Below are 72,089 nucleotides of genomic sequence, written 5' to 3'. Positions count from 1 at the left end.
TAGACAAGAGGGCACAAGTGAGAGCCCGGCATCAGGTAGTAACATAAATGTAAGACATGTCAACAATTGTGTTGGTGAGGAATGTCAGACCTCACGTGATGACGTGCGTAGTGAGTTGATAAGTGTAAACGACAAGGCATATTTAGGCCGTCCCCAGTACCCCACTCACATTTTGAATGAGATTGGTTACCCTATTTTTGATGAGGTTGAATTTTCAAACCTACATAACTACATAAGTGAGCTAGAAACGTACTTTAGAGTAAGAGGGGTGCCGGATGACTTAAAAATGACTGTCGTACGAAAGAGCCTAAAGAGCCGACCACTCAACTGGGCGCTAGTGGCCCTAGGGGATAATGTCACTTATGAGGAATTCAGAGAAAAATTTTCGGAGAGATACTGGGGACAAAGACAACAACAAAGAATTAGGAAGGAAATTAATCAGAGCAGGTTTGACGCGGGAAGAGGCGTCTCTATGATAGATTATTTTCTTGAACTGGTTAAGAAAGGGAAAAGCCTCAATCCGCCAATACCGGATTCAGAGCTGATCCAAACTGTGATTTCGCAGTATCCCGAGAACATAAGATATAATCTGATCGTAGCAGGGCCCCGAGACTTCGGGGAAACAATAGATTTATTGACTGCGCTGGATGGTTCGGATGCCACGCACTATGAATGTAGTGGACAGGCAGATTATGAACATGGCAAAGGAAAGGGTGCAAGCCCCACCGACCAGAAAGCGGGGAAGGGGGCAAGTACGGCCTTTTCATCCCCAAGGACAAGAGCCCAAAATCAGAGTAACTGGGGTGGTGACAGGAGCCCCAACAATGCACATAGTCGGTACCATAATGGCCATAACGGAGGGAAAAGTCCCAACAGGGAGAGAAGGATTGACCCGCCCTTTGGGGGTCCTTACAATAATAGTAGGAATAACCAGAGTAGTCATAACAGGATGAGGAACGATCGAGGAGGTGTTGGTCCCGTGCGTAGGGTTAACTACATACGATGGTACACGGGAAGACAAGAAAATGGAAATAATAGGCTTAGAACCCAACCACACTGGCTTCGGAACAGGAATTACAGACAGGGATTCTGGCAGCCTAATTTTAGCAGGGGACCGCAAAATCGAGGTGATTGGAGGAGACAGGAGCAGGAGAGAGATAGGCGAGACGTCCTACAAGAAATGGCCTCACAAGGGTGCAATAGGCCACCTACACAGTGTAACGTGGGACAAAGCAGGAATAGAGACATGAACGGACGTCAGCAAAGTCCGGTCAGAATGAATATGGGCCGGGAGCCTATAAATTGTAGAAATAGAGACGAGGTAGCAGTGGAACCGACTGCATCGCACTCGGGAAACTGCTAGACAGAAGTCTCAAGGGTTCGGAGATTTCTGTAGTTAAGTGCAGTAAGCCACTGTCAAAAGAATCCACCAACGCGGTAAGCGTGAAGAGACAGAGCGAGATTACTAACCCAGAGTTAGAAAATAATGGGACTTATGTATTGCCTTATATAGATGCTAAAATATTTGGGATAAAGTGTTGTGTGTTGTTGGACTCGGGCTCCACAAATAATGTATGCAGCTTGGAATTTTTTCAAAAGGTCAGGGATTCAGGAATAAAACTGCAAACGTTACCCATATGTTCACTGTACTGTGCAGGCGCCCTAAGCAAGAAGAAGGAAAAGGTAAAATATCAGGTATGGTTCGAGTTAGAGTGCGGAGACGTGAAATTAAATGCTATTTTTCTTGTGATACAAAGGTTGACTACCGACATCATTATTGGAGTAGAAAGCTTCTATGAATGGCACGCGCTATTAGATTTCAGGGAAAACAGACTAGGGGTTACGGCAGGTAACGGCAGTGTAGGCCATGTCCCATTCAGTAGCAATAACGCTCGAGCTGAGGTAGACGAGAGAACCGCGGAAGAGATAGGATTACAGGAAGAGTTATTTTTCGTAGAGCATCTAAAAATTTGTAAGAATGTAATTATAGAGGTTAATCCGTGGGAAGGTAACGAGGTAACTAGGGGAGTGTGTCAAGTAGGCTGCGGAGAATGCGAGTTATGTATCGGCGAATTAGTCCAGGCGAGACAAATAGGACGTAATCTCATTAGCGGTAGGGCCAGATATTGTAATGAGATTTCGCTTGGCGATCTTAGGCAGGTAGTCGCGTCTAACAATAGGAAGACAGATACTTTCGAAATAGTGAGAGATAAAGTTAACCAGGCACACGGCCTGAGTGAGAGTGAAAGAAAACGCTTAATGGATGTTGTAGGTAGCCATTTAAATGTCTTTTCAGACGCGCCGGGTCTGTGTAGAGTGTATACACACAAAATTAAGGTGGTAGGAATGGAGGAATTTCGGCATAAATGTAGACCCATCCCCCTATCTTTAAGGGATCAGGCAGACGAAGTCATAAATGATATGTTAAAAGACGGAGTTATAGAAGTATCGGACTCGCCTTACGTAAATGCATTGTGCTGGGTTAGGAAGCCCAATGGAAGCTTAAGAGTAACGATCGATGCCCGACACGTTAACTCGTTTTCAGTTAAAGATAATTTCAGGACGGAGTCAGTGGACACTTTGTTAGGCCGTATCAGTGACTGTTCTATATTCACTAGTTTGGACTTGACCAGTTCGTATTGGCAGATTCCGCTGGACGAGGACTCGAGAAAATTCACAGCGTTCCTACATAACGGGAAAGTTTATCAGTATACCCGGTGCCCATTCGGCATCGCGAGTTCTGGATCTGCGCTACTAAGAGCACTTGACATAATTTTTGGTGATTCGACGAAAGGTTTTCTGGCACAGTACATTGACGATTTTCTTATATATGGCAATAATGTGGATAGGCATATTAGGGATATTGATTTTGTACTTACTAAATTGAGAGAGGCTGGTATGACAGTCAAGCTGGGGAAAACAGCATTTTTTAAAGTTGAGACAGTTTTCCTGGGTTACGTAATTTCGTCTGACGGAATTAGACCGGACAAAGAGAGAATTCAGAGCATTGCGAGGATCCCGCCGCCGCGGAACCGGAAACAGGTTCGTAGGTACCTAGGTATCCTACAATACCAGAATCGGTTTCTCGTCAATTATGCTAAGCATGTAGCCCCACTCAGAGCATTGTTGAAGAAGGATACACCCTTCAGGTGGGGGTCGGCAGAGCAGGAAGCATTCGATCGAACGAAACTGCTTTTCGCCGACTCAATTCTGCTGGAAAGGCCTAACGACAGCCTACCTTTTCAGATTTATACGGATGCGTCTTCATATGGATATGGAGCAATTCTATGTCAGACCGATGTAGATAACAAGCGACATGTGATTGCCACAGCTTCTAGGGGACTGTCGCGTACCGAAAGCAACGCATCAATCACGGAACTAGAGATTTCTGCTGTGTACTTCGCACTACAGAAGTTCCGTCAGTATATCTTTAATAGGCAGATTATCATATTTACTGACCATATAAGCCTAGCGTTTCTGAGTAGATGCAAATTGACGAACTCTAGAATATCTAGATATGTGCACGAGATTTTGGCTCATGATGTGACGATTAGACATATTCCGGGGGCAGACAATATTTTTGGTGATTGTCTCTCTCGTTTGAATTCCAAATCGGGGCTACCGGAAACTATCACCGCCCCCGCGTACGAAATTGCCGTGATGAAAATTGATTCCACGAGGAATGGAGCTCTGACGGGAAAATTTCGGAGAATTGCAGATTTGCAGCAGGAAGATTCCACGATAAGGGCCTTAATGGACAAAGCTAGAGAAATCTCACAGGTGAAAGACGAAGTGTATGGATTGCGCTCTGGTATCTTGTATAAATTGCACGGTAGGGATATCCAGAAGTGGAAGATATACATACCTGCGAGTATAGAGAATGAACTCATAAATAACTTTCACCTATCTATGTGTCACTCTGGGAGTGATAGGATTATTTTAACTATGTCAGAATCATTTTATATTAAGCAACTGTCAAAGAAGGTTAGAAGGGTAATATCTCGTTGCGAGGTCTGCCAGAGGGCGAAACCTCTAAATGTAAGGTATGACAATGTACCACAGATCATTATTAGGGGTAAAAAGAATGAACTTGTAGCAGTGGACGAACACGGTCCAATGCCCACATCGTCCTTCGGACACAGGTACATATTTGTTACGTACGATGTATTCACAAAATTTGTAAAGATTTACCCTTTAAGAAATATCTCTAGCAAGTTGTGTGCTGATAAGCTGGTTAGAGACTACATACCGACTTACGGCCCGGTAACAGCGGTGCTCAGTGACAATGTGTCGGTACATAAATCGAAAGTGTTTTGCAAAAGGCTGGAAGATGCGGGTGTGAAGCTGTACAATTGCTCCGCATACTTTCCCAGCGGTAATCCCTGCGAAAGAGCGCTTAGGGATATATCATTGTACCTCCGTATTCTGTGTCACCGAAACCATAAGGACTGGTTTAGGCAATGTGAGGTGATTGAGAGAGTCATGAACCACTCTATCAATCCAACGACCGGAATAGCTCCGATCAAACTTATGTTAGGGATCGATCCCGATCCCATGATAAAGAGTTTGCCGCAGGCAATACAGGAGGGTGAGCCTCCTAGTGCGGAACTACTGTGTAAACTAGCTTTCGACCGAATCAGGAAAAAGGCTGAGTATAGACTCGGTAAAGTTAAAAGATATCGCCACAAATGGGAGCCCTCACCCGGCGATTTGGTATTGCTAAGGGACGTGAAGTTATCTTCCGCCCTTAGAGGACGTTACTCACGCATGGAGCTACTGTACAAAGGGCCCTACGAAATTAGAAGTAAATACGGAGACCATACTTTCAAATTGGTAGAAAGGGGAAAAAGTAAACCTGTTGGAAGGTACCACAAGCAACTCTTGAGGCCTTTCAAACAGGAGAGGCAAGGAGGCAGGAATGAGAAAGAGTGAGGATAGTTAGTATCACGCGTACAGCTAGGTGAACATGTACAGGGCGGCTGGTACAACCAAGCACGCAGAGTGTGTAACTGATCAATGAATAAACAATTGTAAATATGTGAATGAATGGGACTGTACATATGTAAATGTGGATATAAATTGTACATTGTTGTGCTTATTGTGTGAGAGTTGTGTACATAGAAAGTCTTGTGAAGATATATGTAATATTTATTGTAATTGCTTGTAGTGATATTGTAATCAGATTGTATTGTAAATAATGTGTTACCGGCTGATAGCGTAGGGGAACTATGAGGCTAGTTATAGGCAGAAAGCGGGGACATCTCATAACATTGGAAACTCTTTCGGGAATTTCCAATGGTTATGTAGATGGGCATTTGAAGCAGTAATTAGGAGAGGGAGAGACCGATTTATTAGCGAAGTGATATCTCCATATTTCTATTACATGTATTCGCGGGGATGTTCTGGCGACTTCGTTAGAATTAGCTTCCCCACACAGGTGTTTCGTCACTTGTCAGCATCGGACAGATTTAGGGCCACCTTGAGCGGGGTTTCGTATAGAGACTCGATGAAGCATAAAAGCCGAAGTCGGACTAGACCCGTGGGAAAGATACTGCCAAGCTTGGGTTTTCCAAAGAACGGGTATTCTTGTGAGATATACAAACTAATTTGAGGTTATGGGAAATCCAAAGTCTAAATTTAGAGATGACATATTTCGCGCCCAATAAGAAGAGATCTTGGTCCAGCTTATGAGGTCACTTTGGACCAATAGGGAATAGATTTTAGGCCGGTTAAGTGACGTAGTTGTTAGCCAATAGGATAGTTAGTTTTAGCGTAGGATAGGTTTTTATAAATAAGGGTGACGGGGAGCGGAGATCATCAAAACAACTTCACATCGTGTCGGCGGCCCTACATACAGGACACAATAACTACTTCGTTTGGTGTCGAGAGGACTACTATTTCGCTTCGTGTCGACACAATAAAAAAACAACTTCACATCGTGTCGGCGGCCCTACATACAGGGCACAATAACTACTTCGTTTGGTGTCGACAGGACTACTATTTCGCTTCGTGTCGACACAATCACAACATCTCATCGTGTCGGCGGCCCAACTTAATAGTCTTTCTTCAGGCGAAGACTCGATAGATTGAACTTTGTCATCGGCGAGACTACTCGCCAACGTTTAGGAGCTTCGATCGTAGTGTACGGGACAGAGTATTGAATTTATAGTATCGGATAGAGCTTGTTCAGAGCTGCAACTGAGTCGATACAGAATTGCGACCAACGATTGAATTATAAGTCAGCCGGAAATACATACTCTAGGGTTTACCAAGTGAATACGACAATAAACTTACAGTTTTGGAATTTACACTGCCTTTTATATAAGTAGCCGGCTTGGGATTATTCCCGACATCAACCTACACCACAACCGTACCTCGGCTACCCTGAGTGAATCTCACGCAACACCGAGACGCACCCACCCTCAAATGGCGCCCAACGTGTAGTCCCAATAACCACTCACCCTCAAATGGCGTCCAACGTGGGACATCAATAACGACACCCACCCACAAGGTTGTTGCGTTTGTGAAAGGTATAAATCTAAAGACAGAAGAAAAATGGTTCATAGGCAGTACTGCTTTGAAATGTGCAAGTGAAATCATTTATCTGGTTGTAATATTAGATTCATGAATAGTAAACTCCATAAAACAACTTGAACGGTGAGCATGCATTGTTAGCAATGAATATGTGCCTAGCTAACACCAAACGTAAACATAAAAGCTCTTTATAACATCTACAATTCACTGATAGAATCCAGAATGTTCTGTAACATTGAGATATGGGAGCATAAAATAATAGTTGGAAGAAATTTGATATAATACAAGATAAATATTGTAAACGAGTTTTACAACTTGCCAATTCGGCTCTAGGGGAGCAGCAATGTTAGTATGTGGTAGGTGTAGCAGTAGGGAAGAAATTGGCTATCGTAAAATAGCGAAATTTTGGTTTAAAATTAAAAAAGGAAGACAACGAGATTGTTAAAATTTGTAGATATTTTGTAAAGAATGGCAGTAAAATAAATTAGGCTAAAAAAAATGAACTGGATAAATTTGTACTGGAACAAGAGTAGAGAGAAAATCACAAAAGTGAAAATAATCTTTTCAGTATTATAAGACAAAATGAGGGGTTGGAAAGCAATGGTGGATTGTTAATGTTTAGGTGAGGAGTTTGGACTTTTTCCATTGCTGGTTGTCACAATCAAAAAATTAAGACACAACGTTTCGAAGGGTGGTTCTCCCTTCGTCTTCAGGTGGAAGGAAGGAAGAAGAGAAGAGAAAAACCTACTGTTGGGATCGTTACTCTAGTCCGCGGCAGAGAGGAGGGAGTAAAGCAGCTGGTGACTGAGGAGAGAAATCCAGAGAATTCGAGAGTGCGATCTTCTGGAAATAGCTGTACGTAACGATCCCAACAGTAGGTTTTTTCTCTTCTCTCCTTCCTTCCTTCCACCTGAAGACGAAGGGAGAACCACCCCTCGAAATGTTGTGTCTTAATTTTTTGATTGTGACAACCAGCAATGGAAAAAGTCCAAACTCCTCACCTAAACATTATAAGACAATGGTGTAACGATACAGAAAAACAACAAATGTTTGGTTACATGAATAACAAAAATTCACTGCAAAATACATGGAAGTTAAAACATAATGGAGTCGACAACCATATACAACGATTTGCAATATAAATGTTACAATTGGTTTTACGTGGATTAGGTTAGGAGTGTGGAAATTGAGAGGTTTTTAGGGGTAATACAGAAAATAGTATGTGTATATTATGTGGCAAAACAGAAGATATAAAACATTAACATGTGTTAAGAAAGATAGAAGTGATCGCAATTTCATGAAAAAGTATAGGCTACATTTAGTAATGAAATTGTACTAGCCAAAATATCAAGAATTACAAATGAACAAACATAAAATCCTTAGGAACATATTTTTGGAAAGTACGAGAAAAGCGAATAAGGGAAATAAAATAATTTAAAAGAAATGTCAAATAAATTTTAAAAAGTGTGTATGTGTGCCTACTTATGTATGTACAAAAATTTTGTGTTTATAAGTGATAGTGAGTGATAGCTGTACGAACGGAGGTCAGTGCTGTCAACCAATATTGTAACGTCATGGAAATAAATAAATAAATAAATAAATAAATAAATAAATAAATAAATAAATAAATAAATAAGTAAATAAATAAGTAAATAAGTAAATAAATAAATAAATAAATAAAACAAGTAAATAAATAAGTAAATAAGTCAATGAATAAATGAAAGAATGAATGAATAAATAATAATAATAATAATAATAATAATAATAATAATAATAATAATAATAATAATAGTTTTATTTTCACTGGCAGAGTTAAGGCCATTAGGCCTTCTCTTCCACTCAACCAGGATCAAATCACATAAAGAAAAATAAATAAATAAATAAATAAATAAATAAATAAATAAATAAATAAATAAATAAATAAATAGATAGATAGATAGATAGATAGATAGATAGATAGATAGATAGATAGATAGATAGATAGATAGATAGATAGATAGATAGATGCAGAAGTAAGTAAATAAATAATTTCGATGGTTAAAATTAATATCAATATTAAATAATGTTTAAGAAAAAGATGCAATTGTGTACGAGTAACAGACCAAACTTGCTAAGATATTTTTTTTATGGCTAAGAGTTACAGAACTCGTCAACTGTCCTCTGAAACTTTCATCAAATGATACAATTTTCTTAGTTTCTGTTATAGGAGTAGTTGTGATGGTAGTGGAAATAATAGTTACAGTATCCAATTTGTAATGTAGCAAAACGGCTACCGTACTTTGCCATATTTCCTTCGCCCTGGTTGTGTTCGCTGAAAAAGTTTTCCCAATACAGTGGACTCTCCTAAGTTCCACTGAAGAGAATTGAAAGTTCAGTCCAATAAGTGTAGTGGGTGTGGTAGATGAAATGAATACAAATTCTTATTCATTATCCATCAACGAATACAGTACTGTACTTGCATTTCCTGCTCGCCCCGAGACTTGTGCATGTGCTTCTAGTACACAGTGAGTTTCGACAGTTCCGTCTCACAAACGGCACAATTCTCAAATAGAAAAAGGAGAGTTCATTAATTTAAAATCAGTGATTAAATATGGATATCCTAAACAATAAAATATTCTGTTTTCCTTTAACAAAAGTATCACTACAAGACACAGAACTAATTCCCATTCAAAAGCAAATCCATTTCTTAGTGCCCGTATAGGGGCGTGTCTAATTCTCCTATGTAAGCAGTCGAACTATAGGATGTCGAACTTGTTTTCTGTCGAACTTAAGAGCTTCCACTGTAATCTGGAATAATAATAATTATCTAACATCTTTACACTTTCAAATCGAGCTGCTTAAACTGTGAACACAGTGCGATCTGTAGAAGCTGAACTTCAATCATTCTGCAAACAACTTGGTCTGACTTGTCCTTCAGAAATTCGGAGGTCGGTAACATTGAAGCTTAGAGAACTACGTCATAGAGAATACGAATTACGGAGCAAGTTACCTGGTAAGGGTAAATATGTTGCTTTATATAGTCAGGTTCCAGAAGCCAATAAATGGGTTGTCAATAAATCTGAGTTATCTACTTCATAATGGGTATAATCGCCACGGCCTCATGCTTAACATGTCGGCATCATAATGTGACAGCCAAGTCGAGGCTCGATCACGCGTCTCGCAGAGGGCGGGGCGCACGAGAAAACGCGGCGAAGAAGCTTGCAGCCGCTAGGGTCTGGAGGGGCGCGACCTAAGAGGAGCGACGCTACTCTAGTCCGCGGCAGAGAGGGGGGAGTAAAGCAGCTGGTGACTGAGAAGAGAAATCCAGAGAATTCGAGAGTGCGATCTTTTGGAAATTTCGAACAATCGTACTTTCTCGTAACTATGGTGTGGTCATAAATTACGACACGTGAGTGAACTTGAGCAGTGTTGTTGTAGTCAGTGGACAGCAAGCCAGCCAGTCTTGTGTAGCAGTGAAGCCAGCTTCGAGACAGGAGTTCGACTTGAGTTGTGTCCGTAACTGTGGAGCCGGAAATCCTGAGTTTGAGTGCAGTGGACCGCAGTTGGGGGACCTGAGTTCGAAGTTCAGTGGACTGCCTCTGAAGGTCTGGGGTTCGAGATACTGTGAACTCGAGTGACTGAGCTAGAAGAATTAGCCAAGGCAAACGAACTGTGAACTGAGAACTAACAGTTCTGTTTTGCAAATAGTGCTTTGTGAACATTAGTTAAAATTAACAGTTCATTGTTGTTCTCAATAATCCAAGTAAATTGTCATTGTCGTGTGTGGAGTGCAAATCCCATTGTTGACGGGAGTAAAATTAAATTGTAGAAAGTGATTATTATTGGTGTGAGAATAAAAGTACATTATTGTTTTGTTTTAAAAAGATACAATACAATAACGTGCGGTGTGCTTTTAAAACATAATTTTGCCGACTGATTGTTGCTCTGTAGGTTTCACTCTAAGCGTCACGTTGTCACGTCTACTTCCTCAATAAGAATAAGCACTAGTTTGTTATATTGTTAAATGGCTTCGAGTATGTTGACATTCTTAACTCTTAATAAAAACTCTTTAATAATTATTTTTAATCACATACCTTAATGTTCGTTTTCAGCACAAGACATTGCAATCTCGGTTTTAGTCCACGTGGATTAGACAAGTAGGTGTCATTTAATAATGGAAGCAGCTTATTGGTTGCAATATTGAAATTGAGGCGAGTGATTGGAGCGGCGACACAAGAAATTGAAAACAATAATACAATTAAATTTCGAAGACCTGCCGAATGTTAACCATGAGAGCGCGGCGATAATATCTTCTTTGACGATGAATGCAAATGTTGCAGCTGTAAGGGCGATTCCTAGTAGGTCTTGGATGGATTCCGGTTCCGATATGGATGCCTGGAGAATGAAACTTTTGTACACTTCTAAGGCCAATATGATCATGGGTTGTTAATGCGTAATTCTCTACACCATAAAGTGAGATATTTAATTGCTACAGCATTAAAGAAGAAATCCTGGGAGGTGGAAGAGAAAGTAAGTTGTACAGCAACAAATGGCGTCGGCCTCGGTAGCGTAGTTGGTACTTATAGTGCTGGCCTTCTATGCTCGAGGTTGCGGGTTCGATCCTCGTCCAGGTCGATGGCATTTACGTGTGTTTAAATGCGACAGGCTCTTGTCAGTAGATTTACTGGCATGTAGAAGAAGTCCTGCGGGACAAAATTTCGGCACATCGGCGACGCTGATATAACCTCTGCAGTTGCAAGCGTCGTTAAATAAACACTAATTTAATTTTTTTAACAAATGCTCCTCTAGAAGCATAGCCATATTGGCGTATTCAAAGACCATCAAACATGACTTCATAATAGATCCTACAATTAGATGTGAACGGAGCGTTGACCAGCCTGAGGAAGTTCACCAGGAAGAGAAAGACATTTATGAACCAACTGTAGAGTACTGTAAAGAAAAATATCATCTTAAACACATAAACGTGGTTGGTCTTTTAACCAGGACCCATGGTGTTATTAAAAAATCTTTAATATGTTTAGGAAACAATTTGGTTTCCCTAAATCTTTAATAGATGATATTGTCACAATAGTATTGCAAAAATCATGTCAAATTTTAAATAATCATTTATACCCTTAAGATATATTTTAATTAGATTTTAATATACTTATTAATTTCTTTTCTTCTTCTTCTTATTGCACTTTGTATTTATATTTGTAAATCATATGTCAGTATACTGAGGCTTAAGAGTCTACCTCCGTTGGTTGGCAGTTTATAATAAATTATACATAAAGTAGAGTCTCGTTAATCCGAAATACGCTAATCCGAAAATCTGGTTAATTTGAACAAAATTATTTTAAGAAAAAACCAAATTTATTGTAATAATACAAAGTAGCGAAAAGAAAAAATGTATAAATTCACTCAATTTCTTTTACTTAAAAATTTATGAAAATAGCACATTTAAGGGTACGTAGAACAATTAGTGTTTTCTGTACATAATTTACACATGCTCATAAAATCAGTAATTTTCTGTTGTAATGAAGTATTCTGTAGGTTGTGGTTCTAAAAATAGCAGCATGATACTCCCACCACCATCTCTCAGCGCTCATGAATAGCATGCATTGCATTACAGGAAATATTTTGGTTAATTCGAAAATCTTGGAATCCGAATAGGTCTTGATCCGAATTATTTCGGATTAAGGAGTCTCTACTGTATATTATATACATATATTAAATATTGACCTTAGTTTATTTATTTATATATTTAAATTAAAATATGTAATGAAAATAACGTATAATTATAAAACTTATGACAAGAAAGTATGAAAGTGATTTATTTTGTGTAAATGTCACATAGAAATATATTATGAAAAAAATTTGACTTCATGTTCATATGCAATTCCTACATCATTATTAAGGATACTATAAAATCGAATCTTACAAAACAATGCAAGGAAAAATTTTATTATATTGAAAAATAATTTCTACATATAACAGCAAATGACACAGCTGAAGTTCGATCAGTTATTGGTATTTCTCCACAGATAATTATGGTGGGCGAAATTATTTTGAGGGAGATTTCCTCAGGTTAATTCTGATTCAAGTATTGCTGTGTTATCGTCAAACTACTATTTCGTATAGCAAAATACATACTCTGTGATTTTAAATTTTAATCGAACTTCTTATTTTTTTAATGCTGTTGCATCTTTTGAACATGCATAATCTAACTACATACAGTAGCAGCAACGTAAATTGTACCACCTCCCAGAATTTTGGTATTCTTAATAAATGTAAAAAATATTACTACTGTTCTTATTGGTATTATGCTTATCCATTAATGATTTCATTTTTTATTTCGAGCATATAGATTGGGATTAAATAAATGCAATTTTTAGAAGTTTACTGATATTTATACAAAAGTGCAGGGGTAACATTTCGTCTTTAATAGAGGATTTGCATATCTACCGTTTAACAATAAAAAACTGGAACAGAGGTTATGTATCATCAAAGAATAATATAAACAGACACTTCACAGTTTACCACAGATTACTTATTTCATTTTTAAGTATCTCGTATGCCCTCTACGTGCCTTAATTTTAGTGTATTAGTTTTCTTATGTAGTAATTTCGTAGGTGTTAGTGCTGCATTTGATTTATTATTCAATGAAGATATTATTTTCTTCGTTTTCGGTTCATTTCCAGCAATATTGGTTTCCATAACATTCCAACAATTCTCTGTGAGGTTGAAATCGTGTTATTTCTGGACCAGTGCAGCAAATTGATTTGATAGTTCTGACAAAAATTCTTCACCAGAAGAAATATGACACATTATTATAATTGTATAATCTTTGATCCAAAATCTTCAAGATATATTGATTAATTAATTTATCTTTTAGCTGTATGACGTGGTGCACAATCTTGTTGAAACAGTTTTCTGTCTCAGGAAACTGTCATTGACTAATTGAGGGGTCCACTGCAAGAGGAAGCTATGCCACAAAATTATGAAAAAAAAAAAGAAAAAAAAAAAAAAGAAAAAAGAAAAAGAGATTTCATGTGTTTCAGGCAGCTCCTATCATCTGTCGTCCTTTTCTTAAACTAGGGTAAAGGTTAGTAATACTGTGATATGAGCAATATTGTGATAATTCTTTTTGAGAATTTATTACAATTTTACTGAGTGAGAGAAAGATCGGTTTTGCGTCAACGTATTAAGGGAATATTCGTGGACAAGCTGCTGCACAAAACGGTCCTTTTCTCGCTCAGTAAAATTGTAATAAATTCTCAAAAATAACTATCACAATATTACTCGTATCACAATACTACCAGCCTTTACTCTATACAGGGTGATTCAGAACTTATATTACAGAAGAATAAGGTAGATAGAGGATGTTAAAAGAAACTTTTTTCATTAAGCTATGTGTGTCCTATCTCGCACCGCTGCGGCGCTGCACTTGTTACAGTGCTTTGGCTGGTAGGCAATTATTCATTTAAGAGCCAATGACTTGACTGTCTACTGACTGAGCTTTCAATGAAAAACAATAGACAATGACACTTGACAACTTGTGCATTACAGGAGAGCCTGGAACCGACGCCCCTTTTCTTTTAAACAATACTGGCATTGCCCAAACATTAACTGCCGCATCCGTTCAAATATGTCAGGTGTAGTATGTATGGTGTTATAGGCGTCGACAAACCGTAGAAGAAAATCATCGACCTGGTCTACAGGTGTGGCGTACACTAAGGTCTTTAAATGTCCACAATAATAAGTCAAGCGGATTAAGATCTGGCTATCTTACTGGCCATGGGACGAGACCTTGATAACCAATCCATCTGTCACCAAATGTTGCCGGCTGCTGTTACCTTGCCACAAGACTGAAGTGTGCAGGATCTCCGTCATGCTGGAACCATATCCCAATGTGTACTGCAAGCTGTACCTTTTCGAATAAAACGGGCAGGTTGTTTTCCAGATAGTCCTGTAATTTTCTCCCTTTATGCGATTTTCCATGGCATGTGAACTGAGACAATGACACATCAATGCGCATAGCAACAACAAACAATCACAACATGGCAAACAGACACAACACTAAAACAAGCGTAACGCCGTACCAGTGCGAGATATGACACACATTGCTTAGTGAAAAATGTTCGCTTTAGTATCCTCTATCTACGATATTCTTCTGTAACATAAGTTTTGAATCATCCTGTATAGATGTGGCATTGCACCAGCCAATGCTGGAGCACTCTAAATAAATCTAGAAATTCCTTTCTCTCAAGCTTTCCAGTGCACAGTCCAGTTCAGCTGCCACAGCAGTTCACTTATTCTAACTTTTGAAGCTAATCTACATTTTATGCCTTTAATGTTAAATAAAGTGGTTACATACAGAATAAAATAGTTATATATGTCATATTTATTGTATGTATGCATGTATGTAAGTGTGTGTGTCTCTGTGTGTGTGTGTGTGTGTGTGTGGTGTCTAATGCCTACCCACTTAACTTGCGTGATTCGGGTTCCTCATACTGCGGATAGATGGCAGCATTGTGGCCCATTTTAAAGTTGCACACCACTTCGGCGGGCCATGTTATGCATTATGTGTACATATCTATCAAGAGCTATGCCGTGTACTAGGGTGAGTGTATGTTCAAGTGTAGTGTAGGGTATGTGTGAGGATGATGATGAAGGTGAAGAAGGGAGAAGGGGAACCAGGTGCCGGGACATAGCCTGCTCCTGTCGAATAGCACCAAGGGAACCGCCAGGCTTAACGTCTCCATCCGACGAACGAATTAATATCGACAGTGACATATGCCTTCTCTTCATATTCACTGTGGAGAGATTTGGAATTTAACTCAGGCATATTGGTGCACAATTTAGTTATTAGAAGTTGTGCACCGTCATCTCTCCTAGTCCCGAGATAGAAATTTTACATGAACATTACTGACCCTACCGGTAATCGAACCCGGGCCGGCTAGTCTGGAGGCAGACGCACTACCACAGAGCTAACTTGACGGACATATTTATTGTATTAAACTATGCAAATGGACTCTGTATTAAATATAGATGTTAATAAAATTTCTTTATTTCTTATTTAACTGTTAGTGGTTCTTATGTATCAAAGGTTTTCTAAGTACAGGAACCATTATTTTAGAGGAGCTAATGTAAATAAAACATATCCTACATGATCAGTGTGAAGTCCATTGCTGAGGTGTATTGTCTATATGAAAGACTATCAGAACTCAGGAATAATGACCGTTAAATACGATATGTATGCCAAAGTTTTCAAAAACTGAAATATAAGTTTTAATTTACCTCATTCGGATACACTGAATAACAAAAAAACATTTTCAATGGATATCTTGGTATCCAACAAGCGTTCTAAGACAACTGAAACATGCTGATTCCGAATATGCAAACTATTTGTCTCTGTTACTCACCGTTCTTGAGATATACGACATCAATCATTATGTTTAACAACTCACAGACAGGAATTTCAGTAGAGCATTTATTGTTACATGGAGTACTAATGAACATGACTTTAGCTAAGAAAATGGTGCAAATGCACCACATGGCACATAATTATAATAGTAACATAGCTGAAGGTATAATACACATGTAAAATACATATGTACATATATAGAATACACTTTCTTAATTTAAGGTGTATTTGGTTTGGATTTCTTGGCTGTAGAATTTAATTTGTGCTGAGCATTTGTCATGTCGCGCTCAAGCTTCCAGCAGTAGTCAGCCAACATCGCTGCACTCCCATCGACCCTGATAGCGTGACTCCATCACCGAGATGTCTGAATGAAAACGTTCATCATGTTCGTCGCTGACTGAACCTAGGTTCTTCGGGAAGAAATCAAGATGTGAGTCGAGGAGATGCATTTTGAGGGACGTGTTGCAACCTAGCTGTCTGTACGCACTGTTGCACTTCTGCACAACATTCACATAGTCAGTCGATTTATTATTTGCAAGGAAATTGTCTACGACTGACTTCAATGCCACCCGTGCATCTCTTTGAGTGTCACCCAGTAAGTCTTGGAAGTGGCTGTCAGCAATGATCTTCCTTATTTGTGGACCTATGAACACACCTTCTTTCATTTTTTCGTAACTCAACTTCGGAAACTTGTTACACATGTACCCAAAAGCATCTGAGTCATTGTCTAGTGCCTTCAAGAAATTCTTCGTAAGCTCCAGTTTTATATGAAACCGTGGCATAATAACTTTGTCATGCTCAACCAACGGCACTCGAAGGACATTTTTACTTCCTGTCTGCATTCTATCTCTGACTGGCCAGTTTTTCTTTATATAGTGATTCTTTCTATCTCTGCTGTCCCACTCGCAGATGAAGTAGCAGTACTTGGTGTACCCTGTCTGCATTCCCATGAGAATTTTGATAACTTTTAAATGACCACAGATACGCCAATTGTACTCGCGATAGCGTATTTTTTTAAGAAGTAGATACAGGGTTTCGTACGTCCCTTTCAGGTGCGTAGAATATACAACCGGTACTGAAGCATTTCTGTTTCCGTTGTGTAATAATAGGTTTGTTCCAACAACAGTCAGGAACAGTCCGTAACCATCGTGGGCATGCGCAGTACAGAAAAAGCGTTCCAACACAATCCGAACCAGTCCTGAACCGGAAACATATACTGCAGTCGGGCGTTCCAACAAGCTTTTGACACGGGTTCGGAAAGGTCAGAAATAGTCCGCGGATTGAGGCATGTACGGAAGAGTACGCAAGACGCGCATGCGCATAAGCTCACCAATGTCTCCTGGATACTGAAGAAAGACATGATCGACTGTTCACATCAGTGAGGTTAAAGATGAAAAGTGACAGTACAGACGAATAATAAAACTAGAGATTTAATTTAAATTTTCGCCAAAAAGAAAGGGAATGGAAATTATTTGGGTATTGAAATAGTTAATTACAATTTCAACATGCAGCTTTAATTAAAAGTATAATAAATAACGTATATACATTGATAATTAAAAAATAACTATTTTTAGACGAGAGTCCCCCAGTACACATTGAATTAGCGGAATTCTTGCCTTCCATATTTTTTGTTATCTTTTTATAGAAAATGATCGGAATTCTATTTTCTGCAATTAGAATTAGCTGCGAAACGATAATAATAATAATAATAATAATAATAATAATAATAATAATAATAATAATAATAATAAGCATCCCGTTCTTAGCAAAGATGATCACAGTTATAGCATATCTGGATTTAGTACATAACGATCCGCGAAAGCGTTCCAACAGCGTCCAGTCCAGTTTCAATCCCATAGCAGTTGCTCAACTAGCGCATGCACATAAGATGGTACAGGAACCGTACATGAACTGATCCATGAACCGCTTGTTAGAACGAACCTAATACTGCCTTCAAACTTGTCTTATATGAGTCTGTGAATAGTCGCCATGCTTCAATGCTGTGTTCCACCCCGAGGCTTGACATAAGACCTTGAACGTCCGTGGATTAGCAACTTCAAAAGTTCTTTGTGTCTGTGCCGAAACTGTGAATTCGTTGTGCAAGGAAATTAAATTCTTTAAGACGTACCGAGCAGTTCAGCTTGACCTTTCGTTAGTGCCAGGTCCCGTATGAGATCGCATGATCCCGTATGAGTTTAACATTATTTATCAAATGAATATCTTCTCCAGGTTGGTAGTAATCAGAGTCTGAGTCGTTGGCAGGAGATGAAAGAGGACTTTCTTCTTGCGTTTCTTTAGTAACTGTGTATTCTCCAGATGCTGTTGGTATTGGACAAGTGACGGGATCATAGAAACTGAAGAAACGTCAGATTACTTTACAGATGCACGAGTTTTGGAGGAGAAGTGACGTTTGCCAAACAGAAATAACAGTCTGTGATGTAGTTGCTTCATTCACGCCGTATCATAGGAACTCCAAATACCAGATGGTTGTTCTTCTTTTCCTTAATTAACCAACCGCGCAAGTTACATGCACAGGTCGAACAGATGAACTGTGGTGCCTACGACTTACTACTATCCACCTTCGAATCAAAGTATAGTTCACATGCTTTCTTCAGAAATGGTGTAAAAGTCTTCCAATGGGATTTGTCTATTACATAGCCGCACACGTAGCAAAACATTTCTGGTGAACTTGTAAACAACCTCTGGATGCCGTAATATCCACCGTCCACTGTCATTGTCAGTGAAGATAATTAAAAAAGAAACAAATGAAAGTATATTAATGCAACAGAACACAAACGACGAAATTTTTCAGCATTGCATTAAAAATAACGAAAAATGACACAAACATTTGACGGTGTTGCATGTAAAAATAAAATTTCGTCGATAATTTTAAAACCTGACGTGATAGAGCAAAACGGTTTTCAGATTTGAAATCAGCATGAAAAACTACATTACAAACAGTAAACATCACGTCAGTTATCTACCATTTGTTTATCAGTGATCTGCGAAACTTTGACAAATGGCAGGCTACTGAAAGTGATGATATACCTCTTGAAGTTGCATATCATCAAAGAAAAACTGATAAAGTATATGTCAAGATGAAAGAATTGACCTCAGCTTGTTCAAGCACAGACTGTGACTAATGTCTTTTTTACATATGACCTGCTAAAAGCCTTATCAACACCGCGGATTCCAAAGAAACAATAATCTACTAGTGGTAGTTTTGGGTATACGGCTTTGGTTTACACATATGCAATACAAATCAGGGGATAATGTGCATGTGGCCTGAAAATATTGCATCTCGGAGATTCTGTGAAATTGCTTCATGTTTGTTCAAAGTTCTCAGTAATCCAGCAAGTGTACCAGTAATGAACGAAAGGAGGCTGATTTTTTCCCATTCATTCAGTGGTTAGAACAAAAACAATTGTATTTAATCAGAAATTCCAGGTTAAAGTAACCATTCAACGTCATTACAATGAACACCGAAGGTTTCAAAGATTTTCAATTATCGAACAAACAGACTGTCAAAAATCAATATGCTGAAGATAGATATAAATTTGAAATCAGGAACATTGCTGCTGTTAAAGTAAATAAAACACCTGGTACCCTTTTAATCAAATAAATTCTGACTTCGAAAACTGGCACATGATTAGGATTTTTAAGAATATGCCAGGACGTGAATCCAAGAACAAGACGAAACCTGCAGTGAATCATTCATTTCTTGCATGCTGTCTCCAAGATCTTCCCATAATCCCGAGGGACGTACTGTAACCCCTCGGAAATCGAAGAGTCTCGTTGCCATGTTACGATATATTCCACCAGTTCACCACAATGTTTATAAGAACTTAAAATCAATCTCTTCAAGATATAGCGCATCCACTGTAGATGATGTTGAAGATATTTAAAGCCCTGCAATACTTGTCAGGTTGAACTATTTTAAATTACATATAAAACTAAAATATTGTAATTTTGCATAATAATATTAATCATTTAATGTTTCTGAACACTTCCTAATGTTGATATTTGATTAACTGGAGGATATATTATAATTCAAAGGTAAATTAAAGTAATAGGTTCTTGTACTTCCATCTTAATATATTTATACATAAGGTAAGTGAGCCAAATCGACTATGCAGACTAATAAGGCCAATTACTGTTTTAAGAAGAACTGTCAAATATTGGCAATAAAGGGCAGCATCTTCCCCATCCGCATGCTCTGCTAAATGTTAAGACATATCAACCACTCGCTTGTGATCAATTGTAGTGGATGCATGAAGGATGAAAACTGTGCGTCCGAACCTGATTGTGTTCATATTACCACGCGGGAAGTGAGTTTTTATTTAAAACTGCTTATATATTTAATGAAAATGTAGTATGTTATGTATATCATTACAGTATATTATTCTGTTTCCAAGATCTCAAAATAGTTTAATAACATAATTTAAATTAGGATTGTTTTACGTAACAAAATAAAACAAAAGTATGTAGTAGCCTTTTAAGGCTAAGCGATGGCCTTATTAGAACCACACAAGTCATTGAATTCTTAGCATTAATTATTTGTATTTAATTGTTTTTGTTTATTTATTTGGTTAATTATTTATTTCATTATTAAATAAGTAACTTCATTTATTTAAGCTGATACTGTTCTACTTGTAAGGAGGACGTAATCAGAGATATAATTTTGTGTGAAACTTGTCAGATATGTGCATGTTGAGATCACAAAACAACAGAAAATTGTACATTTTGAGTGCCCAGAATGTCAAAATGATTGAGTTTTAATATAATTTGAAACGTTTTATGTTATTCATAGTGTAAAGACCATTTTCTGAGTGACTTACAGTTTTCTTTATTATATTAAATAAAATATATTTCTATTCAATCGTTTGCTCCATTAATTGAAAAGTTTATCAACTCTGTTTACCTCTAAAATTTGGAAATTCAGAGCTGGTCTTATTTGGAACTCCTGTTCCTAATAAGGTCAATTATCCCTTTGTTGAATTATCGATATTTTAAATAAAAAATAACACAATTTAACAGTAAAGTTATATGTTTTCCATTTCCTCACGAAAAAAGTTCTAATTGTGTTAGATTTTAAAAAGATTCACTGAGAAAGAACCAAATGGAAACAAACCATAGCATGGCCTTATTTGGCGCACTTATTTTAGTTGACATTTATTAGTGTTCTGAGCTCAGTGAAGTCCTTTAATTTGTTTAAAAAGTATTTTCTTACATTTATAGATTGGATATGACTAGTTTAAAAAAAATAAAATTATTACCTTAATCATTAAAATATTCTTGATACGGCCCTTTTATTTTCTTATTTTCTCCTTTCATAGCTAATGTGGCATAGCTCCCTCTTGCAGTGGACCCCTCAATTGTGTCAGACATACTTCTAATATGGCAATGTATTGCTCGGAATTTACAATAATACACAATTAAGTTTTTCAATCCCATTTATTTTGATGCATCCCCAGATCATTTCACTTGCAGGAAATTTTACTTTTGCGTCAATGCATTTTAGGATGGTAAACTTCATTCACTCAAACTAAAAACTTACAAAATTCGGTCTTGAGCAGGAGTATATAGGCTATAAACAACGTAAATTGTTCTAAAATGAAGTGGTATATCTCATTGACAAAATGATAAAAAGCCGGTCTCTACGAAAAGATTATTTTGTTTCGTAAACGCAGCTTCCATGTATTGTGGGTCCCTATCACCACGGCATGGCGCGTCCTCAGGTTGCGGATCGAGGAGACGGCCTCCAGATATGGAGGGTAGCTGTGAATATATTGAATAAGCAGTCGCGAACAGCCGATGAGGGGTGGTCCTCCAGCTTGGGGGTTGGGCGAAGGGCTAACAACCCATCACCGTAAAAAACAGCTTGTTACGAATCCTTTAAATAAGCCTCGGAATGGGACTGATTCTCTGGCACGACCACAGCAAAGGAATAAGGTTTTGAGATTTGGTACTTGGAATGTTACAAGTCTATATAGAACAGGAGGGGTAGCAGTAGTAGCAAAAGAACTAGCTAGATATAAAATAGACTTTGTGGGAGTACAGGAGGTTAGGTTAGATGGGAACGGATTAACACAAATAGGAGATTATTTGTTGTATTATGGGGAAGGAAACGATAATCACCAATTAGGAACAGGATTCTTTATTGATAAAAGAATACAATCAGCAGTAAAAAAAAGTCGAATTTATCAGTGATAGGTTATCGTATTTAGTACTTAAGGGTAGATGGTGCGATATCGTAGTTATGAATGCTCATGCCCCTACAGAAGAGAAAGACGACCATATAAAGGATAGTTTCTATGAGGAATTGGAGCAGACTTTTGATCAGTTACCTAGATATCACATGAAAATTTTATTGGGGGATTTCAATGCTAAAGTAGGATGGGAGGATATTTTTAAACCGACTATTGGAAAAGAGAGACTACACATAACTAGTAATGACAATGGAGTTAGGTTAGTCAACTTTGCCACATCAAAAAATTTAATTGTCAAAAGTACAACATTCCCCCACAAGGATATACATAAATATACTTAGACTTCTCCAGATAGATTGACACATAACCAGATAGATCACATCTTGATAGATAAAAGAAGACATACTAATATAGTAGACATTCGAACCTTCAGGGGGGCAGACTGTAATTCTGACCATTATTTGGTAATTGGAGAATTAAGAGAAAAACTATCAGTAGCCAAGCGAGTAGAGAAACAAGTTAATGTTAGAAGGTTCAATATTCCGAAATTGAAGGACGAGGAAACTAAGCAACATTATCAGGTCGAAATTTCAAATAAGTTTGCCGTATTAGCAAGTTCCGACGAAGTTGAGGAAGAGTTAGATGTTAATAGCATGTGGGAAAATATCCGAGATAATATCAAAACTGCAGCTGAACAGAGCATAGGTTATTATGAAACTAAGAAAAAGAAACCGTGGTTTGATGAAGATTGTTGCATGGTAGTAGAAAGAAGGAAACAGGCAAAATTGAAATTCTTACAGGATCCAGTTGAGGCGAATAGAGATAATTACTTCAATAAAAGACGGGAAGCAAATCGTACGCTTAGGAATAGAAAGAGAGATTACTTGAAGGAAAAACTGAATGAGGTAGAAACAAATAGTAAGAATAAAAACATTCGAGATTTATATAAGGGCATAAAGGAATTCAAGAATGGATATCAGGTAAGGGTAAACGTGATCAAGGATGAAAATGGTGACTTGCTTGCAGACGCTCATTCAATCCTGAACAGATGGAAAAACTATTTTGGACAACTACTAAATATACATATGCCAAATAGAAATTATCGGGACGAAATTGAAATACAAAGTGCTGAGCCATTTATACCCGAATCCACACTTTCTGAAGTCGAAATTGCGATAGAAAATCTGAAAAATTATGTCTCCAGGTATTGATCAAATTTCAGCAGAATTAATACAAGAGGATGGAAGCGCATTATCTAAGGAAATTTATAAGCTTGTAATTGCTATTGGGAAAAGGAAATTGTACCAGAACAATGGAAGGAGTCCATAATCGTACCTATTTTTAAGACGTTGACGTCGTACAAAATTTTGTCCAATATTGTTTTGAGAAGATTAACTCCATATGTAGATGAAATTATTGGGGATTATCAGTGTAGTTTTAGGCGTAATAGATCAACTATTGACCAGATATTTTGTATTCGACAGATAATGAAGAAAAAATGGGAGTATAAGGGTACAGTGCATCAGTTATTCATAGATTTCAAAAAGGCATATGACTCGGTTAAGAGTTAAGTTTTATATGATATTCTTATTGAATTTGGTATTCCCAAGAAACTAGTTCGATTAATTAAAATGTGTCTCAGTGAAATGTACAGCAGGGTTCGTATAGGTCAGTTTCTGTCATGTACGTTTCCAATTCACTGTGGGATAAAGCAAGGAGATGCACTATCACCTTTACTTTTTAACTTTGACATTAGGAATGTCCAGGATAACACAGAGGGTTTGGAATTGAACGGGTTACATCAGCTGCTTGTCTATGCGGATGACTTGAATATATTAGGAGAAAATCCACAAACGATTAGGGAAAACACGGGAATTTTACTGGAAGCAAGTAAAGAGATAGGTTCGGAAGTAAATCCCGAAAAGACAAAGTATATGATTATGTTTCGTGACGAGAATATTGTACGAAATGGAAATATAAAAATTGGAAATTTATCTTTTGAAGCGGTGGGGAAGTTCAAATATCTTGGAGCAACAGTAACAAATATAAATGATACTCGGGAGGAAATTAAACACAGAATAAATATGGGAAATGCATATTATTATTCGGTTGAGAAGCTTTTATCATCCAGTCTGCTGTCAAAAAATCTGAAAGTTAGAATTTATAAAACAGTTATATTACCGGTTGTTCTTCATGGTTGTGAAACTTGGACTCTCACTTTGAGAGAGGAATATAGGTTAAGGGTGTTTGAGAATAAGGTGCCTAGGGAAATATTTGGGGCTAAGAGGATGAAGTTTCAGGAGAATGGAGAAAGTTACACAACACAGAACTGCACGCATTGTATTCTTCACCTGACATAATTAGGAACATTAAATCCAGACGTTTGACATGGGCAGGACATGTAGCACGTATGGGAGAATCCAGAAATGCATATAGAGTGTTAGTTGGGAGGCCGGAGGGAAAAAGACCTTTAGGGAGGCCGAGACGTAGATGGGAAGATAATATTAAAATGGATTTGAGGGAGGTGGGATATGATGGTAGAGACTGGATTAATCTTGCTCAGGATAGGGACCATTGGCGGGTTTATGTGAGGGCGGCAATGAACCTCCGGGTTCCTTAAAAGCCAGTAAGTAAGTAAGTAAGTAAGTAAGTAAGTAAGTAAGTAAGTAAGTAAGTAAGTAAGTAAGTAAGTAAGTAAGTAAGTAAATAAGTAAGTAAGTAAGTAAGTGAGTAAGTAAGTAAGTAAGTAAGTACGTAAGTAAGTAAGTAAGTAAGTAAGTAAACGCAGCTTAAATGAAGCTATCCATTAATATCTACATATGCAGCTTAAATGAAACGTATCCAGTAACATCTGCATAAGGAGCTTAAATGAAGCTTATCCAATAACATCTGCATAAGCAGCTTAAATGAAGCTATCCAGTAATATCTGCATATGCAGCTGAAATGAAACGTATCCAGTAACATCTGCATAAGGAGCTTAAGTGAAGCGTATCCAGTAACATCTGCATACGCAGCTTAAATGAACCTTATCAAGTAAGTTCTGCAAACACAGCTTAAATGAAGCGTACACAGTAACATTTGCATACGCAGCTTAAATGAAGCGTATCCAGTAACATCTGCATAAGGAGCTTAAGTGAAGCGTATCCAGTAACAACTGCATACGCAGCTTAAATGAAGCTTATAAAGTAACTTCTGCATACGCAGCTTAAATGAAGCGTATCCAGTATCATCTGCATAAGGTACAGCTTAGCTCTTTGAAATAAGTAATTAGAATTACAAAATTAATTTTGGAATATCCAACTTGAATAGCGGTTCTGTTAACGGCATGATACCAAAGACAGGTATTGGTGCAAATGTTCGGTGAAAATAACATATAGCTGTTGATAAATATTCATAAGAATTATCCTCAAGGTCGAACTTTATTTTTTTCATAAATAATACATATATCACTATATTTTATCATAGTTCTGGTTCTATCAGCAATACACGTTACAGTAAATGATAAACAATCACTCTGCGTCATAAGTTATTGTTAACTATAGAAGTTGCAGTCCTTCAATTCTCCGCTTTCGTCATGTGTTAGAAATTAGACTAGCGCAGTCATGAAGATATATTTTGTGGAATTATTAGCTGCACTTGCATGTTTCTTCACTATTCCTAGTAAGTAACAAGTTGTATTTAATAATTTAGGTAGTAATAATAACGATAATAACTCACCTCTTTGATGTCGAACGCAGAGACAAACTTCATTTACAGCCACACATTTATTAACACTCTTACCTAAAATATCAGTCTCTAGAAAGGAATTTTTCAGCGTTTTGAGAGAAGAAAGTAGTGAACTGTGTCTTCAAAATCAATCTCCGCAAAATTTCATGTTACATTCTGATGAAACTTAAATTATTTATGCATGATTGTGCCATGTCATTTCTTAATGTATGTTATTCATTTTAGATTGGAAAATGAATGATCTCAACATGCATTGGCTACAAATAATATGAGAAAAATTATCATAGCAATTCCCATATTGGGAAATCCAAACAAAATATTCTCATTTTTCATGCAACCTAATTGTATATATTAAGAATATTAAGATTTTCATATTCCTAATCACCTCCAGCGTGCTCTTGCAAATATTTAATATTTATTTTCAGTGATGGAGGAAAGTGGTGGCATTCAGAACTCTGCAGAAATAAGATCTCCGTTATAAAAACTTGCAAGATTTCCACAGAAATTTGATATTTCTGAACTCCAAACACACGTAGATTTTCCAAAATACCAAGTCTCTGAAAAATGTCCACATAGCTCTGCTTCATAGCTTCGGAAGTTTCAACATATATTCTTCTCGTTCTTTTTTTTCTTTCGCTTAGCACAAACACTTTTAAAATGTCTAATTACTAATGAAAATTGAACGGAGAAGAGTGTTAAAATATAAAATAAAATTTAGTAATTTATTAGGCTCACTGACACAATCACTTACGTTCAGAATTCGAATAAATATTGTAGGATGTTGTGTAGTATAAAATATTCGATGGTGAAATTCTATTATAATATTTTAAAATAAAATATGAAATGAACCTGCATACAGAGTGAACCGTAAGTAATGACATTAATTTTTTAGACATTTCAAACAAAAACCTTTAATACAATTTTGCTCGTTTTCATTTCCATTTCGAGATAAAAATTGTTTTATATGAAACATTTCATAGGGTGTTTTTTGGGAAAGCCATTGATTGAATTCCCAATATACTCAGTCAATTTAAAAGAGCAGTGTATTATAATGAATGGTTGAAAAAAATTAGTTTTGTCTTTCAATGTGCAGACATTTGACCCGAAGAAATACAACATTTTAAAATTCCTTTTCGGAACGAAAAGTTACAGTGTGTTCTTTACATTTAAAAGACAAAACTAAAATTCTTTCAGTCATTTATTATCATAATACACTGCTCTCTTAAATTGACTGAGCATATTTGGTATTAAATCAATGGCTTTCCTAAAACACGCCATGAAATGTTTCATATAAAACAATTATTTTTATCTCGAAAAGGAAACAAAAACGAATAATCTTGTATTAAACTTTTTTGTTTGAAATATCTCAAAGAATAACAACTGATATTAATGACATTACTTACGGTTTACGGTCATTAATTTCGGGGGGTTATTCTTTGAGATATTTCAAACAAAATGTTTAATACAATTTTGCACATTTAAAGGGCAAAACTAAAATTCGTTGAATAATTTATTATCTTGATACACTGCTCTCTTAAATTGACTGAGCATATTTCGAATGAAATCAATGGCTCTCCCAAAACACGCTATGAAATGTTTCATATAAAACAATTTTTATCTCGAAAAGGAAACAAAAACGAACAAAATTGTATTAAACTTTTTTGTTTGAAATATCTCAATGAATAATCCTCTAAAATTAATGACAAACGTAAGGTTATATATATATATATATATATATATATATATATATATATATATATATATATATGTCTACAGAGTAAACCTTACTTACGTTTGTCATATATATATATATAGGATATCTCAGAAGGAGTGTAAAATATTTCAGCATAATGTAATTTAGGTTAAACTACATCGATTTATATATTATTTATTATTTAATGTACCGAAGTACTCTTTCATTGTACATCGATTTAACCTATAATATCTGTGTCCGAAATGTTACGTTTGAGATATTATTAATGGGTGAACTTTTAAATGGAGAGAGGCTTTATTGACATACTTGTACGTCTTAGGACGTTGTGATATGATACATTATTGAAAACACTGCATCTTGTGCTGTTCCAATAAGTTTATTTAATAATTAAGTACAAACTCAGTAAGAAAATGAAGTAATTATCCTACGGAAGAAAAATTACTAAGGCTGCCTTTCTCATGGGCTCTATGAATTGTAAATTAATGTTAGGTACCTATACCGGTTCTCTTTCCGACCTCAGTGAAACACTTGGTAGCTTGCCAGTTTCAGTAATATCCAGTTAACACGGAGAAGCACACAGCTAGATGGAACCCTGTAATGTGGGAAACGTGTGCTTTCCTCAACAGCTTCAAATTCATTGCCATCACAAAATCCATAAACGAAAGCATGTCTGCATATTCACTATGCGAATACACGAATTAAATGTCAAGTGAACGTGTATTCATTGTGTGTGTTGCGCTGGAGTTGTGGTACTCAGATGCTGCCATGTGCAAAAGATCTGGCGTAACACGTCAAGTATAGTACACGAAGCCGCAAGACGTTTCAGTAGCCTATTTCTTCCCTTACTTTCTCCGCAACCGTTAGACTTCGGACATAGATATGTCAGATTAAATCGATGTAGTTCAAACCTAACTACATCATTTTGAAGGATTATATACAGAGTGTGGCTCGAGGCTGCGGGTTCGATCACGGCCAAGGTCGATGGAATTTAAATGTGTTTAAATCCGACAGGCTCATGTCAGTAGATTTACTGGCATGTAAAATAACTCCTGCGGGACAAAATTCCGGCACACCGGCGACGCTGATATAACCTCTGCAGTTGCGAGCGTCATTAAATAAACCATAATTTAATTTTTATACAGGGTGTTTCAGGAGGAATAATACATATTTTAGGGCTAATGATATGGACGGTTCTGAGTAAAGCAGATCATATAAACACGTGTCCAACTTTTATTCAGTATAGAGAGACAGCTGTTAAAAAATTCCATATAACATGTGTCCAATTTTTATTGGGTACAAAGATACAGCTGTTAGAATGTAACTCAAGAAGGTGTTAAGCAAAGGCAAATGATTATGTTCAGAGTTGATTATCATAAATTCCACCACCGACTTCAATGCACTTTATACTTCTCTTGACAACACCACTTATAGCTCTACTAAGATTGTCTTGGCGTTCTTTTATGAGGTCAGCATTATTCAAAATCCGAACGATTAAATCGGCTCCTGTATTTACTTTTCTTTATAGACTTCGCCTTTCAACCATCCCTACAGGCAAAAATCTAAAGGGTAAGGTCCGGGGACCTTGGAGGCCAAGAAACATGACCCTATCTGCCGATCCATCTTCCGGGGAATGTTAGGTTTAGATGATGTATCACCTGACGACTAGAATGTGCAGGGTACTCCTTCATGCTGAAGAATTTACCCATCCTTGTAGTCAAAGGAACCTCTTGCAATAGTGCTGGAAGATCGTTTTGAATAAAGTCTAGATAACGGGGCCCTGTAAGATGATGCGGTAACACAACAGATCGAAGCAACTGATTGTCATACCACACCACACATTTATAGAGAAGCGTTGCTGAAAATGTGTCTCCACAATGGCATGTGGGTTTTCTTCGGACAACTGATGTGAGTTACGAGTGTTATTGATACCGTCACGAGTGAAAATGGCTTCATCAGTGAAGAGTAAGAATGGGATTACTCGGCGATTTACAAGTAGCCAATGACAAAATTCCAGTCGTCTACCTCCATTTCCTGCTCGAAGTTGTTGAATCCGCTGTAAATGATAAGGATAGAACCCGTGCATATTATGTAATGTCCGTCATACTCTTGTATAAGGAACACCAATACTTGCAGAAATTCTGCGTGTGCTTGTTTTTATTTATTTGAGTAGGTTATTTTACGACGCTTTATCAACATCTTAGGTTATTTAGCGTTTGAATGAGATGAAGGTGATAATGCCGGTGAAATGAGTCCGGGGTCCAGCACCGAAAGTTACCCAGCATTTGTTCATGTTGGGTTGAGGGAAAATACCGGAAAAAACCTCAACCAGGTAACTTGCCCCGACAGGGAATCGAACCCGGGCCACCTGGTTTCGCGGCCAGACGCGTTAACCGTTACTCCACAGGTGTGCATCGTGTGCTTGTTGCAGGACTACGTTCTACCAACTGAATAATGTCTTCTACTTCATCCACATTCTGTTCATTTACACATTCAGATGAAATATGACTGCTGGGCATTGCACCAGTCTCACGCAGTTTAGTGAAAACACGAGTAAACGCTCTTCAATCTGGAACTCTGCGGTTAGGAAATCGTGTGCCATATTGTCTACAGGCAGCAACAGCGTTTCAATTACAAAATCCGTACACAAATACCATATCGGCATAGTCAGCATTTGTAAATACGTACGGCGTACGGCATGCTTAAACGATACAGTAGAATTGGCCAACCAATCATAATTACAGTTGAAAAATTCAATTATGTAACCTAAGACACAACTTCACAACTTGTCCTTCAAAACAAAACTGACAATCGATAAATAAGCCCATAGCACCCGGAGTACCAACACACGAAACGAAAGTGCATTGAACGTAACCATTTGCCTTTGCTTAACATCTTTTTGGGTTACATTCTAACAGCTGTATCTCTGCACCCAATAAAAATTGGACACGTGTTTATGTGAACTTTTTTTATTCAGAACAGTTCATACTATCACCCCTAAAATATTTACTCTTCCTCCTGAAACATCCTGTATATAGGGTGGAAACAATATAAAATAAACAAAATATCTATTATACGTTTTGAGATTAAGTGCTGTTGTTTAGTCAACTGTCCGAAGACAAGTCTGAACCTCACAAGTGATAGCAATGAGGCACTACTTATGATGTAATTAGACCAAGAGGTAATAATGAGGTAGGGTGGCCAGTTCCTCTTCCCCTCCATTGCATACATTGCCGACTAGCTATATATTACATTAATCAGACTTCAGATGCATACAAACAATTGTTCTTCCTTTGAAACATATCGTCAAGTGAGATATACTGCCTGATAATAGATTTACATATCTGTCAGAACCTCAATAAAAGAAAAGATTAAGTGTATGGTTAATTAAATAATTGCATCGAAAGTTTAAACTCGTTGACAACGTCGCAATGCCCAAGATTCCGCACGGAGGCATTGAACTCATCCGAAGTGAGATGGAAACAAAAGATTACGTATTGCAAAGGACTGCTTCGGCGCGTGTTTTTCCTCTACCAAATTTAAAATCTTCTGTTCTCTATCAACAATTTCGTCAGTCATTATCGACCTCGATTGCGAAATGTTGGAATTACGCTGTCCGTGTTACGGACCAGCTAGCAGACAGCGATGAATATCTCTGCACTGGATAATGAATGAATTAATGCGTTAATGACATAGCCATGATGTCCCATTTTGGGCAAAGGCCTGCTGTGCTGGGGGTAGGACTCCCTTTACAGAAGTGGTACATGGGTACTTGCTTGGTGAGCCAAACCAGACGAAGTGTAGATATTGTCATGACACGGTTATTAATTCCGTTAAACTTTACTAGTCTCAGCACTTTGTTCGTTGGTCTTTTTATACACTGTCCACGTATTACTAATACCAGCACTTTGACAAACATTGAGATTACTATTTACAATATTTTAACTAGCACTTCCATGAACATTGATTGTACTGTTTACACTATTTTAACTAGCATTTTCACAAACACTGACTTTACTATTTAGAATATTTTGTCCACACCTGTGGAGTAACGGTCAGTGCGTCTGGCCGCGAAACCAGGTGGCCCGGGTTCGAATCTCGGTCGGGGCAAGTTACCTGGTTGAGGTTTTTCCGGGGTTTTCCCTCAACCCAATACGAGCAAATGCTGGGTAACTTTCGGTGCTGGACCCCGGACTCATTTCACCGGCATTATCACCTTCATTTCATTCAGACGCTAAATAACCTAGATGTTGATACAGCGTCGTAAAATAACCCAATAAAATAAAATAAAATAGAATATTTTAATTGGCATTTTCACAAACACTGACTCTACTATTTACAATATTTTGACACGTATGTTTGCTATTTTCAATTAGCGCTTTCAGAATCACTGAGTTTTATATCTACAATGTTTAATATCCTACCAGTAATCTTTCTGCATACACGCGTAGAATGGCACGCCAGTTGCGATACGCTAAATTGAATGGCAGAAAAAACTTAACTTAAGATCGGAGGATCACGTAATATTGGAACAAGACGACCTTGCCTACCAAATATCCCTTACTCCTGTCGTAAGAAAGTCGAGCGAGAACTGCTGATCAGTGTTGCCACGTCTAGTCTCGTTACTCATGCAACAAATTTGCAAATAGTGTTTATTTAATTTACACGAAAACCGTCCATTACATCGAACTATGACAAAAGAAAAAATATTCTTTATTACATTTTCTATTGGTATTGACAGAAATCAAGATACTATATATACTAATTATCCACAACGACGACGTTAAAGTTATTGGAAAAAACATTTCTTTTTTTCGAAAACTATAAACTTTCCGCGGTTATGGTATTCGACTTTTTTTGTTATATTTAGTATGAACAATTCTCTCAGCAAAGCTGCAGGGTTATTTCACTTCCACCCTGTGTGTGTGTCTATATATATATTAATCAAGAAATTTGGCTTATTCTTTGGTATACGATATTTAATAATAAAAATAGCGGTACATTAATGGAAACAAGATATTAACGTGCTCCTGTGCTCTTATTGACTTACCGCTAGTACTTCTTTTATGCCCAAAAATATATATTCCATTCCCAAGGTCAAAATATTACACATTTACTACATTTCATACATAAAACATCATAGACTCATAATAATAATACTTACTTACTTACAAATGGCTTTTAAGGAAATCGAAGGTTCATTGCCGCCCTCACATAAGCCCGCCATTGGTTCCTATCCTATCCTATCCTATCCAAGTAGGACAACCAGAAATGAAGATGAAATGATGATACGGGAGGAAACGAAGTGGCGAGAATGAATGGGGCTCCAAGTGCCTGATGAAGTTACCTAATATTCGTCCATAGGAGTGAGGAAAAAACCCCGAAAAACCTCACCCAGGTAACTTGTCCTAAGCGGGGAGTCGAACTCCAGTCCGCTTAGTTCGGGAGCGATGACGCTACCACGATACCACAGAGGTGGACTAGGGGCCTAGGTAGTGAGGAAAATGTTTAATTGAGGGTGATTGGAGATTGCTACGTAACAATTACATACCTAGTCTACCATATCCGGGGCTAAGTAGCCTACCTGAGACTAAACGAATACCTCAGAAGTTTTCGAATTTATTAATTTTGATTTGTATTACAATAAACTCGAAGACCAAGATCAACTATTTTCCGTAACTGGACTATCCTAGTTGGAAGCTGCAGCACTTAATTTGGATACCAAGATATACCAATTGCACGAGCCGCCACTACAAAGGCAAAAAAAAAAAAAAATATAAATTATGCAAACGATGAATATCGTCCCACATTTTTCCGTATATTAAAAATGTTTTGGATAAAGACAAAGTAAGAAGTAGTTTGGACATAACCTACGTACATTGGAATACTTGTGTATCGTAGAAAGTTAATGAAAGTGTTTAGGAGATACGTAAATTGCTCCATCTGGATGGGTGGATGGGTGATTACACAGGAACTTAAAAATTGCTTCGCTAGTGAAAAATTCAATATTATTTTAGAGATTTACGAAACAAAATCTCTCCTTTTATTTGTCATAATGTATAGCCTAACCCAGCGATGGCAAAAATGTAATCGTGCGTCGAGCCACTGTGTAACCTGCAACGTGCATAGCACCTATGGAGGGAGGCGGACACCCGAAGGGGAAGTCAAGCAACTTTCTGACTTATTAACGGATTTTCATATTACTTACGTCAAGCACTTAAATATAATTTTATACAGTACAAGGCTACAAACTAATGTTTAGTACGTGTAACGAAGAAAGAAATGAACAATAAATGAACAATATTACAACCTAAAATTAACTGTCTTCAGAATGTCTCTGCGACAAAGTTTCAAAATCAGGAATTATGTCACTTACTGCCAGTTGTTGTTGATCACGAAGGTATTTGTCTGTCAGTCGTGATCTAAATTTGGTTTTTACTATTTTAATTGCTGAAAATAATTTTTCACAAACGTAAGTTGTAGCGAACATGGCTTCAACAGAGCAAGCGAAAGAACGAAGCTTCGGATATTTATTTTTTGGCAAAGATTTGAAAGTTCAAAATTTGTCAAGTCCTTACATCTAGCTTTCATTTAACATCACATAGTAAATCAGTGAGTTCAAATTGAAGAGCTAACCGCATTATTCGTACATCTGCTGAAAAAGGGTCGACGAACAGAGATGATGATGATGATGATGATGATGATGACAACAACAATAAAACTTAACCTTTTAATGTTTCATCAGTAACATGTAGTATAATGCCGTTTTATATTATACAACTGTTTTCCTCGTAATACTTGTGAACAAATCATACATTTAATATTCTCATCATATTGACAGCAAAAAAATGCGTCCTCCCATCCTACTTGAAACTTTCGTACATGGTTTCGAGAGAGATATATGCCATTCGCAGGTCAGAGACAAATACAAATGGAACGGAGTTTGACTCCAGTGAGTGAGAAGGTGGGGGTTGGCGGACATTAGAAGCAAGCGAAATGCACAGCTATCACTGCGAGCCACAACGTCTCGCGAGTCACGTTCTCGCCACGGTTGCGCTAACCCATTTAACTGGTATGAAGCCTCACTTGCTGCACGAGGAAGAGTAGATAATTATTATTTACGACGCTCTCTGTTTAGTGTTAGGCGAAAATTAGTAACATTACTTTTCAGTATTACATCAGTGACAAAGTCTGACAGTTTTCGTCGTATAATTTTATCGATTGGAGAGTCAGTTCTTCGTATGCTTTACGTTTGCAATTATTTCAAATGATCTGTTTCAATTTATCCTGTGAATTTTATTACATTAGCTCAGAAATTAAGTTATTACTTTTTCGTATCTATAGGCTCTATCTCGAATTAAATAAACATGTAGCCTACTAGTCGTTAAAATTTAACTGGAAAATGTTACTGGAGAATCTTTAGCTCATTGCAAACTAAATACGCATGTTTCTATTATATTGATTAAGGCTGGTTGAGTGGAAGAGAAGGCCTTATGGTTTTAACTCTGCCAGCGAAAAATAAAACATTCTATACTATTCTTAATTTTTCGTGGTTATCGATATTTGAAATTGTCAACAACAAGGCACCATATGCCTCAATTTAAAGTTTTAATGAACTCCAAACTTAAGACAAAGGTTCGCATTGAAATACAGATTTTGACTTGTAAGAGCAAGTCAGTCACAACATGACTAAAATGCTCCATAGACAGCACCTTCCAAATGACAATTCAGAAGGTAATCGCACCAGCGAACTCTAAGAGAAACAACTATATAGATGACGTCACGAACAAACTACTTTTATTATCTATTAATTAAAATAAATTTAGGAACATATTATTCATATTATTCAAATACTTAATGTCTTTCTCTTAGTAGGAATTTTTGCGGGAATGCAACTATGATTATGCGGAATTAATAATTTTGCGCATATGCTACGCACCCGCGCTGTAGTGTCGCGGTTAAGTGGACACATGTTATTTTTAAAAATTCCTACGATTTTCATCCAAAATTTATGATTTTCAACCTAAATAAACATGCCTACGATACTATCAACTGTACAAAATTTGGTGCCATTAGAGCATATAGTTTTAAAATAATATATATATTTTTAAATATATACTTCAAATTCACGTCACTAAAAAGGCTCCTTGCGACAAAGTTCTCAAAATTGTTAGTTTATATTAGCTCAAAATCTTGAAAATAGTCATGGGAATATAAATTAAAAACGCTTTTGGGCTCAGTCCAAATAGAAAGTCACAATAAATTTTTAATTGTATTTTCTTAATTTTTCACCATTATTTCACCATAGTGTACCCTTAAGTATTAAGGTTCTACCCTTACCCTTAAGCCTTAAGGTTCTATTCCTGATTGATATAAACTTTCCGACCGCACTATGGCCCTGGGATTTCACTAGTCTATAACAGAAATGAGTTCGAGAGGTATTTTTTGGGGGTAAATGAGGCAGGAAGTAGGACTGACATCCATATTGTAATTAGTGAAGATTGTCTATATCAAGGATGCAAAAGTGTGCTACAATTGTGGCATATGTCACAAGCCAGAATATGTGACTCACCTCTTCCTTTCACCACACACGTCATTGGATATGGTACGGGGAGAGGAAATATGTATTCAGTGTGCTTGCGGACATCACAGATACGTAATTCAAGGCCGGTGGATTGTGGACAGGGAACAAACTCTTTCCCCATGCTTCCACTCCTCTCGTCTCCATTTCTGAATCCCTGATCTATACAGATGGGAGCCCTAAACTCTCACATATATGGAAATTATTGGGAGGTAATAAATTGTATATGTGTATGTTTATATTCACGGAGTAATATTAATTGAAACATTCATTTATAGTGTATGTATTATTTATTTTATTGGAGGTTATATGTTTAAACATTTTAGGAACAGTATAGAAAATTTGAGGCAAATACTATTTTACACTTCTATGTATAATAAAAAGGAAACACGATGAAGGAAAAATAAAAATTAAATAAAAGTTATCTTCACGTTAAAATCTAAACAACTCTAAACAAAATGTGCACAGAAACTTCGAACAAACACGTAAATTATAAATGTAGAATGTCAACATAAAACACAGATGTAACCGTGAAGATAACATGAGAATAACATCCCACAAGTCAGATGATAAGATGATAGCAACATTAAGATGTATGGATTGTATGCGGAACGTAAGTGGAAGGCTAAATATAGATAAGATTGGAGAATGTTGGATTTGCGGTTAAAGACCTGTCCTTTGGGTAGAAAACTATAATTTAATTTAATGAATATAACATGAATTTTGAAACTCAAATATGTATAATAATATGAGAGAAAATGTGAAAAGAATAAGAAATGCATACTTAAATATGGAATCTAGTAATCCTTAGGTGGAAATACAAGGGTGCCTAATATATATATATATATATATATATATATATATATATATATATATATATAAATTATAGTATTATAATCTTAATTATGCTTTATATGTACTGATTGTAATAGTAAGACTGTTTTCTGCAACATCATAATGCAAATATTATGTACATACATACATACATACCACACCTGTGGAGTAACGGTTACTGGCCGTGAAACCAGGTAGCCCGTGTTCGATTCCCGGTCGGGGCAAGTTACTTGGTTGAGGTTTTTTCCGGGCTTTTCCCTAAACCCAATATGGGCAAATGTTTGGTACTTTTCGGTGCTGGACCTCGGACTCATTTCACCGGCATTATCACCTTCATCTCATTCAGACGCTAAATAACCTAAGATGTTGATAAAGCGTCGTAAAATAACCTACTTAAAAATACATAAGTTACACATACATACATACATACATACATACATACATACATACATGCCCATGGGCAGATCTTTCACTGCAAACAAAGCATTCTCCAATTTTTCCTATTTTCTCCCTTCCTCTTAGTGACCGCATATGATCACATAATATATCTCAATGTCGTCTATCATGTGATATCTTCTTCTACTCCGAACTCTTCTCCCGTTCACCATTCCTTCCAGTAGGATAAGATAAAGTATCCAAATAAGAGACACTTTTTTAAACTGCTTATAAATGAGGATGGGAATAGACATTTTAAATCTGAATGAGTGGAATACATATAGCATTTAGTCTATTTTTGGAATTAAGAATAATATTTTTAGACAGTTTTTATTATCACTTTAAATTATAAGAAAAAGTAAAACTGGGAAATAATGATGTTTTGGAAAGGGGTTCCAAATAAGAGATACGTGTGTTATTTAACTTTATTTGTGAACATGGACAAAAATTATTATCATTTGGCTGAAAATTAAAACAATATGTAATATTGTTAAATCTTGTAGATATTTTAAGAAATTTAGAAACATTTTAAAATTCAAGAGGTCAGTGCAACAATGGTCTAACTCCTTTCAACAAAAATTCTGTTGTTTATTTGGCATTTTTCTATGTGAAATTAAGATGGTTTACGAAAATAACACAAAGTCGGTCAAATCGAACATGGATGTACTAATCTTATTTAGACTACTATTACTAGAGAAAGAAAAATGATAGAAAATTGAACTTCGATCTCCATATTTTAATTTTAAGTTGATTGCACTTGTCTTATTTTGCCGACCACTTTAATTGACACAATTCTTATTTCGCTGTATTGAGCAAGTTAGACAAATGAAAGGTTCTTCATCAGTGTTGTAATCTTCGTCTGCCCAACGATGACGTTTTGAAAACTGAGTCTATTTCTCCCCCTGACCCCTGGTGTCCTCTGAAAAAAATCCAGTGTAAAACAAGCACTCTCCATCATGATAATTTTCTCCATATTCCGAGTCACTAGAGTTAATCAATTGCATTTCCACATCGGATTCTTCATCACTTGACGAACTCAAGCAGTGCTTCTTGGACTGAGTTTTTCTGTGGTTTTTGTTGTTTTTCGAACTTCTTGCGAGCTCCATCTTTTCTTTGTTTTTCCTTATCTAAACTCTCTCTCATTTGTTTCTGATGAGGAGTTGATATTATGATAGCTCCTCTTCCTGGCCTGGATGACTTTACATGCGACTTCTCACTGGTTGAAGCTTCCGGCTCTTGAGGTGGTTGTTGCTGCTGCTGCTTCTCTAACTGTGGTTGGATAACCAAAGTCACCGTTTCTGGCGTGTGAAATAATTAATGGGAACTTTGAGAACGAATAACTTTTCTTTACCACAGTCTGTGGGCATAAAAGCTGACAACTGTGATTGGCAGATTGCTGATGTCACATCTGTTTAGGAGGTGGTACCATTCTCAGCCGAAGTGACAACAGATGCCACTGACTGGACAGTGTACTCAAGGACACATCCCAGAAGCGCAAAGTGCGAGTGTCTTGCCTTTGACGCAGTCAGTGGACAATAAGACTGACAACTGTGATTGGCAGATTGCTTATGTGACGTGTTGGATTTTACCGTTCTCAGCTACATTGGTAATAAGTGCTCACCGACTGGCTTTTTACTCAAGCACACGCGTCACAAACACTGGCACCGGATGTAGTAGCGATATTTACACAAGTTCAACGAAATTTTCGAAACCAGGAATCACAATTAAATTTAATAGTTTTAATAATTACACAAGATTTTTATTTTAAATATTTAGAGAATATTTTACGAATTACGCACTTGTGTTTTGACCTTTAAGTAAGATAAATATTGTCGGACTAGCCAATTTTAATTAATTTTAGCTACTGATATTATTGTCATCTCAATGAATAATTAATTTTAGTCATTAATAATGATAACTTAATCATTTAAATTAATAATTTATGCAATGAATGATTGAGGACAATGTATAATTCTACAGTGCTTGGAAAAAGTGGCATAAGTCCGTTTCCACAATTTTTTTTTATTAATTTATTGACAACTTACGGAACATCTGCTCGCTTGGGAAAAGAGACATAAGCATTTCTTAAAATTAGAATAATTCATACAGAAGAAAATCAAATCGACATAAACCAGTGTGGAGACAGTTTTTTCCTTCTTCTGTAAAATTAATATTTTTGACTTGTGCCACTACAGAATTAATGATTGACCTAATTCGTAATTAATTTTAATTAATAGTTCAATTAATCTTTCATTGGTTATTATGTAGTTACTGGCAGACAAACTGACACGACTACAAGCATTAACGCTTTTCGTAAACTCTCGAAGGTGAGCATCATAATAATACCAAATAAGGGTTGTAAATAAGAGATACTATCTCTTAATAGGACCCCTAGATATCTCTTATTAGGGAACGGAATAATAAAAATGAAGTAGCTACCCAAGGTCGTAAATTATTACCTTCCTCATTAGCAATCTACCTTATTATATTCAACATTTTGCCAGCACTTTTATAAAATTAATAATAACTTTGTTGTAGCTTACATTAATTGCTGTTCACTTCCTCAACAAAAACCACTAAAAAGTTCAAAGTGTGAAAAAGTACTTTGCTTGCTCTCAGCTTCGTTTCTTACTTTCAACTGAGGTTAGACAAAGAACACGATGCCTTGGAAGCACAAATATAGATTTCCCATAGTTGTCGAGAGATGGCAAATTATACCGGAGAGGTTAACAATGTACCTCTGATTAGGGCTCTGTCTCTTATTTGGGTACTTTACCTTATGTATATATATATATATATATATATATATATATATAATTATAGGAAGGGAACCTATTGCATTAATTCACAGAGGTAATAGATGAAGTCAATGCGAACAAGTTTAGTAAAATAAGTTTTTTGATATGTCCAATAGTTTTGACAGTACGAAATGCAACGCGTTGCAACGCTGTAACCCTACTTGAGAAGTTTTTGTTCAAATTCTCCTCTCGCAAGTGTTGCCGATTGAATGATTAGGGACCCGCAATGCGGAGAAATAATCTTAAGGAGCGTTACAACATTGCAAAGCGTTGCATTTTGTACTATGAAAACTACTGCACGTATAAAAAAAAACGTATTTGTGGAAACTTGTTCGTGTTGAATTCATCTCTTACTTCTGTGAATTAATGCAATAGGTATATACTGTATATGAGGAGTTTATTTTCATAATGACCCTTGTCTATTCCCATAAGTTTGCGGGGGGAAATCACGAAAAACATTTTTAGATCTAAAATGTCTTGAGACATTGTGAAATCAAAGAAGTTGACTGCATAACAAATGAGAGCATGAGACTCTTTGATTCCAAAGTTGGAACTAATATTTTATTGTAATTTTGCTGTGAAAAGAAATCAGTCTGATTTCAAGAGACACTTTTAACGAAAGATTTTGGTGTTTTAGATGACGTTCTGAAGCAAAATCATGACAGTTGTATGTAGAGTTATATTTGAAGAATGCATGGGCACAGGAACTCATTTTTGTTATCAGGTGGACATGAGACGTTTCTAAAATGAGCTCCTCATACATGTATATATATATAAATATAATATATAATTCATTCCATAGTAATTGTGTGCGGGTGCTGCATATTACAGTGTTACAGTCACATTTTGAAACACTATTTAATATCAACAATGTGCCAAAAGCATCGAAATCTCTTGAATACTCAACCTATTCTGCTTTACGAAGCTGCTCGTCACGTGGTTGCCGAAATTATTAATTTACTTAGCAGTGGAACTGAGAAATTCTAGAGTACCTTTCATATTCTCGAGTATGAGTTTCTGTAAATACGACAAAAAACAAAAGAATCGCTGAGAAGAGTAAGCTTTAGAAATATACAGGCCATTATAATAACTGTAGAAGAGTCAAATAGAATCTTGGAGCAAAATGACGTTGTGGATGGCATCTATATTTAAATTCTTAATTAATTTTAACATTATAAATACAGGTCAACCTATTGACAATTATACGTAATTACATTTGTCTTGGTATAGCTAGTACATGAATGCAACTCATGATTTTATATTGTAACTTTAATACTAGTATTTGACAATGTCATTATGTCAGCAACAAATATTATAGTTATACTTATTTGATATATCCATATTGCTACACAGTTACATACATTTATCACCATGTAATATATATTGATTCTATATATTATGCCAAAAAAGGCGAAAATGTTAATAAACACTTATAGCAATAAATTTTCACATTTTATTGATTTAGTTCAACTAATAGATATGTTTCAGACTGAAGACTACAATTGTTTAAGATTAATCAGTATAACTTATAGAAACATTAAACATGAATTGTAAAGTAAAATATACGTTTTCGGAAAACAAATCATACTTAAAATATAATTTTCAGTGACAAAGCAGGAATTAACAAAAATAACTTTTCCTTTGGATTCAGAGTGTAAAATAAATGTATACATATTATATTATTGGGTCGGAATATGTTTTTGAGCAAAATAGCAGGTACTGGAATCAAACCATTCAATTTTATATAGATCATTCCTATATTTTCAGAGTTGAAGGAGAAGAAAAGAAAATTTGGACGGCTATCATTTCGATATACTACTACTATACCACAATGAATATTATAGAGTGCGTTTCAAAAGGCACTTATATTTTCTGCTACAGCTAAATGAAATGTTTTTGGAAAAACTCTCGGACACGTCAAATAGTAGGACACTTTTTCACAAAAACAAATCATTCTTAATATAGCGACTTTTAGCCTCAGTGTTGCCAACCAAGGAACAAGAAATCTCCCTGTATCATATTAAAAATCCACCTAAAATTCAGAGAAAACCCCTATTTTTTTAATTTGTACTTGGAAAAACGCAACATAAAAATTAGCAAATGTCATTATACATACACAATTGAATAGAAAAAAATATTCATACTCATGAACATTGACGTGCAATAGAATAAAATACTAACAGTACAATTCTGTATGTCCTTGCACGAGAAGACGATTTCTTGAAAATTTGATTTTTAAGTATTTGCATTTGCATTAGTTGCACAATGTGTTCAAATATGGCATTCAAGGAAAGAAAGGAAGGTGTGTTTAAAAATATTCAAAGCTCTGAGAGACAAATCCATTGTTCACTTATGTTACAGAGTTGATATTTATACGTGGTAGAACAAAAAAATAATTATTTAATTTATAATGTGCAAGAATTTTTAATTATTAAAGTAAGATATTTATTCCAACGGTACATATCCTGATAAATAAACTGATTGGCCTCAAAATAGTAATATAAAAACATACATTATTTTAAATTGATGATTTAATTTCTTTGGATTTCTCATAATTCGTTCTCGCATTACGAACTGGTTGGCTCCTTATCCATCAGGACAACAATGTGTTGCATTTGCAAGTATTGCCACTTAAGATGCGTAACACTTGCACCTTGCTGACAATGAATGCCGGCTTTTACTTGGGCAAGCGGACAGTTTCAAACTAAAAATGTCATTCTTAGCTCACATGACTTGAAATTGTTCCGTATAATATTTAATATGAAATGAAATCTAATTAAGAAAATGTAGATATCGAATATAAAATAAATGAAAATTAGTTGTGTCAAAATCATAAATTGAGTTTGGGGAAAATGTTTAACTGCAGTTTACTGCCGACAGTATTGTTGTGTAGGCCATGACTTAAGCAAGACAAGGAGAACATGTGTGCAACGCGAAGACGGGCGGGAGGGAACATCATAATATGAGTAATAAAGAGAGCAAGTGACAAAACATGCTTGCAAGATGCGATAACGACTGAAGAGAGGATTCATAATCATGATATTCACAACACAGTAGTTTCACTATAATTAATTTTAAAAATAAATCCTAATGATCTAGTTTAGAAAAACACTCCAAAAAACCTTTAAAAATTTATCTTTCCACTGAAAATATCCCTAACATTTTTATCCCCCCAAACCCTCCACCCCTGTAAAAGTTGTTTTCCCCCAAATTTGGGGGAAAAACCCCCAAGTTGGCAACACTGGTCGACCTTAGCGGCTTGTCGCGCGGATGCAGTCGGTAATGTATTTAAATGGAAGACGCCGGTTCCTTTACACACGAGTACCGACCCCGACGGCAGACCGACTGCAGCCGCTGTCTTGCAGTCGATCCCCGCGACCGACGGCAGCGTTTCCTGCATACACACAGACGACTTTTAGCAGCCAAGTCGGCGACACGCAGTGGTACAAAACGTAAATCTAGCTGGATGTAATTAATATCTTTTCTCCTATTTAACAGATTATCATGACTGTAACTTTGCACAGTAGTTACAAGTAGTACCTACATTTTTTGTATACAAACTCTGATTACGTTTGTATAAACTAAACTACGCGCTATAGGGGGTGCGTTTAGAGAAATAACAACTTTTCTCCCATTTAACAGATATTTATGAAACTTTGTGCAGTAGTTACAGGTAGTATATTTGTTTTATACGCAAACTCTGACTACGTTGGTACAACTACCCTTTACAGGAGGTGTATTTAGAGAAGAATTAATAACTTTTCTCCTATCTAACAGATTTTCATGAAACGTTGTACAATAGTTATGGGTTGTGTATTTTTTTGTGCACCAACTTCGATAATGTTTGTGTAAAGGGAACTACCTTATAGGGGCTAAATTTAGAGAAAAAATAATAACTATTAACTTTTCTCCTATTTAACAGATTTTCATGAAAGTATACAGTAGTTACAGGTAGTATATTTGTTTTGTATAGAAACTCTTGTTTCGTTTGAAGGAAACTACCCCTTATAAGAAGTGCATTTAGAGGAAATTAATAACTTTTCTCCTATCTAACAGATTTTCATTAAACTTTGCACAGTAGTTATAGGTAGTATATTTGTTTTGTATACAAACTCTCATTACACTTGTGTAAATGAAACTCTTCCATTATGGAGGTGAATTTAGGTAAAATTAGTAACTTTTCTCATACGAAATAGATTTTCATCAAAATTGTAGAGTAGTTAAGGGTAACATATTTGTTTTGTATACAAGCTCTAACTATATTTGTGTAAAGGAAACTACCCCATTATAAGGGTGAATTTAGACAAATTTAATAGAATTTCTTCTATCTAACAAATTATGATCAAACTTTGTACAGTAGCCACAGGTAACAAGAGGCAAAGCTTTCTCAGGAGTTAGTGGAATCGGTTTTTATGACAGCTGACATGTACGCTCTTTTTATTTTGTGGCTCGTTTCGGTGTAGTAATTGTAATTTCCTTGACAAAATTAGCAGCATATTTCTTTCCCTGATCATTCAAGCTTATCTGTGTAAGAAAGAGAAGTTACTCCTTGTTTTGAGACTGCAGTGTGTTTTAGTTGGTAATTTAACGACGCTGTATCAACCACTAGGTAATTTAGCGAGATGTTATTTGGTGAGATGAGACCGAGAATTCGCCATAGATTACCTGACATTCGCTTACGGTTGACGAAAACCTCGAAAAAATCCAACTAGGTAATAAGTCTAAGCGGGGGAATCGAACCCACGCCCGAGTGAAACTCCAGATCGACAGGCGAGCACCTCAACCGACTGAAATCTGTAGCCTGCAGTATGTTCCTAGCTTTCTTTCTCTCAGAACTTTCAGAAGATTCAGAAAAAATTTTCCTAGGTCTGCACCGCCTGTTACTTTTTGCAACAGATAATCGACTGATAACCCTGACATTCTGAAGTAGTGAAAAAATTATCTTCATGGGCTCGAAGCTCGTGAAAAAAGGCAGTGAAATTGGCCACACTGCGCTCATTGAATGAGAATCCGATGTATCCACTATTTTTTATGTTTAACATGTCTTTTTCTAGGACGGAGAAGAAATAATAAGAGTAGTTCTTCCTCGACGTGCATTATTACTGTATAATGCGAGTAAATAATGACACATCTTTTGCAGTTCGACTGCCGCCGGAACCGACGACACACAACGCCCGTATCGACTGCAGATTCGCTCATGTCGACTGCTTCTGCCGTCTAAGGACCGCTCATTTTGGCGGCAAACCGAAGAACCGCTCATGTTGGCGACAAACCGACTGCTTTTTGCAGTCGATCTTGGCGGCTAAAAGTCCCTCGTGTTAAGGACCCTAAAGAAAACTTTCCCTCTGATTGAGGTTCTGGCTAATAAGTAGCCTACCAATACATCTATTATCAGGCAGTCCATCTCACTTAACTATATATGTCAGAGGTAGAAGAATTAGGCCTATTTGTATACATCTGAAGTCTGTTTAGTGGAATATGTTACTAATCAGCGATTTGTGCAATGGAGGGGGAGAAAAACTGTTCATCCTACCCAATTGACTTTTTCCTTCGTTGCCTCATGATTGATACATTATTGGTGTCACTTATGACTTAAGTTCCAACCTGTCTCCAGACAGTTCACAAACAACAAGAAAACTTCGTGAAATGTACATAAAAAAGAAATAATCAGATTCGTTTACGTAAACTACTGTTCTAGAGAAAAATATTCAGTATATAATATTGAAGAATAAACTAACTCATATTTATATTAGTCTATTATGGGACTGAAAGAGACATTGAAATTATTAAAAGTGGGGATTGTAGGTAAAAATGGACCCAGAGTGGGAACTGTATAGTATAAGAGTATCGGTTTTTCTTTAGAAAAAATGCGCTTTAAGAAAATTTAATCATGCTATTCGGGCATAATTGTTCTTAACATACCAATAATTCTGCTCTTATACTTGCTCAAAACAAAGCATAACGACTCATTAATTTTTTATGGAGAATGTTTATTTCATATCTTAAATCAACCTTAGCGTTTTTGTATCATTTTATGTGATGTATTGTGTAGACGTACGACGTTAATACTTACCAGAGATTTTTTATTTGCAGTTTTGCCATATTTTTTGTGGTCAAAACTATTCAATATTTGAAATCGTTAACATACTCAATAGGAATATCTTCTATTATATATACATATATATATATATATATATATATATATATAACTTATATATATACATACACAACCGGTCAAAAGTTTTCGATCACCTATTACAACTATGGATTTGTGGTTAAAACAGGGATGGGATTTCGTTTTGAATATTCTATTATATCATAATGCTAATATATATATATATAAATTCAGTTTTTTAAAAGAGCATAAGTCATGATTTGTTATATTTTCATTTTTATCATAGTTTCGAAAGTACATTGATAAACCATCATTTTTGCTTGAAAGGGCACCAATAACATTGTTCGTTGGCTCGTTAGACGCAAGTTAAAATCACAATTTGTTTTAATTAGTGAGTAGTCGATGACATGCATAGTTTTAAAACTTATCAATTGGCATTGGTTACTGAGTGCGAACGGCTGAAAACAGAATATACTTTAAAAAAGACTACTGTTTCTGAAGAAAGGAGGAACAAACAAAGAAGTGAGATAATCAATTTTGCAATGTGTACCCAATTCCACTTTGCTTATACACATGACAAAAGTTGGATACATCATAGTATCTAGTAGTAACAATGAATTAGTAGGTCATGCATTCTTCATAGCACGTTTGCGAGAATCTGTTCCTCCACTAGCAAGCCCAGTCTACCCTGCAGGAAAAGTGCCAATAAAACAGAAAGAAGTGTAAAACTTGGAAAAATTGAAGCAGTAGGCTCTACATCTCAAGTGAGTATACGGCATTTTGTGAAAAACTTTTCAGCTGGCCTACAGACAATAATGCAACGTACGATGACTGGAAAACAATAATTACATCCCGAGTGAAAAGACTGATTTCTCTTATCATTCATGATATTTTCCTATTTTTTAATTTATAATTATAATTATAATTATAATAATATAATATAATTATAACATAATAATAATAATAATAATAATAATAATAATAATAATAATAATAATAATAATAATAATTACAATGTGTAATACTTATTATACATTCTTTTTGCTGATTGTGTGTAATTTCTAGTAAAGTAATTCAAGAATAGCACGAAAATATCTGTATCATATTTGATTTTACTCGTTATAATTTTTTCTTTAAATAGGCGGATTTTCATATTTTAAATCTCAATAAAACCTTAAGTATCCGCATAATGCGTATAACTACTTTAAAAACCAACAAAGGTAACCTAGCTTATCAGTCCACATGTCCGGAATTATAAATTTCCAAATAGTTTTCCTCTAACATAGTTTTTCTTTTCAATTTTCCACAAATTTACATTTTATGACTTACGCTCTTAAAAAAACCGATTCATATAAATCTTTTTCTGCTATATGAAACCGTTGTTTTAAATTTTAGGTGGTTATTTTTATATTCCATTCTTGGTGTAATCTTTAAACTTATATTTCGGAATGCTCGTGGAAATTACTTACGGGCATATTGACATGAACAGAATTTTCATTCAATGGTTGTGTGAAATATTGGTGGTAACTTCTATTTGTTATTTTTGTTCAACAAGTAACGTAATTAAAAAAATTACAAAAATGTCAAAAATGCCGTATGTATGTATGTATGTATGTATGTATGTATGTATGTATGTATGTATGTATGTATGTATGTATGTGTGTGTGTGTGTGTGTGTGTGTGTGTGTGTGTATGTATGTATGTATGTATGTATGTATGTATGTATGTATGTATGTATGTATGTATGTATGTATGTATGTATGTATGTATGTATGTATGTATGTATGTATGTATGTATGTATGTATGTATGTATGTATGTATGTATGTATGTATGTATGTATGTATGTATAACAGTTACTTGTCAGCGATAGTTCCTTGAATAGATTCCTTTTGCTTTTGTGCGGGCTCCCAGAAGCTTTACTATGGGTCAAAACTCTACAATATTTGAAAACATGGACAATTGGAAAGTCTTCTATTATAATTTTATGTATTAAACTTTATCTGCCATGTGATGTCATTGAAGGTTGGTATTTTTGTGTTCCATCTTTAAACGTGTACTTATAAACTCTCATGGAAATTACCTAATGGTAACTTTACAAACTAAACAACTCAATCCGAGTATATGATTAATAAACAAAAATATTACTGTCTTAATCATTGTCACTCCTGGAATGTAGTGTATTTCGAGAATCATCCTATCATCACATTTTCAGACAACTGTGCAGTAATTCCTCAACTAATTTAGGTGATTATCGGAATTTTTATGGTTAATAACCTCTAATAACTGACTCAAAGGCCTTACACATTGCTTAGTTCCAATGCATTTAACATTTTTTTTACCAACGATCTAGTCTTCGAAACTATTTCTGAAATACTGTCCAACAAATGTTCTCTCATTCGTAATTGTATCAGTAAGTTTTGGAAAGTTAAGTCCGTAGTAAGTAATTCTTCTCCACTTTTGTCCATAGCTCTAACCAAGTTCTTCAGGAGGCCTAACTTAATATTTAATAAGGGAAGGAATATTTCATTAGGTTTTGCCAAAAATAGTTTACTTCCCATTGTTATTCAAGAATATAGTTGCCTTTACGAGACCAGTTTTTCATAAATATGTTATTTTCTGTACTTTCACAAGCCTCAGAAACAAAGCGATGTTTTTAAAATTCCCACAAATTTCTGATTGCATTTTTATACTGAAATTCGCATAATATCATTAATAAACTCTCAAAAATTGTCTTCTTATCCACTGAATGTGTCAGTGATATTGATGCTTTGTAATTCTGATTTCAAATTTACATTCCACAACACTTTTGAATAGCATTCATATGCTAGTATTTCGGGATAATAAGACACACAAATATTAAGATATCTGATAAAATCTTTAAGTTTGTTTTGCTGAAATAAATCTTAATCTGGACTAAAGGAGGAATCAGAGGATATTGACTGTTGTATTATTTCGTCTATCTCTTCTACCGAAAAAATTATCCAATTAAAATACTATTGAGGGTTTTGTCGCACAAATCTTATTGCAGATGGAATATTTGATTATTTAAATATATATTTTGTTTTATTTCAAAATTCTTCAATATTTGCGACACAGAAATAATAATTTCCTGAATCTTGTTGCTCGATAATTAAAACTGCGAATCGTGTTATCGAGCGTTGTATACGTTCAACCGATTGGAAAGTTTAGATGACATGTTATGCATCACACATGGGAGCTCATTTTTGCCTTCATCACTTGTATAATATCAAACAGTTTGGTAATACGACTTTTTACATTATCTGAGAGAATAGACGTCGGCATCATATTTACAAATTATTTACATGTAAGGAAACAAATTCCATCACTGTGGAGTAACGGTTAGCACGTCTGACCGTGAAACTAACGGGCCCGAGTTCAAGTCCTGTTTGGTGCAATTTATCTGGTTGAGGTTTTTCCCGGAGTTTTCTCTCAACCAATTGAGAGCAACTGATAAAGCGTCGTAAAATAACCCACAAAAAAATTCGGTGAATGTAAATGTGTACCATAGGTTTTCTCCGTTATTACAAAACAAATCTAGAGACTTTCCAACTAATCATAAAGTGTAATATTTTATAACCTTGGGTCTCTGGTGCAAAATCATATGACAATATTAGTGCCATTTAATTGTACTGTTTATTACGCTTGTTGTCGGCCTTCCGATTTCAAAATCTTGACACTTTAAATCACAGGCTTATAGACGAATGTGATAAATGAGTTCTTTCTTACTAATAGGTAACACTAGAGTACAGGCTGCCCCAGTGAATATGATAGACACAACAAGAAGACCAGAAATCGTGCAACAAGTAAGTTAATAATAGTAAAACAAATACAATTTTAAGTGTTACACTAAAACTAGAATCATAATAATTAAATTTGATAAGTTTCGTGCATACAGCAATTAATATTTAACGACGTTAACTGTGCAATTACAGTATAACTAAACAATAATAAGTCCGAAAGGAAACACAAACTGGAGTAACAAGTGCTGAAACGTTTATCAGGCTTAAAGAATGAGTCTTCCTACGAATAGTACATTAAAATAACACATAATAGACTTCAAATAAGCTTCAAATAGTAATAGGTATGTAGGACAGGTCACAAGGGCGAATTACATTTATTTTCACATTCATTATCATTTTATTTACTGTATTTCATAGAACTTCAATTAGAGTTGAAGCTCTAAGTTGTGGAACAAATCAAGAGTTAAACAACTTTTTGACAAGATTAGTTGAGACTAGGGATTCGCCATACATTACCTGGAATTTACTTTCAAGTTGGGAAAAACCTCGGAAAAAACCCAACCGGGTAATCAGTCCAAGCGGAAATATAACTCAAGCCCGAGCGTAGCTACAGATCAGCAGGCAAACAAGTCGGCCGACTGAGCTACGCTGATGATTCTACAGAAATATACAATACATTACAAGCAGATTCATCTGTTATGCTGCTCCAAATTATACAATACAAAATAAGCACTTTACAAGGATATAAAATTCAACCAGTTGAGTTAACCATAATATACAACACAAACGTTAATTCAATTGACAAGCATAAAGATTTCATCATTTAAGATATACAAAAATCTGCAGTAAGTTACATAGCAATCTCTGATAAATTTGATTTACAGTATATATAATTCATCAGTTGTATTATACAATTAGTGTAATACATAAAAAGCAGATTAATCCAATTTGAAAGCATAAATATTTCACCAGTTGAGCTATATAAAATAATATTGTATATAACAGGTAGCAAGTAGATTTACGAGCATAAACAATATATCATTTGAGCTATACAAAAGTATACTATACATACCAAGCAGATTAATTCAATTTACAAGTATAAACATTACATCATTTGAGCTATACAAAAGTGTACTATACATACCAAGCAGATTAATTCAATTTACAAGTGTAAATAACTCATAAGGTGAGTTATATCAAATTGTATATAACACGTAGCAAGTAGATTAATTCAATTTACAAACATAAACAGTACATCATTTGAACTATACAAAAGTGTACTATACATACCAAGCAGATTAATTCAATTTACAAGTATAAATAACTCATCAGGTGAGTTACATAAAATTGTATATAACACGTAGAAAGTAGATTAATTCAATTTACAAACATAAACAGTACATCATTTGAGCTATACAAAGTATACTATACATACCAAGCAAATTAATTCAATTTACAAGTGTAAATAACTCATCAGGTGAGTTATATCAAATTTTATATAACACGTAGCAAGTAGATTAATTCAATTTGCTAACATAAACAAAGCATAATTTGAGCTACGTATACTATACATAATATATACATAGGCCTACAGTTTAATCGAATTTATAAGTATAAATAATTCATCAGGTGAGTTATATTAAATAGTATATAACACGCAACAAGTAGATTAACTCAATTTACAAGTCTGAAGAATTATTCATTAGTAGTGTATATGGTACGATACTACAGGAACTAAACAACGAACTAAGAAGAGAAACTTATAAGTCCAAGGAAGATTGGATGAAAGAGAAATGTAAAGAAGTAGAGGATTTAGAGAGAAAAGGAAGATATGATTTAATGTACCGCGAAGTTAAATGTTTGCACTTCACAAATGAAAACAAGAAATCCATATGGTTGACAGAAGACGAAATAGGAAATGAAATAACAGACAAACAAAGAATGCTAAATAGATGGACGAAATATGTAGAAGAGTTTTATGAGAATCGTTAGCCATAGAAGAAGAAGCAACCGTATCAGAAGACGAAAAAGGATTTTCTATTTTAAGAGAAGAACTTGAACTAACGCTTAGGGAAATTAAGAATGGGGAAGCAACAGGAGTTGATGAAATCCCCATTGAGTTAGTGAAATCTTGGGTGAAGACAAGGAGGAAATTTTATCATTATGCAACGATATATATATATATATATATATATATATATATATATATATATATATATATTTGACAGAGTGGATTGAAACAAACTAATGGACATCCTGAAGAAAATAAGTATGTATCGGAAAGAGAGGAGTCTGTTCAGCAACCTAAATATGAAACGAGTCAAAGTCAGGAAATGAGAAGAAATGTCTGAAGGAAGTAAAATAGAGAGAGGAGTAAGACAAGGATGCTCTTTATTATCTACTCTGTTCAACATCTATTTGGAGGATTTGGTCAAGAACTGTTTTCAGAACATGGGAGGGGTAAAAGTTGAAGAAGAAGAATAAAGTGCATAAGATTTGCTGATGATATGGCATTGTTAGCAGAAGAGGAGACGATACTAAGGGATATGCTACTGGAGCTAAATGACAGCCCTGAAGATTATGGGATAAAGATAAACGCAAACAAGACGAAGATCATGGTTGTCGCAAGAAAAATAAAGGAAGTAAACTTGAGAATTCTAAATGAAACATTAGAGCAAGTGAACACCTTCAAATACTTGGAATGTACTATAAGAAGTAACAAGAGCTGCAGCCAGGAAGTCAAAAGGAGAATAGCAATGGCAAAGGAAGCTTTTAATAGAAAAAGGAGCATCTTCTGCGGACCTCTGGAAAAAGAACTAAGGAAGAGACTTTGAAGTGCTTGTGTGGAGTGTGACATTGTATGGGGCAGAAACATGGGCATTACGACGAAATGAAAATAAACGAATAAAAGAATTTTAAATGTGGATATGGAGAAGAGTGGAGCGTGTGAAATGGGTAGACAGAGTAAGAAACGAAGCTATGTTGGAAAGAGTGGGTGAAGGAAGAATGATGCTGAAACTATTCAGAAAGAGAAAAAGGAATTGTTTTGGTCACTGGCTGAGAAGAAACTGCCTACTGATGAACTGGAAGGAATGGTGAACGGAAGAAGAATTCGGGGCAGGAGAAGATGTCAGATGATAGACGACATTGAGATATGTGGATCATATGCGGAGACTAAGAGGAAAGCAGAAAATAGGAAAGATTGGAGAATGCTGGGTCTGCAATGAAAGACCTGCCCATGGGGAGAACACTCATGTATGTATGTATGTATGTATGTATGTATGTATGTATGTATGTATGTATGTATGTATGTATGTATGTATGTATGTATGTATGTATGTATGTATGTATGTATGTATGTATGTATGTATGTATGTATGTGTGTGTATGTATGTATGTATGTATGTATGTATGTGTTTTTTATTAGTTGAACGGCATGTCCCATTACAATAAAGGTAATACTACATGCCTTGCTACCTGTATGTTTATAATATAACACATTATGTCTCGTTTCTGTCACTCTCTAGGCGTATGTAGATCTGTTATTCTGTTGTGAAAATTTGAGTCTTTCATTATATCTATTGCCTACTCTTATCTATCCTAGATTAAATTATCCTACGTTTACTCGTCTAAATTTATAACATTGACATAGTTTGTGAATGTATGCGCATGTTCTTGCATTATTTTAAGCTTTGTGAAAGTCCACTTGCCAGTTTTCCTTAACATTTCCCGCTGGAACGCTAGTCTTTCTTTGTCCAATTTCGGGCACTCGATAAGGAGGTGGTCGACGGTCTGTTCCTCTGCTCCACACACACACGACGGGTTGTCCCTCAGCTTGAATCTGTATAAGTAAGCACCGGTTTTTCCATGTCCAGTTAGGAAAGTTGTGACCTTTCCATTCAGTGGAATGTTAACGCGTAACCTCTCTTTTACACTGGGGAAAAACGATTTTGCCACTGCACCATTTATCGTGTTTTGCCACTCACTTTCCCACTTAACCACACTTTCTTCTTGAATGTATGTATGTATGTATGTATGTATGTATGTATGTATGTATGTATGTATGTATGTATGTATGTATGTATGTATGTATGTATGTATGTATGTATGTATGTATGTATGTATGTATGTATGTATGTATGTATGTATGTATGTATGTATGTATCTGAATGTTAGAATTTATGAAACAGTTATATTACCGGTTGTTCTTTATGGTTGTGAAACTTGGACTCTCACTTTGAGAGAGGAATATAGGTTAAGGGTGTTTGAGAATAAGGTGCCTAGGAAAATATTTGGGGCTAAGAGGGATGAAGTTACAGGAGAATGGAGAAAGTTACACAACACAGAACTGCACACATTGTATTCTTGACCTGACATAATTAGGAACATTAAATCCAGACGTTTGAGATGGGCATGGCATGTAGCACGTATGGGCGAATCCAGAAATGCATATAGAGTATTAGTTGGGAGGCCAGAGGGGAAAAAGACCTTTAGGGAGGCCGAGACGTAGATGGGAAGATAATATTGAAATGGATTTGAGGGAGGTGGGATATGATGATAGAGAATGGATTAATCTTGCTCAGGATAGGAACCAATGGCGGGCTTATGTGAGGGTGGCAATGAACCTCCGGGTTCCTTAAAAGCCAATAAGTAAGTAAGTAAGTAAGTAAGTAAGTAAGTAAGTAAGTAAGTAAGTAAGTAAGTAAGTAAGTAAGTAAGTAAGTAAGTAAGTAAGTAAGTAAGTAAGTAAGTAAGTAAGTAAATAAGTAAGTAAGTAAGTAAGTAAGTAAGTATATATATATATTTTTTTTTTCTACATCATACTATCTAGGCATGCACTTTGATTGTTGAGTCTAATGCTCTCCATAACTTTTGTTTTTCGATAATCTGTTCACTTTATATATATTTTATTTTGGATTACTCCGACGAAAATCTTTTAAAATTACATTTATCCGTGTTGGTCTTCTTCTCCATAAAATTTACGCCTATATATGCAATATTTATGTTATACTAAAATTTATTATTTTGTTTTACAGGTCGTGGACGGCATACAAATACAATTTGATGACTTTTACAAACTATACCTCAGCACCGTTTCGTCGATTGTCAGTGCATGGCTTCATTTCATCGCTGGCCCCTATTTTCCTATGTTACAGAGATTGGTTCCAAATATTAATTTGCCAATTCCATCACCGGAAACGACGAAAACTCTTCTATCACCTACAATCACCACGACCGCCACTCATCCCTGACAACAAGAGTGATGTCACAACTTTTATATAGAAATAATTTACCTATTCAAAAAATTTTATACTCTATTTGTCTAAGTCTAGCAACTGTAGATAAAATCATGAGTAGATCTCGCAATGAAGTATTCTAACACAGGAATTTGTAATATAAACACAATGTGGAGTGAGATCAAGTTTTTCTGTTCATCTTGACTTTTTTACTGAACATGGGTATAAACATGATTATCCCAAAAAGATTTCAAATTAAGACTATTTATGAAATTGATATTCTTCACTATATATTTTATAGATGATTAATTCCGCTGTGAGTTTACAAGAACAAATTACATTAAACTACGAAAATACCTAAAAAAAAAAATCAATATCCAAAACTACACACAAGCTTGAAGGGATTCAATTCTCGTCAAGGAGGATACAACAACTCACAAAATGAAAAGTTGAACGTGCAAAATATTTACCTGTTTACTACGTTGATTTTCAACGGATACTTTGTGACGTTTCAGATCGCTTTTGTAGGTCCTCTCTAGGTATGTATCCTATAAAATTCGAGAACATAGACTCAACGAGACAAACTTTATTGGAGTTCTTGTATCAGTGCCATGAATTAAATATGGATTATATAATTTTTCTAATAATTGAACCGCACTCAATTGTTCTTTGAAAATTCCTAATTATATTATACAATAATAATGACATTTCGTGACCGACGAATTTGAGTTCGGAGTTCCAATTATTTAATTATTTTTTAAATATCTAACTTTGAATTTTAAATCTAATTGTTTTAATAATCACGTAAACTGAAATTATATGGTTATATTTGACTCCATCATAAATATTTTGTTTCAGTTCAAAATATCTTATGCCTAAGGAATAGGTTACACTTAAATAATTGAAGACGTACTCGAAATAAGGGTTTAATCAACAAAATAATGTATAATACATGTTTCAGTGGAAACTAAAATAATTTCAGGGACATATTTCATCTGGCCTATATTAACTAGCAACACTATTTGACTAATCGAATACAAGTTTATTCTGGTATTGAATGCAATAATTTATTGTTATAAATGAATACTTAAAATTAATATTTACACCTAAGCCACTCGTTTCAATAATTTGATGTTACATGCTTTTCCGGGCAGGTCTTCGATGGTGTAATCTTCATTGAACGTATTCAGTGCATGATTTCAGTCAAAATGTATATTTTCTTTCAAACCAACTCATGACAAATTGAGTAAGGAAGTTAATTATGTTAAAATGCTGCGAAATTTCTTTAAAAAGAAGATATAATAAAAGAATCTTATTATTATATAGATTAATTTACATTAATTTGGTATCAAAATAACATATTTTGTCCTTCAAGACATAATTGTACCTTTCCTTACAGTTTCGCTCCACCGTGAGAACAGGTGTTTTCGAATGTCATAACTTGGAATAATCAGCATAAGATTACAAGTCGATATGCGTAGTAAAATAAAATACTTTACATATGTGAAACAGTAATAAAATGAAACACATCTAGAGAGAAACATGAAGAAAAAACGATTTTAAATTATATATAGTCTTGGTTGGTTCAGTCTCATTGGATAAATCCGAAAATTCAACCGTACAGAAATAAAGAGGAGGGAATGAAGTAGTATAGGCTACAATACATATTAGACAAATTAAGGCCATTGAATGAGTTTCTACAATTTCAGCGAGACGATATATTCAACCATAAACATGTTAACTGAATTAATTTATAATAGATAAGTTCGGTTATCTGCTTTCATTGCTCTAGTTATGGGACTGCTATTGAAACTGTTTCATTTAGCTTTAATATCATCAATCCAAGTACACTGCTTTAAAAAGTTTTGCATCACTTCAATTTTTAAAATCGCATTAAAGTTAATGACGCAAGAGGGTAAGAGATTAAAACACAAACCTTCTGAAACTGAAATAAAGGTTGCGAAAATCTGACTTTCAGGTATAGATCCCAGTGAAACTGATCTGAATAATTTCGAGGGATATATTGTTCCGGGGCTGGTTATCGAACCCGGAACCTTTGGCTCAGCGTGCCAACGCTCTACCGACGAGCCTCCCAGGAACTACACCAGACACCGGCTCAATTTTTCCCTTTATATCCATATACTTCAAATAGGCTGACAGGCCGCCACAGATCCAACATTGAGTGCACACAAACTCTGTGAAATAAAAATTTATTGTAAAGGTAAAACAAAACACTGACAAACACAAAGACATTAGCCGAAAAATTGTATGTGCCTGTAGAACTCTTAAGACAAAATATCCAGTCCTGGTTAGCTTCAGTATTCTGATACCCCACTCCGTGCATTACATTATGCTCGCCGTATGCTGTGCATTGATTGAGGCGGTTCTGGGTCATTCTGTCTCATTTTTCGACAGCTACTGTTTGAAAGTCATCCAGAGTTTTGAGCGGATTCCTACGTCGTCGCACTGCCCTCTTCAGTTGGTCTCAGACATGTTCAATATGATTCATGTCTGGAGACAACGCAGGCCATTGCAGCCGCTTCATTCTTGCCTCTTGAAGGAATGTGTTTACACGGTGGGAACGGTGTGCACGCGTATTGTCATCTTCAAAAACAAAATTGTCTCCAAATTCTTGCCTGTATGGCTCAATAATGGGCTGGATAATCCTATTCCGATATTGCACAGACGTCAAATTTCCCTGGATGCCGATAAGCCGCGTCCAACGTCCATACGTGATACGGGCCTCCCTGCTGGAACCGTGAAACTGAGTACCTGAGACGCATGACCCTCTCCATACTCTCGTTGCCGATTGTCAGACATAAGACAAATTCTGACTCATCGCTGAAAAAAATTTCACTCTATTGTTCCAGATTACTATCCAAGCGCTCCCTAGCCCATCTGTTTCTGGTGTCATGGTGCAGAGAGGTCTCCTGGAATGTACGTTGTCCATGTGGAGACGGTTTCTAACAGTTTGGGTTGCCAAAGTTGCCCGCAGTAAGGCCTATATTACACTATCATATTTATGTGTTACAGAAGTTTGATAAAATATATATGATAAAATCTTTTGTAATATAGCATATAATTCACATCGAGCTGTGACATAGTTCTGTGATAAAAGTTATGGTCATCATCATACCTTTGATAAAATCTGTGACTGAGAAGAAAGAAAATGGCGGACATTAAGTTCACATTGTCCGTGAAAACCACGAAACTTTCAATATCACATTATGAGTTACATGAAATGTTTCATCATCCATTATGAAATACTTAGTATATAGGCCTATAGAATTTCATATCTTCATATTGAAGTTCTCTCAGTAGAGTTTGATGGGTTCCTTTTGTTTCTATTCTCCCTACTCCAATCTCTAAACCAAATCGTCGGCTTAGAGTGTAAAGCTGCTAACAAAAAGGAAATGTTACAGGGGAAACAAAAAACTGAGTATAAATTAACGCTGAAACTTCACCACCGTACTTTGGATTTGGTCCTAAAGTTTCAGAGTTAATTTATACTCAGTTTTTTGTTTCCCCTGTAAAATTATCATTTTCTTGGTTAGCATGTATACACTCTAAGCCGACGAAATATATTTTTTCTTTGATTTCTTCTTTAGTATTAATGCAATAACAATTAGTGCATATTTTACAGTTACAACAAGCACAGAACTATTGTGGACCCATTATTAGAATTGTGATGAAAGATATGATAAAAGATTTGACATAGTGTAATATAGTCAAAATTTTACATTTTATCATATTCTGTGACACAGAAATTTGATAGTGTAATATAGGCCTAAGGCATGACGTAATTATATTGCGTTGTCTTCTCGATTTCTACGAGCCGTTATTCTCAGGCTAGTATTGTAGATCGCGGGCGACCACTCCGAGGCAAGTCTTCAACAGTTTGTTACACGATAGCGTTTCCATGTCTTAACTCACTATTGGCCGGTTTCACCAACCTTCGTTATCATTATAACGTCTCGTTAAATAATTTAATGACACGTTAGTCAGTTTTTCCGTTTCACCAAGTATCATTATTGCTAACGCATCTTTAAATTCATCGTTAATTTATTAGGACCTATTCGTCGCGTTAAAACAGTAACGATGCGTTAAGAAGTCAACAACATGGCGGACGTAATTATTCGATGATGAAGTTCTTTATTTAGAACTTCAACATAACGACGAACTTATAAGTTGTAATAACACTCGGAATAATCATTTTGAAGATTGTGATAAAGAATTCCACGAAAGCTACACATTAAGGAAATAAGTAGTAAGAATGATTCTAGAAGAAACTGAATACCGGTCTACTGTATAGGTTAGAATACGACAGATAGAAATCACCCATTTAACGCCTCTTCAACACATTCTTCTCGCTTTAAGATAACGTTGCGGGAAGTTTTGAAATGGTAATTGATGATATGAACGGGGTATCAAAAGCTATATTGTCTAGCTATGAATAAATTATCAGACGTACTATCAACATTACCGGCCGGGTAGCTCAGTTGGTAGAGCAGCTGGCTACGGGCTGGAAGGTCCGGGGTTCGATCCCAGGTGGTGACAGGATTTTTTCTCGTTGCCAAACTTTGAGAACGGCCCAGAGGTTAACTCAGCCTCCTATAAAATTGAGTACCAGGTCTTTCCCGGGGGTAAAAAGCGGTCAGAGCGTGGTGCCAACCACACCACCTCATTCTAGTGCTGAGGTCATGGAAAGCATGGGGCTCTACCTCCATGCCCCCCAAGTGCCTTCATGGCATGTTACGGGGATACCTTTACCTTTTACTATCAACATTACAATAGTCATTATTTCTATAGGCCTAATAAGCTTATAGCTAAATTTTATGTTGTCATAGACAACATAGATTGTGTACATGTTCCAATCGTATGGTATATCCTGGCAATAATATAGCCAAAAGAATCTGCAATAGAAGAACATATTTTTCCTTCAATATTCAAACAATTTCATAGGCCTATGTAACGCTCCGTATAGAAAAATTGTGGCTAAACTAGTGCTGAGGTAGTTTCCTTCGTACTCTGCTTATACACCTTGCACATACGAATCTGTGACAGTTTACGTTTGATTAGTTTAATTTTTTGTTATGCCTTGCATATACGATCAAATGCATTACCACAAAAAAATCCCTTATAAATTCAACGATTTTCACTTCTGAAACCAGCAGAACTACCTCAGCGCTAGTTTATTGAAATTGTAATAGGTTAGAATACGACAGATAGGAATCACCCACTTAACGCCTCTCCAACAGATTCTTCTCAGTTTAAGATAATGTTATGGTCTAGACGGATAGCACAACATTCCAAAGGAGGATGCCTTTTAAATGAAAAGGGTGCAAAGAGATTTTCTTTTAGGAGACAATGGATACCCCTTAAAATCCAATTTAATGACATCTCTCCTGAATCCTGCCACACAAGCATGGCAAAATTGTTACAGGGTACTAATAAATTTGTATGAAATACAGTGGAAAAGTAGTATGCAATTTATGGTAGAGGCGATTTCCCGTCCTAAATTTAGGCCTAATATAACTGCTTAGAATGCTTTGTATATAATTAAGTGTGGCATCAATTTTGAAGCTGTCGACCTTATAGTCCGCTAAATTTTCTTAGATTTCCTTTAGAAGTTACAATTTAACTGCTCTACATTCCTATTATTTACATTTAGAAGCAGCTGTCTTTTTTTTTAATTGCAGTATGACAACATACTGCATTTAGGAAGATGTTCTTAAAATTACTGCCTCTTACCCGTTTGCCTATGATTGTTTCCTCATGCCAAACAAAGTCAGCCATGATCATATGTAACCAATGAAATTCGCGATTTCGAAGCCATGGTCGTATGAAAAACAAAACATGCAAGATACAAGTACAAAATCCCCTCGTTAGTAAACGCCTGTTAATTTTAAAGATACGAGGCTTGGTGAAACAGTCAACTTTTAAAGGTCCCGTTAAAATTAAACGATCCATTTGTTGACAAGTCGTTTGTGCTGATTTAAAGAAGCTTGGTGAAACCGGCCATATGACTTTTTCCTATCTCGCGATCGAGATCCTTTATGCTGAAGCTTTGTTGACGAAGGAAGACTATCTCCTATCTGTCAAAGGGCAGAATAGGTTCTCGTGCTACTCTATACATTGCTAATTTAACTCAAAATCAGCTTCAGATCACGTTTTCGATGAGAAAGTGACTTGTGTCCATTAGTTGACTTTGTTGTCAATCGATAAAGTGCGCAATAATGGTGTGTAACATTAAAAATTGAATGACAGATACTCATTTGTTTAGAGATAACATATTGTATTTATATTTATTTTAAAATCACTGCTTATCTATAGCAGTTATTGAAAATTGTAGCGGTGCAAACCTTTTTTTGAACAGTCTATTATAGCGTTTCAATAAAACTTAAATTTCATAGTATTACCACAGTCTAGTATATACAATCACAAAGCTCAATATGTAGGGAATATGCATCCATAGATAGTTATTAACCACTAGGATCGCTACTATTGCCTCATCACAGACAATGCGTAATAGTACCGGCACAGTCTATTGTTCCTAGTACCCTCAACAACTTAAGCTTCGTGACTGTATGTACTAGACTGTGGTATTACGGTAACTTATATGGCAAAACAAACGACACTTAAATTATTGCTCAGCTGCTGTTCACATTTCCCTAGCAACGAAGTATTAATTTATTTTTGACATATTGTGAATCCAATGTTTATCGATTTCTTAAATTGTTATGGTTCTCACAATAGGGGAGAAGTTGTTTATCGTGGAACATTATTTCCGGTCATACGCAGTAGAACGTCAGAATGTGCCAAATTTGCTTCACGTTAAAGAACAATATCAGGATCTATATGCAACATATGATTTTCGGATGAAAACCATATTCACCTTGATGACTACATCAACCGACAAACAACTCGTTTCTTAGGGTTTGAACTGCCTAATGTCGTTATAGAGAAACTACTGCACAGTGCGCGGGTTACCATTTAGTGCGCAATGTCCGGTCATAAAATATTGGGCTCTTATTTTGTCGAGGAAGCTGCACAGAATCCAGGTACTCTACAGAGTCATTATTTACCTCATTCGTGCAGATTTGCATAGTTTTTGTCGCGCCGTATACTTACCCCTCCAACGATAGTGATTGCAGCAAGCTGGAGCTACAGCTTACACCACGAGGGAGGGTCACTTGCCCTTCTGCAATGACACTTTAGAGATCGCCTAATTTCTCGTGTAACTCCATTCCCGTACCCTTCCTGCTCCCTGGATCTCACAGTCCCAGATGCCTACATTTGGACATTTGGGGCATATTGAAAGACTCAGTTTTCAAGACAGATGATCCACCTAGAAATATTCCCGAATTACGCGAGAAGATAACGTCATTTTTGTGTCCATACAGCAAACTTTGTTCGTCAACATATTCAATAATCTTCAGAAACCTTATGAACAATGTGTGGAAAGTGATGGTACACATTTTGAACACGTAATGTACCAAACAATTAAATAACATTTCAGTGTCGTTTGTTTTATCGCATACAGTATTGTAATTATTTCCTGAAATATCTGTGCAGGATAGTTTGCGTAGTACGAACTGCTTGACAATCTTTTATGTAGCCTATATGTCGTTCTAGGATATTTGATACCACAGTTTCTATAACATTGTCAGAAGTTAGACGTAGTCACTACTTTGTTAATTTACACATGTATAGTTTATTCGTATCCAATAATTGTTAACTAAAAGTATTTTTTTCAATACCGTATTTTATTACATCGCGTTGTATAGTATAAGCAATAAATTTCATAACTTCAAATATCTTGTACGAAAACATTAACTTAAGAGATTGCAATGTTGCCATGGACATTAGTCATTAAAATTAAATAATAATTTTAATAATATAATCACTTCCGAATTCTATGTTAATCATAAGCATAGATAAAAAAAATAGTGAAGTCGCAATTTTGCGAGACATTTACGACTGATGACCTGACCGGCAGTGCAATCATGTGTGGTCCGGTGCCAGAAAATGACTAGGTGACAGTATGGAGCTGACCCCTCCTTTTACAGGGGCTGCATGAATGTTCAAAGTAGAAGGCTGACAGTAAAACCCAACACAGCTGGTTCGCTAGTAAGAGGTGAAAATGTCTGGAGGACAATGAAGAGTTCGCGGGAAAAACGATGAATGTCACATTTCTGTTAAGGATTAGATAATGATGTAATTGAGCTATAACTGCAAGATGTAGTGCTGTTTCTATAGAAAATAAAGGACAGGATTACTGAGGTGATAATTCTCTTTTGTACCATTTTTCATAAGAACAACATTAAATTTCTTAGTGATCCATAGAATTAGATAATGACATCAACCTTAACAAAACTGTGACATTCATTCATCGCTTTTCCCGCGAACTCTTCAGATGTTAAGCTCTGTATGCATTACCAAACAAACGAACGGGAAACCTAGGTTGAATTACTTTTTTCATTATAGGGCAAGTCCGGTAGTAATGCCGCCGCGAGAAAGTTGCCGCACTTTCAAGTTCTGATAGTTCAGATCATTTTTGGTAGATGGCAACACGATCACTCAGTTAAAGGAAGCATTGTGAGTGGATGTGTTGAATATTTGTGTGTTTTACGTGAATTACAACTGATTTAATGCGGAAAGTTTCTTAAATGTAGCATTAAAGTTCTTCTTACCTTTCTTATAAAGTGCCTGAAGAACTTCCTATCGCAGTACCCGTGAAATTATACTGCATTAGAGGTTTCTAAATTCTTCCTCTTGACTTCACGTATTGTTGCCGCCTTGTTCAGAATTCAGTATGGCAAGTAGGGGAATGCGGCATCTCTACCTACAGTTTGGTAGGGAGGGATAGATGCCGCAGTATAAAAATTGAATACATACTTCATTCAATAAATCTCTTTATCTATTATTTTATCTCCCTACTAAGACTATTATTATTTATAAAAATATCGATGGATTTTTTTAAACAGATTTGAGTAGATTACAACACCAAATGCCTGTTGAATATAAAGGAAAGGCGAATGTGAACAGAGGTCAGTGGAGTGAGGAGAAACAGTCGTCCAAAAGATAAAATCAAGAAAAGACTGGCCCTAAAAGTTCAACAAGTGATTGAGTGCTGGGAAAACTACGTACTTCCTTACAATAAAAAATGAGTGCATGGATTGTAGAAAATGGTTTCACGTGCCTCGCTCTCTATACGGAGATAAAAATATGTGTTGATTGTGGTAAGAAAAAAGCACGAGAGTTAAACTGCGCCAATAAAAGTAGATCTTTTCCACTCTAACAAATTAAGTAGTCAACATCCAAATTATAAATAGGTACTTTGAAAACATTACCTATCTGTGGCCTACTTAATTAGTGAATAGGAATATTTTCAATAAATTAGACGTGTTATATTTTCATTTGCATGTGTTTTTATATTTCATTCACAGTGCGGCGTCTCACACTGAACAGACACGACAACTCTACACCTGTTCTGCGCATATATTATAAAAACCCATATATTAATTATATTGCTTCACAATTTTCTGCCGTTTTGAGCGTGTCGGAGAGAAGTTATAAACATAATTTTAAAAAGTGCGGCATCACTATTGAATTTGTCCTATGCATGAGAGCAAGAGATAAAATGTTTTCATAAAGAGCGGAAAAATTCTAGGAGGTGTAGTGAGATGAGGTGCACGGCAACAGGCACAAATGATTTAAAAAAGATGGGAAGAATATGAGGCTGTAAAAAGACATGCATCTCCAGGCGTGCTACTAGAAATGCGTGCCAGTAACGCAACACTTTATTAATTTCGAAAGCTCCTTTAGTTGGCCATGTATCTATTGGGTTGGTGCATAAGTTCGTAGCGTTTTTGTTTCGCGTGTTCGTTATGGGTTTATTTATCGATTGTCATTTTTTATTTGAAGTCCAATTGTTGTGCTTGAGTTTACATATTGAAGAGAAATACAAGGAGATCAAAGGGACTACAAGGAGAAACAGGAAAACAAGGACAAGAGGGAAATATAAGGGAAACAAGGGAAAAACAAGGAGAATAACGAGACTACAAGATTGCCGAGATGAAACTAAGGGGGAAAAAGGGAAGACAAGGAGGACAAGGGTACTGCGAGGAGAACAGGGGGAAGAAACAGAGAACAAGGGAAATACAGACAGAGAAAAGGGAAACATCAGAAGCGTAAGAAAAATACAAGGAAAGCGAAGGAAATTCAAGGAAAAGAGAGGAAAGACAAAGAGGAAAATGAGTATGCAAGGAGATCAAAGAGAATTCCGGGAGAAAAATGATAAGACAAGGAAAACAAGGTGTTTAGAGAAGAATAGATGCACAGCAGGTAGAACAAGGGTAAAACAAAAATAATAAGAGGAATATATGTAGGACAAATAAATAAAAATATGAATACATTTATTTTACCTGATGAAGTTAAGACCATAAGACCTTATCTTTCGTTACACCAGGTTCTCTTGAATGTATAATTTATCAATTAATGCCACAAGAAAGGAGTAATATTACATATACAGTAATATTACATGTTTCAGGAATAGAATGGAATATGGAGACATTTTTTTTACAATAAATCATCTTACAACTACTGTATAGGCTATAATGATAATTCCTTTAAGGAGATTAAGATTAAGACAGAAAATAAAAATGATTGGAGAATGCTGGATTTGCAGTGAAAGCCTACCTTTTGGCAGAAATCTATGAATGAATATATTAGATCTAACTTAAATACAATAGTTTGTTACAAAAACTTGATAAACATAAGCTGAAACTGTTTCGGAGATCTGCAGTCCTTAATAAAAGAGGTTAGAGAATTCCAAAGACGGATAGTAGATATGGTGAACGATGAAGAATAGCGTGAAGTACGATATAGGGGTACAGCTAGTCAGTTTGCCTCTCGAGCGGGTGTTAGGTTTTGATGAGAGGACAAATGGTAAAGCGGATGGAGAGATAGTGGTTTGAGGAGGTGCGTAGAATTAGGCGCAGGAGACAGAGGGAATACAACTTTCTTCTGTCATAAGTCGAAACCAAGATAATATTTTGAAAGCTGGAGCGATATGATCTGATTTACGAAAGTCATATATACAGTGCGTTCCAGTCGCTATCGAGTCCACACCTGTGGAGTAACGGTTAGCGCGTCTGGCTGCGAAACCAGGTGGCCCGGGTTCGATTCCTGGTTGAGGTTTTTTTCTGGGGTTTTTCCTCAACCCAATATGAGCAAATGCTGGGTAACTTTCGATGTTGGACCCCGGACTCATTTCACTGGCATTATCACCTTTATCTCATTCAGACACTAAATAACCTAAGCTGTTGATAAAGCGTCGTAAAATAACCTACTAAAATAAAAAAAACTCGCTATCGAACTCGGAATTTATTTTAATAATTCCAATATTAATGAAGATATTGCAATGAAATTTGAAGATGACTTACCTCAATCACACGGTATGTATTAATTACTTCTTTAAATGTTGAGATAGTTATTCATTATTCCTCTCTTAACGGATCACTTTCATACTTTAATTTTAAGAAAATCACCATATGTAGTCTAAAAAATGTCGGGGAAATGACGATATAGATTAAACATAAATTATTCTCATAATTGACAATATCAGCGGTTTCCAGCTAAACACAGTGTTATTTTACAATTAACAGAGTTGGATGAAATAATGCAGTTTATGAATGTATATTTATGTACGTTTGACAACACTTACTATTATCTTTGCCATTTATTCATAGAAGTAGTAACTAAAAAAAGCCAGACTTACACCAACAAATTATCGATCACTATCGATTAATAGGATCAGGTATCTTTGAACATCAGTGTACCAGGCAATTCAATCAGTAATGATTTGAGCGAAATACCTTAATCATTTTATTCACTAATAAATACTATTCTCTGTGAGAAACATGTACAAAAATTAAATTCAAGTACTTGTAGAGGAAGCGCAAAGAAAGCTTGCCCATTTGACTCATGCGCAGAGAACGATATTCGGTCCTCGTGTCGCAATGCTCCTTACAGGGCTGCTATGAATCACCTAATGCTGATTACAGGGCGCATTCGAAAGTGCGGTCTTGAGCTGTTCGTATCGTGGAATGTATTGTGTAGAGCGGATGCGTGCATATTCTGCGTTTTATCCCTGATATCAGGAGTTTTATATAGTTCAAAGTGTGTTTGTTAAATAACAGAGTTCTGTATAACATTCTATATTCTTAACAATGCCCCCCCCCCCGTTTGGCTCTAAATTAGGAAGTGCTAATAAAACGTTACACAGTCAAACTAGGGAATTGTTTATAACGTTCATAAATTTATGAAAAACGAAACAGGCTCCGCTCGTACCTTAGAGAGTATATACAGATTAAAATAAACCGACCATAGTACCCTAGTTATCGGAACATTTTAATAAAATGACATAGTATTAGTCCTTAGTGTATTACTACAACGTCAAATATCAATTATTACACGATTACATATTTCTTATAACATTTTTGTCATTTCATTCAGTGAATTTATATGTAAAAAAATGGTGTTTCTGTATTTTCAACAGTTACATATTTCTTATAACATCTTTGTCATTTCATTCAGTGATTTTATATGTAAAAAAATCTTGTTCTGTATTTTCAACAATGTTATGTTATTAGTAGGCTCTGAGGATGGTGTCAAGTAACACCGAAAAAGCTGTAAGCCACACATGCTTACATAATTAACACAAGTAAGATCGCCATTTAATCAATTATTATGTTATTAGTTACTATGCAACTAGGTTTAGGTTACGTTACATGCGCTGTGATAAATCTCACTCGAAACATCAAGCTAGCAGACGACTGAGAACTGTCGACAGTTTGCCAATCTAATCGAAGCGAGGTCGAGTGCACCCGAACGTTTCCGAAAGTTCGCGCAGCTTTCCGTGGCAAGCTCTTCTTGCGTCTAAGTGCTTAAAATTTTATATAATTTTCCTTATAAAATGCAAAATATATATGCATATATGTAATGGATGGATAGCAGTATTTAATAATGTATCAGAAAATTAGTTACCGCTTACAAAAAATGTATGCTTGCAATAGGAAGCCTCTTCAAGCAACAAATTTAAGAAATAAGACTTTGTATACGAATCAAATATTAGAGTATATGAGGCGTTTAGTTGCAAAATCAGATACATCACTAAAACATAATTTTTCAGTATGAAGGAAAAGCGTTTGCAAGGAACCAAGGATTTGCAACCAATACTACTCTTTCATCATAAAAATCCATTTGATGTATCTGGCTTTGGAGCATAACAGTGCTATAGCAGTTATAGAACCATATGAAGATATGAAATATAACATTAACTCATTTTCGAAAAAAAAAGTGATGTATCTGATTTTGCAACTACATGCCTCACTACACAAATCTCTGAAAAAGGTGAATTGATATCTAAAGAATTTGACTCAAAATTGAAAGATATTTTACTCGCAGAAAATAATTTGAAATGTGGCTTAACAACACCAACTGCATGGATCGCTCTTTATAAGGAAAGGTTATCTACTTTTCATATTCAGATACAAGTGCCACATCTGTATATGCGATGCAATGTATGTATGACATATTTTCCTATGAAATACTTTTCTTTCTTAGTTCTATTGGTCGCTTTGTGATAGTAAAATTATGAAAGACTACATGAGAAACAGTATGGTAGAGAAGTGGAAGAGAGATTCATTTTCTTTCTACCAGTTATACAATCAATTAAAAATATTCCTTTCCTTCCATAAGCCATACATCTGTAACCCTAAAATCCATAGAATTTAAAAAGAAAACTGTAAAAGTGACGAAGTATCGATATATATTAGTGTAATGAAAGAGAAGTTGGGAAGATCATTGACACAACATCTTTCAGTTCAAAATTACGTCTCTAGATACATATGAGACGTTCTGAGCAGAAGTGGTGTAAGTTAAAAATGGGTAATGAGGGTTAAGTAAACATTCTGTAAAATGTAACGAAAAGTAGCAATTAATATTCAATTTATTTAAACTATTAGTAGTCAGTGAATAGAAAAAATGACATATTGATTGCTACTTTGCGCTGTATTTTACAGTATTTTTACTTTAAACCTTATTACCCAATTTTAACTTACACCACTTTTGCTCTGAACGGCTCATATATTAGACCACTTTTCTTGCCTTAGAAATCTTGTCTATCTATCGTATATTTTTTTAGTTTTAAATTCTAATCTCTGAGCTCTGTGTTCACCGTTCAGGATTAGGCAAACAATTATAAAGACATTAAACCAGTCTTCTCGCTGAGTTATTAATCGAAATTTTGATTTATTTCCCACTCTGTGACTTTTCTACCAACACATGATGAATAAATCTTATCCACTATTTTTAGAAGCATAAAAAAGATATTCATGATTGACACTAAAAGTAAAGGAGTACTATCCATTCCGAAAAGGGAAAAAAAACCATTCCATGAAAGATACCTTGTCGGTCACAGTTCATAAAAAGGATGGAGAGAGGCTACTGAAATTACTAGAATTTTACTATCTTCCGATTCAAGTTTAAAACTCATGTTTCCTACAACGTCTCTGTTGCAATCTTGGTTGCATGCACCAACCAAATAATTATATTCCGATGTTTCCTGAATTGCAATACAAGACTAAATATCACTTGAATCAGCATACCTGTTTCAGTATATATATTCTGCTCTTGACTTCTTGGAGAACAAAAATATAAGTAAATTTACTGGTGACGTAAACTTGCTACTTAGAGTAGGCCCTATCTACAACTGAGCCAGACTTCGCAAAAGAACATCAACCGTCCAACCAGTAGCCTTATGGTAAGTCTAAACTGGTTTATTTTTTGACATTAAAGTTATAATATAATGTAAAATAACTTTGTTTATATTTTGAGCTTATATTTAAAAGTTAAACTGAAATTTATTAATGATTTCTAATTGATTGCTACATTATTCAAATGTTTAATGTGCAGAATATGTTTACGAGCATAAATTATGTAGAACATTTTGGGGGTCCGTCAAAATGAATTATGAGCTTCCAGGGGACCCTGGCACGCAAAATGTTGGGAGTTACCGGTACTATATTAGAACGTAGACTCTATGGCAATCGATTTCCATGTTTGTTTCCTCCAAAAATTTCAGCTATGTTTTATAAATGCACAAACTGTTACTTACTACGAATACTACAATATTAGTTACATTTAACAAGTGAAGCAACACGTCAGTGGAAATACAAACAAATCAAATAATGTTCCGTAGGCAAGAATCTTGTTAGTTCTCTCTGTCTCACTCTCTCTCTCTCTCTCTCTCTTGCACAATTAGCTAGTACTGAAACAGCCCTTATATTTTTATGATATAAGACGTATTAATTAGGAGGAGAAATTGGAGGAAGTTTCTTAAAATTAGCTTTTTAACACCCGTTGTGTCTCTATGTATATAATTATATATGTATATACATATATACATATATATCATAATATAGTTTACGTAACTGTTGCGACAAAAGACGTGATTTGAAAATAACCAAAGCAAAAACGAAAAGCTTCCTCTGTCACCCTTACACAACTTACGTACTTCATATGGCTATTGATCGTGCAACCATAGCAGCATACTAATATAAACATGAGATACACACACATACAATATTGAATTCGGTTACATTTTTTTTCCAACACCTTGTAAACCTGTGTGTATATTATGTGTGTGTCTGCGTTAATTAATTTAGTTACGATAGCTATCTTGTAACGTAAACGAAAGGAAATTTCTACGAAAAGAACAATAAAATACGAAAAGAACAATAAAATACGGTTATTGCTCGATTCTTGAAGATCCCGATAATAGTAATTGCTTCGTTACGAAAGTGAAACATGTCATTATCTGACAGGTAAACAGCGAAGGACAAAAGAAGATAAGACAGCAGGCTTGATGTTTATGTTGTCAACGAATTTCCAGTTATACTTCGGACTACATTTCCCACGCAAAGCATTACGTCTCGAAATTAAATATAATATTTTGACGTTCGTCATTAATTTACTGTGTCTGAACAATATATTATTCACCTGCAATATTATTCACCATTACTATTATTTTACAATATAGATTTCCGTACTAGTGCCACCTCCCGTAATTCAATTTCATTCCTTTATTTTATAATAACTTGATCACTGTGGCTTATGCTGTCCTGGCACGTGTGAGGATTATGTTAGGGCAGGTTAACAAAGGAAGTTAAGGAATGAAACCTAACAGGAACACGGAGGTTATTTTACGACGCTTTACCAACATCTTAGATTATTTATCGTCTGAATGAGATGAAGGTGATAATACCGGGGTCCAGCACCGAAAGTTACCCAGTATTTGCTCATATTGGGTTGAGGGCCCGGAAAAAACCTCAACCAGGTAACTTGCCCCAACCCGGAATCGAACTCGGGCCACTTGGTTTCGCAGCCAGACGCGGTAGCCGTTACTCCACAGGTATGGACTCATTAAAATATATTTCAACTATTGTTACATACCTGTTTGCTACAGATCTCACTAGAATATTATTTTTCCATCGAAAGTGAATTGTGGAAATTCTGTTAACCATTGCCGGATCAGCATAAATTTTTCACTTTTATCTTTTCGGCATTAAACTGCACAGGATAACGTCCTACTATTTAAAACTTCTGAACACAAATAAGGAGAGGGAAGGTGCAGCATTGCCAAACCTGCGACTTGATTGGCTCGCAAAACTGCTT

The 72,089-nt window shown here is 35.7% G+C and overlaps 1 long non-coding RNA gene across 1 annotated transcript; it reads left to right on the top strand.

The window, feature by feature from the left end:
* The first annotated feature begins 25,656 nt into the window (after window positions 1–25,656).
* On the top strand, window positions 25,657–56,674 carry LOC138711864 (uncharacterized). The gene is made up of 3 exons (XR_011335510.1): window positions 25,657–25,809; window positions 50,105–50,175; window positions 55,149–56,674. It is a non-coding gene; the product is annotated as an uncharacterized lncRNA (long non-coding RNA).
* Window positions 56,675–72,089: the final 15,415 nt, after the last annotated feature.

Source organism: Periplaneta americana, chromosome 13 (assembly GCF_040183065.1).
Source record: "Periplaneta americana isolate PAMFEO1 chromosome 13, P.americana_PAMFEO1_priV1, whole genome shotgun sequence".
Classification (NCBI taxonomy): Eukaryota; Metazoa; Arthropoda; class Insecta; order Blattodea; family Blattidae; genus Periplaneta; species Periplaneta americana.
This window is presented reverse-complemented; position numbering and strand designations above follow the sequence as displayed.